General features: G+C 37.1%; 5 protein-coding genes and 1 pseudogene across 5 annotated transcripts; 1 reads left to right on the top strand and 5 right to left on the bottom strand.

Annotated features, from left to right (window-relative positions):
- Positions 1 to 29,227: 29,227 nt before the first annotated feature.
- Positions 29,228 to 29,773, bottom strand: LOC145098000 (secreted RxLR effector protein 161 pseudogene; annotated as a pseudogene).
- A 12,464-nt stretch (positions 29,774 to 42,237) lies between these two features.
- Positions 42,238 to 43,474, top strand: LOC145100947 (uncharacterized). Its single transcript, XM_079038092.1, has one exon. The coding sequence runs from the start codon at positions 42,558 to 42,560 to the stop codon at positions 43,311 to 43,313; it is 756 nt and encodes a 251-aa protein (XP_078894218.1). The 5' UTR covers positions 42,238 to 42,557; the 3' UTR covers positions 43,314 to 43,474.
- An 83-nt stretch (positions 43,475 to 43,557) lies between these two features.
- LOC145100946 (very-long-chain 3-oxoacyl-CoA reductase 1-like) lies at positions 43,558 to 45,037 on the bottom strand. The gene is made up of 3 exons (XM_079038091.1): positions 44,295 to 45,037; positions 44,136 to 44,205; positions 43,558 to 44,024 (listed from the first exon to the last, which is right to left on the bottom strand). The coding sequence occupies exons 1-3, from the start codon at positions 44,930 to 44,932 to the stop codon at positions 43,770 to 43,772; spliced, it is 963 nt and encodes a 320-aa protein (XP_078894217.1). The 5' UTR covers positions 44,933 to 45,037; the 3' UTR covers positions 43,558 to 43,769.
- An 11,799-nt stretch (positions 45,038 to 56,836) lies between these two features.
- On the bottom strand, positions 56,837 to 59,295 carry KCR2 (beta-ketoacyl reductase 2). Its single transcript, XM_079038089.1, has 3 exons — positions 58,621 to 59,295; positions 57,351 to 57,420; positions 56,837 to 57,249 (listed from the first exon to the last, which is right to left on the bottom strand). The coding sequence occupies exons 1-3, from the start codon at positions 59,235 to 59,237 to the stop codon at positions 57,007 to 57,009; spliced, it is 930 nt and encodes a 309-aa protein (XP_078894215.1). The 5' UTR covers positions 59,238 to 59,295; the 3' UTR covers positions 56,837 to 57,006.
- Positions 59,296 to 61,759: 2,464 nt separating this feature from the next.
- On the bottom strand, positions 61,760 to 65,500 carry LOC145100943 (CAAX amino terminal protease family protein). Its single transcript, XM_079038087.1, has 8 exons — positions 65,324 to 65,500; positions 64,910 to 64,965; positions 62,969 to 63,241; positions 62,767 to 62,827; positions 62,499 to 62,623; positions 62,351 to 62,413; positions 62,082 to 62,206; positions 61,760 to 62,005 (listed from the first exon to the last, which is right to left on the bottom strand). The coding sequence occupies exons 1-8, from the start codon at positions 65,397 to 65,399 to the stop codon at positions 61,858 to 61,860; spliced, it is 927 nt and encodes a 308-aa protein (XP_078894213.1). The 5' UTR covers positions 65,400 to 65,500; the 3' UTR covers positions 61,760 to 61,857.
- A 1,007-nt stretch (positions 65,501 to 66,507) lies between these two features.
- Positions 66,508 to 68,646, bottom strand: LOC145100945 (E3 ubiquitin-protein ligase AIRP2-like). The gene is made up of 5 exons (XM_079038090.1): positions 68,261 to 68,646; positions 67,603 to 67,765; positions 67,468 to 67,534; positions 67,155 to 67,389; positions 66,508 to 66,875 (listed from the first exon to the last, which is right to left on the bottom strand). The coding sequence occupies exons 1-5, from the start codon at positions 68,347 to 68,349 to the stop codon at positions 66,665 to 66,667; spliced, it is 765 nt and encodes a 254-aa protein (XP_078894216.1). The 5' UTR covers positions 68,350 to 68,646; the 3' UTR covers positions 66,508 to 66,664.
- Between the last annotated feature and the right edge of the window lie 3,443 nt (positions 68,647 to 72,089).

Genomic DNA, 72,089 nt, shown 5'->3' with positions numbered 1-72,089 from the left:
TTTGGCCCACCAGCTGGGTCCAATCAACAACAACAACAGGCTTTCATTAATCCTACTCAACATTATCAACATTCGTGGACTTCTCCCTCACTCTTAAATGTTCAACAACCTACTACTATTCCACAAGCATTTCATACTATCAATGAGTGATCATGGCAATGGAGGATGGTATATGGACACCGACGCAACATCCCACCTACATACGGATGCATGTATTCTTAACACTGTTCATGATAAAATATATATATATATATATATATATATATATATATATATATATATATATATATATATTCTTATTTGTTTTAGTTAGGTATGGATCTACAATTCCTATAAGTAAAGTCGGTAACTCCAGTCTTCCGCATCCCAACCCATATCGCACTTTGGTCTTGAAAAACATTTTGATCACTTCTCAAATCATAAAAAATCTTATTTATGTTCGTCGTTTTTTACTCGTGAAAATAGATGCACTATTGAACTTGACCCGTTTTGTTTTCTGTGAAGGATCTTCGTACCAAACAAACTCTCATGCGATGTGACAACACATGTGACTTATATGCGGTCACTACTCCAACACCTCAAGCTTTTCTTTCCACTGCTCCGCTTGTTTGGCATTAACGTCTCGGTCTCCCCGGTCATCACATTTTAAAGCATCTAGTTGATAGTCGTTTTATTCATTGTTCTACGAATAAAATTTTGAGTATTTGTGAACCTTGTCAGTTAGGCAAACATGTTAAACTGCCATTTATTTTGTATAATTTTTTTCTCATTTTCCTTTTCATATTGTTCATTCGGATGTTTGGACATCACCGGTCATGAGTTGTAGTGGGCTTAAATACTAAGTTATTTTTCTTGATAATCATTCTCATTTTGTATGGATTTACCCATTACGTGCCAAATCTGAGGTATTTTCTAAATTTATGCAATTTCGTGCTTTAGTTAAAAATCACTTCAACACTAATATTAAAAATTTCAATGTGATACGGAGGTGAATTTGATAATTGCCAATTTCTTAATCTTTGTGATCAAAATGGTATTAAAATGCGATTTTCTTATCCTCATACCTCTCAACAAAACGGAAAATTGGAACGTATGTTACGTACAACTAATAACATTGTTCCTACCCTTCTCATTCATGCTCGTCTCCCTCCCACATATTGGGTTGAGGTATTACATATGGCAGAACATCTCTTAAATATCCTTCCCCCCTCTACTCTAAACATCGATACCCTATTTACACTCATCTTCGTGTCTTCGGGTGTCTTTGTTTTCCTAACATAGTCTCCCCTCATAAACTTTCACCTCGATCAACACCATGTGTTTTTCTCGGATATCCTTCACACCACAAGGGGTATCAATGTCTTGATCTTCATACCAAGAAAATGATTATTTCCCGCTCCCTTGTATTCCTTTCTTCAAAACATTGCTCCTATGCATCACATCTCCTCACCCACTACTGAATCGTCTTCTATCTCCTTTCCAACTCTACCTAACTCTCCTATACTTGATGACTCTTCTATTCTTGACGACGTCACCACCAATGATACTCCATCTCCCGAACCTTCTGCTACTAATGGCATCAATTGTGATGTCACTACCCCCTGCTCCTCCTACTACCACGACATCTACTCCTCCTTATGTCTCTCAAACCCAATCTCAACATCCTATGCTCACTCGTTTAAAAAAGGGAATTAAGAAACCTATCAACAAACTCAACCTCCATGTTGATCACTCTTCTCCTACTCCTCGATCTTACTTACAGGCGTTTCAAGATCCCAACCGGCTAAATGCGATGCAAGAAAAATATTATGCCTTCATCACCAACAAAACTGGGGTTCTGGTGCCACGGCCTACTGTTGAAAATGTTATTAATTGCATATGGATTTTTAAAAAGAAGTAGAATGCGGATAGCTCTTTATCTCAGTATAAAGCTCGTTTGGTTGCCAACGGCCGCAGTCAGAGACCTGTCATCGATTGTGATAAGACTTTCAGTCTGGTGGCCAAGCCGTCCACTATTCGTACCGTCTTGAGTATTGTTGTCACACATAAGTGGCCTATTAGACAGTTAGATGTGAAGAATGCTTTTCTTCACGGGCACCTTCAGGAGACTGTTTATATGTAGCAACCACCTGGACTTCGGGACTCTTCTCGACCAGATCATGTTTGTCTCCTTCAGAGATCTTTGTATCTTTACTATGTTTGTTGCACGTATTAGTTTTGTTAACAACAAATGTGATTCTTCTTTGTTTATTTATAGGCAGGTCCCTCATATTGCTTATCTCCTATTATATGTTGATGACATTGTTCCTTACCGGCACATCATCTAGAAGCACATGTCATCTCGGTTCTTTGTCCGAGTTTTCCATGTCAGACCTTGGTGATCTTCATTGTTTTTTGGGTATATCTGCTTCTAGAACTGTTGATGGATCATTTTTGTCTCTACACAAATATGAAAATGAGATTCTTGAACGTGCTTCTATGATGAATTGTAAACCTAATACTACTCCTGTTGATTTGTCTGTAAAATTCGACGACTCGTGTCGCTAATCCTACACTATATTGCAGTTTAGTCGGTGCTCTCCAGTATCTTACCTTTACTAGACCATACATCACATAAACTCTTCAACAAATATGTCTTTACATGCATGATCCACGAGAGCCTCATTTCACTGCTTTGAAGCGTATTATGAGATATGTTTGTGGTACTACACATCATGCCTTGCAACCCTTTAGTTCTTATTCGCGTGATCTTATTGCCTACTCTAATGCAGACCGGGCCAGTTGTACAGTCACTAGGCGTTCTACTTCGGGCTGCTTCGTCTTTCTCGGACACAATCTTTTATCATGGTCCTCTAAGCGTCAAAATACCACCTCGTGATCTAGTTATGAGTTTGAACATTGTAGGGTGGCTAATGCGGTTGCTGAAACATGTTGGATTTGAAACCTACTCCTTGAGATTTATTTTTAGCCGTATTGATCTACTCTTGTTTATTGTGACAATGTGAGTGCGATGTACCTGTCCTCGAATCCCGTTTAATATCAACAAACCAAACATATTGAGATTGTTCTTCACTTTGTTCATGATAAAGTTGCTACCGGTCATGTTCGTGTTCTTCATGTGCCATCTAAATCTAAATATGATGATATTTTCACCATATTGTGACTTTGTTCAAAACATTGAAAAACATTCTAAATAAAACAATTATCAGAGTCTACTCCCAAAGATCACATATTGCGAAAAACATGGGTGTATGTGCTGCAATCGCCCCGAGCTCCTTCATTTGAAAATGTAAGTACCCGAAACAAAAGTTGAAAGCCGTAAGCACGAAGCTTAGTGAGTTCCCCTGATACCACATACCATACATATCAATTGATCCTTATATGCCATACATAACCATGAGCCATACATATCATTTATATATCATAATCTATAAAGGTGCTATGTGGCGCATATAGTCTTGCCATTATGCCACGTTCCGCCTCATGGTTTTTCTTGCCAATTCGGGGTCCACCCCCTGGGTCTTACAGACAAGTGCCAAGAGCCACCTCCTGGTCTTCCATGCAAGCATCACAAAGACAACTAGCATACATACTTCTCTACTTAGCTAATTAGCATGCAATGTGCTAGGAGCCACCTCCTGGTCTTTCATACATCATTCCTAGGGCTAACCACTGGGTCTTCCTTCCATATATAAAATAAATAGGTTGGCGTTGGTGCCTTAGATGAAACATCCCAAAAATATGGTCCAAAAATTTTATTTTTAAATCATTAAACAAACCATAATTATCAAATCATTTCTTCCATAACATAAGTTGTTTTCTCAAAATAAAGTATTAATTCAAAACATGCTTATTTTATTAGAGTAAAACATCCAAGGCTAAACTTCTTGGTGTGTGCGATGCAGTCATCCCGAGCTCTTCCCTCCGCTACCAGAAATACCTGAAACCAAAACTGAAAACTGTAAGCACGAAGCTTAGTGAGTTACCCATACTACCACATACAAAACATATAACTACATATTGGGCCCCCGCCCGCTGCATCGGGACTTGCCCGACATCGGACTCGCTCCGGCATCTGGCCCCGCCTGGCATCGAGCCCCACTCGATATACAAATATGTCTCTCTTAGGCCCCGACTGTCTCTGGGCCTCTCCTGCTATACACATACAAACATATAACATACTAGCACATAAATAAAACATACTCTACTGTACTCATGTACTAAGGCCTCGCCTAACTTGGGCCCCGCCCCTGGTCTGCTGCTGATGAACTATGGAACCCCGTCCACACTCCTGCTGTTAGTGAGATACGGGCCCCCGCCCACACTCACTTCTCTCCTATCACGGGCCATGCCCCTACTCTGCTAATATTGAGATATGGAACTCCATCCATACTCAGCTAGTGATGAGATATGGGACCTCGCCCACACTCACCTCCTTACCAGGAACATACAAGTATCACAAAGACAAAAGTATAATCTAACATGCACATATAAATCTTCCTCAGGCTTGCCCCGGTATCGGACTTAAGTCCAGAACACACTACCATACAAACATACTTCGGGCTTGCCCCGGCATCGGACCTTGGTCCGAAACCTATCGTACTGACACATGCAAGAATCACAAAGACCTTTAGCATACTAACATTCCCCGGCCTCGCCCGACATCGGATCGTGATCCGGAACATATAACATAAAGTGCCTAGGGCTAACCCCCGGGTCTTCCGACTATACAAAATCATAATGGGCCGGCATTATGGCCTTAGACCCATGCACATAGTGAGGAGACTCACCTTGCACTGCTAAAGTCCTGTTGATACCTCTTTGGCTAATATCTGGCAATTCCCCGAATTGCTAATCCTTTAGCTCCCCGAGCTACCAATACCAAAATAACACTTAGACCAAAATACACTCAAAAGTCAAACTAGGTCAACCTTGGCCAAAGTCAAAGTCAGCGGTCAACGGTCAAATTCAACGCCCCGAGTTGACTCAACTCATCGAGTTGCTCCATCAAATCACCGAGTTCTAAAACTCAGAATCCTGAAATTGCGATCAAACTCATCGAGTCACCCACCTGACTCGCAGAGTTCCCTGGCTACTCTTGGTCATGATTTACCAAATCAACTTGCCGAGTCATTCCTCAGACTCGTCGAGTTCTACCATACAAGATTGGGACAATCCACCTTGACTCGTCGAGTCCCTCCCTGGACTCGCCGAGTCCCTTAGTCTGTTTGGGCAATCTTAATGGATTAAGCCACTACACTCCATATCTAAGTCCCAAACTTTGCCTACATGCTGGAAATGAACTCATAAGGGTAAAGTTTCTAACTTTACCAACTCCTAATTCTTCTTGATGGGTTTAGCCAAAACCCTAGCCCCCTTAAGACAAAAATCCTTGTCTGAAATCCTTATTACTCCAAACCAAAGCAGGAGGACCAAGATCTAGGCCCTAGTCACTCAATAAACACGTAAAGTCCTGAACTTTACTTCCATGCATGGCCCTTTGGGGCTTAAAAGTCCATACTAGCATCCTTAGGGTTTGCATGGGACTCTAATGGCATAAATTTTGCACCTTTATGCCTTCACAACCATCAATGACTTCAGATCTGAAAGTATCATCAACTTGGGACATCCTTAACCCATGAATCATACTTTTTGGACAAAAACCTCCATAAAAGGCACCACAAAGAGATCTAAGAAACTACAAGGCAAGTTAGGAGCTTGATTACCAGAAAGTGATGAGATTAGAACAAAATCCCTAGATTCGCAACCTTCTCCTTGAACCTTCAAGCTTCCTCTTCTTCTTCTAGCCTTCAAGAACACATAAAACACTCAAGGATGGCTCACACACTCTCAAAAGGCTCTAGGGTTTCATGGATGAGGCTCTGGACAATGGAGGCTATAAATGAGGCCAAGGGGTATAGCATAAGATGCTTAAATAGGGCACCAAGTCTCGGATTTAGGGTATCTCAAACATTGACAAACTTGCCAAGTAGGTCACTTAACCCGCATCACAAAAACTCGCTCATACTCGTCGAGTCATCCTCTGGACTCGACAAGTATACCTCTTGAATTGAGGTTTTCCTTTCTTTTCTAGGTCTTCTGAATTCGTGGTGTTACATTAGACCCATACAAACAGTGAGGAGACCCACCTCAGATGTTGAAGCCCACTGCAAGAAATCTTTAGCTCTCGTCCTGGCAACCCCTTGATCTATTAATGCCAAAATATCACCTAATTAACAATTGGGTCCTAAGCCATGATCCATAATCCGTACTTAGGGTAAAGTGACCATTTTTATGTTGGCCCATCAAGACTCACAACCCAGGACCAAGCCCAAAACCAATCAAGCCCAAAACTATAAGATCCATAAAGGCCCACCACTGGCCTAATTTTCCAAATTGGGCCCAATGCCATATGGGTCTTATCCTAAGCCCATATTTTCCTTGAATACAATTCAGAATATCTCAAACACCCATTGGGACAAACTTGGTCTAATTCATTAGTCAAAAGTCAAAGTCAATGGTCTAGGTGACCCAACTCGCCGAGTTTCATCCTTTAACTTGCCAAGTTCCTCTAACGATCGCAAAGTCTAGAAGAGCCCGATCCAACTCGCTGAGTTGCCCCTCACCCACTCAAAATCATGGAAAACTAAAAAAACTTGTCGAGTTGGCCATCCAACTCGCCAAGTTCACCCGGTACCAAATAGCTCAACCCATTAAGCCGACCATTCTCAACTACCAACTACTCTCAGTCAGATCCTTGACCGAAAGGGCCTTAAGAAGGGTAAAGTTTCTGACTTTACCCTTGAGAACCACCAAAATGGGTTCAACACCCAAACCCTAACTTAAAAGGGGTAAGGACTTTATCCTTAAGTAATTATTCCACCAAGGCACCACTCAAAAATGCAGATCTGAGCATATGAGGCTAGATGTCCATGTAAAGTTTCCAACATTACACCCATCATGACTAGGGGACGTTCCAAAGAGACCGAGGAAAGGCTTACTAGAAGCATGAAGCCCGTAAGGCCATAAAATCAACACCTTTATGCCAAAAGAGTTCTCCAATGACATGGATCCGAAAGCATCACCCCTTAGGATGTCCAAAACTCCATCAACCACTCAAACTTGGCAAAAATCATGAGATCTAGCCCTAATCATAAATCTAAGCATATAATAAGCAAGGTTGAGACTTTATACCAGGAATATGCTAGTAATGGAGCAAGGAATCGAGATCTGAAAGTTCCTTCTTGAATCACCACCTTGCACCAAGCTCATCTTTCTTCACAAGCTTCAAAATACACTCAAAAATGGGTTCGCAACACTCAATATTGCTATAGGGTTTCGAGACTAGGTTTTAGGATGTTGGAGGCTAGAAATGAGGCAAACATATGGGGTAAAGGGTGCATAAATAGGGTGCAAAGTCCCGGCATTAGAGTTTGTCAAACCATGACCAACACGTCGAGTTGGACCTCCCCAACTCGTCGAGTTGATCTTAAAATGCGTGTGACCATTATTTCCAACACGTCGAGTTTATGCCAAGAAATCGACGAGTTGACCTTTAGAAATGGGGATTTATTTTCCATAATTAGCCTTCTAGATTTCGGGTGTTACAACTCTGCCCCACTTAAATTAGATTTCGTCCTCGAAATCGGTCTTTATTAACACTCCTACCAAAACAATCGACCTGATGACCATGCTGGGAGACTCTGCATATGGGGTCTAACCCAAGGATCATCACTACCACTTCGAATCTAAACACAAACTTACATCCGAGGTGAGTTCATACCCCTACGCTTTCATTATTTTTCAATGTTTTTAGGGGGGATACAAGTAAAACACAAGGACTCTTGTGTTAATATTCAAATTGTTTGCAATTGTTTCAAACTGATTTATCGCTGCATTTTATCAATGTATGTGTGTGTTTATATATATATATATATATATATATATATATATATATATATATATATATATATATATATATATATATATATATAAGGTTCAACAGACTTAGAATTGACAATTCCGCCCTAAATCTTGTTCCTTGTCTGGTTGTGGGTTTAGGATAGAATTACTTATTCGACTGTCTTTTCACTCTTAAGTATATATGTTGTGAATATATATGAATATAAAATATATTTCATTATATTGATAACCCTTTTGTAACATATAGAGCAAAAGGGTATTTTTCACAAATATCTTATTACCGCTTAATACACAATATTAAATTACAAGGTTTTCAGTTCATTACAGAGCATACATTTAAACTATAATAAGTATGGTTTGTGAACCATTACACTATTTTACTAATTTCAAGAAACGATACAAGAATATACTTTTGAACTATAATAGGTATAGTTTGAGAAACACTACAATATCTTACAAGCTCAAGAACACTATACAAAAACAAGTATATAAACTATAATAGGTATAGTTTATGGAAGGCTACTCTATTTCACTAACTCAAGGATACACTATTAAAATAATTATTTAAGTATAACAATTTTACTTTACAAAGTACACTACTACAAGGTAATACATATAGTTTCAAGTACAAGAGAACACTATAACACTATACGTAAACCAGTTAATATAGGGTTGTGAGTCACTACTTCGTTGTACCCATCAGGGTATAGCTTCAAGTCCTATAAATTATAACCAGAATCTCCTATAGGGAGAGCGTGAATTTGTGTATAGATCTATATGGGACTGACAATCCCGCACCTGAGCTACTTGCAACAGCTAGCGTCTTGTACCACACAAAAGGCTTCCAATCCCCGATCACATTGTCAATTCGAAAGAGACAAAATCTCCGTCCATATACCGCTACAAAACACTTAAACTAGACAGAGGTTCAGATAATCCTTCGAGTAGGAGATTCATCCCTGCAACGGTTAGACTCAGATAAGAGCTGCACAACAAGGTCAAATCAATTACTCTGAGATTATTTAATCCAACTGCATGTGAATTAGCATCTTCCTACCCAAAAGCTTTCTATGCGAAATCCCAAATCACTGCCGCTATCCGGAATACCAGATTCCTACCCGGTTGTTGAGCCAAAGAGCAACCTCACAGTCGCTCCCCGCAACTTCCGAAGAGAACTTCGTCTATCGAAATCTGCCCTAACCATATTGCCACTCATGGATCCATTATTCCTTCTGAAGTTCCCGGTCATAACAGTCCGACTACCTGTCACCACCGTATCTAATACAATAAGTGAATGCTACCAGAACCACTATAGTCTTACATTACGCCTGGTCTCCGACGACCTACCATTTCCCGAATCCGATCATATTGTGGCCTACTCACATTCATGCGGCTGACCCGCCCTTTCCTAAATCATCTAAAGGAATCCGTGATTGAACCATCGATATATCACATTCTCACTGTCAAATAGGGACTGATGAATGCTACGGGCCACCCTACAGTCTTACAACACTCCCATACTAACTGACCACTAGTGAATACTATGGGCCACCCCACAATCTTACTATACCACTATACTAATGGATAACTAAAGAATGCTACGGCTCACCCCGCAGTCTTACAACATTTCTACTCTATCTGCCAACTAGTGAATGCTACGGGCCACCCTGTAGTCTTACAACACTTCTACTCTACCTGATAACTAATGAATGCTACAGGCCCTGCAGTCTTACAACACTTCTACTCTACCTGCTAACTACTGAATGTTACGGGCCACCCCGCAATCTTACAACACTTCTAATCTACCTGCTAACTAATGAATGTTCCGAGCCACCCCACAATCTTACAACACTTCTACACTATCTGCTGACTAATACTACAGGCCACCCGCAGTCTTACCGCATTTCCCATGCTATCTGGCTGCTGGTGAAAGCTACGGCTATCCCGCAGTCTTGTAGCACTTTCCACGTTGTCTGGCCGCTGGTGAATGCTATGGCTATCCTGTAGTCTTACAACACTTTTCACATTGTCTCGTATGTTGACCATGGTCTTATCGCTCATTACCAATCTGAACACATCCAAAGTCAAGCACTCACATGGTCTAACTGTTGGATTAGTGTCTAAGTCCATAACTATTTTGGTATGTACTTGACCCGATGGTGCATGGTCCTTTTGGGTTGCCTTCACCAAAGCAACTTGATAGGATGAATTATGGAGAGAAAGGATTAAATATGATTTATTAATATATTATGGGAATAATATATTAAAGGAGAAATCATATTGTTTAATTAATATTAGTCAATAATTAATTGGTTATTAGTTTTGTGACTAAAAGAGATTAATTAAACTTAAGGGACTGGAAATGTAATTATAAGATAATTGCAATTTGGGCCATGGATTGTCTTAAATCAAGAGGTGGACGAATTCTTATGGGAAGCCCATAAGGAAATCGTCCAAGGGCTTGATTAAAGGAGTCTATGGGTTGCTTAGGGCTTAAGCAACCAAATTAGGGTTTCCTTGTTAGATAACCCTAATAGCCTCACTATATATAGAACCCTTAAGGCTCAAAAACGTGGACAAGCAACCTTCTAGGGTTTCACACGTTTTTGGGCAGCCTCCATCCTCTCTCCTCTTCATCCTCTTGCTTATGGTATTTGTGAACCATTAGAGGAGTGACACTTGTGACTCTAAGCCTTCCAAAGTCAATTCAAGGAGGAATTGGGATTGTTATTACTACATAACAATCAAGGTAATATCATAAACCTAATTATATGTTAATATTGATTTCCATATGCTAGAATTAGGGTTTATAGTCTTGGATTCAAAGCATGTACAATAGAGAAATCTAGATCCAAGCATTAGGGTTTGTATGAGCACATAGGATGTCTTATGACCAAAACCCATCAGTGGTATCAGAGCCTTGACTGGTTTCTATTGTATTGATGCTTAACATGTTTGAAAAATCCAATTTTTTGGATTCTGGAGGTTGGACTCGCCGAGTCCATGGCTGAACTCGCCGAGTCCATGCAGACTCGACGAGTCAACTCGTCAGATGGAGGGTATTTCTGGATTTCTTGCTGTCTTTGCTTATGGATAGTTACCTTATCATGTTAGATCAATATTAATCCGATTATATGATATATTTGACTATAATTTTGATCTAATTGAATATATTTATCAATTAATAAGATAATTGTTTCCTTATGTGATAATTGATTAATTATTTTGAGTAAATTGATAAATTGTTTTGCAAGAAATCATTAAATAATTCAAATATGGATAATTATGTGATTAATTTTTAATTTAGATTATTTGTTATTTGATCCTTGTTGTTATGAAAAGTTTCATATTTTGCCCTTTAGGTTTTATAGTTTAAATTTGAACCCAAAAGTTTTGTTGTTTTGAAATTTAAATAGTTGAAACCCTAATGTTTTGAAAAAGGTTTCAAAACTTGCCCTCAAGTTTTGGAATTTAAATTTTGATTAAATGGTTTAATTTTGATGTATATTTAAATTCTAAACCCTAATGTGTTGAAATGTTTCAAAACTTGCCCTCAAGTTTTGGAATTTAAAAGTTGATTAAAAGTTTAATTAGGAATGTTAAATTCTAAAACTCTAGTATTGTTTTGAAAAAGTTCAAATCACACCCTTATGGTTTTATTAATTAATTAAGGTGTATAATTAAAAGAAGTTTAATAAATCCATAAAAGTTTAGGTTTACAATTTAATTGAATTAAAAGTATAATTGTTAAATTAGACCACCTAGTATTTTAAAAGTATAAAATACACCCTATACTATATATATAACATTAAAGGTATAACATTATATATATATATATATATATATATATATATATATATATATATATATATGTATGAGTAAAAGTCAGTCTTACCGTTAGTAGGCCTCATTCACGAAGCTGGTCTATAAGGGGTGTTTAAGGAAATTGCCTATAAAATGGCGATTGAATGGGTATCCACTCTTACCCACCGCACTCTTGACTACTGGAGGGTCGTTAGCCGAACGGGTAGGATAGGACAAAACCTTACATTATAAGTATGATGAAGTATAAAAGTAACTAAATGTTTTCATAAAATTCCCAATCTTAGTTACTTAGGAAAAAGTGAATTGATGCAATTCCATGAAATTACACTTTGTGCCCTTGCGAAGACGTTAGTGGAGCGTGTGTGGTTTACCGTCACACTAAATGGTTCTAAGCAAAGGTAGCAAAGGGTGACTCAATGTTTGTCATAGTTCGGTGGAGCGTGTGTGGTTTACCGGCACATCGAATAGGTGACTGTAACATGTGAGGGCACCATGTAAGTTTGCATGGTTATTCACACCCGCTTTGTGATCCTCGGCATCCCAGTCACAAACAAGAGGGGCATATCGAGATTTAAACATGCCATTTAAAACTTAAATTTCTTTTCGTTTTTCGTGGTGGAAATTAGTGAATCGTCATTCACTTACCTTCAAATATTCTACAATTAGGGTTACGGCATCCCTCTCCCGAGTTGTAGAATATTGTGTTGGGTCCTAGCCTTAGTATCTCATTTGGGTGATTTACTAAGGACTCAATCTGTCAACTAACTTGAATTTCGTTTTCTCCCATTTTGTAGATGTCAAAGTTCGACAACTATGGTCTTCCCGAATCCCATGGAACAAGCATTCCACATGAAGATGATATTCCACGATTCGATCGAGGAACAAGAAATCATGCTTCACTTCCTCCTCCTCCTCCAATTATTCTCCCTAACCCACAAGATTGTAAGCTTGAAAGTTCAAGATCACTCAAGCCCTTATGGCAAGTAAACATAAAGAAGGAAAGTCGGTGTGTGCACACGTCCTAGAGATGAAGTCACACATTGATAGGTTAAGAATGTTGGGATCCGTTGTCTATGAGGAAATGGCTGTTGATTGGGTTCTTCAGTCACTTCCTAACTCATATAATGAGTTCGTAAGAGAGTACTATATGATGAACCGCGGCGTGACCCTTATAGATCTCACCTATATGCTTATTGCTGCTGAATCAGCAATGTTTTGGCGCAATAGAAAAGCAAAATTGATTGGTGAATCTGCCTTCAAGACCTCTATGGATATAGACAATGGCAACGAAAGACACGCTATGATCGAAAAGTTTGATCATAAGAGAAAGGCAATGCCTGAAGTAGTTCCATGTGCTTTTCCAAAAGAGTCGATTTGCTTTTATTGCCAAGAGAAGGGGCATTGGAGGCGAAGCTGCCCTGTTTACCTAAGAGATCTAAGAGATGGGAGAGTCAAAGAGTATGGCTGTGCTTCAGGTAAAATCCACTATCTAACTCCATTAAGTTCCTATTCATTAATTCTTAATACATAATGTAATAAGATTGCATTTGAATGTCTTACAGGATCGGTGAAAAGAAAGGAAGCTTGGTGAAAGAGCAAGATGAATCTAATCACAAGGAATGGATCTTGATCGCATGGACTTGAAGATTAGATTTTGAGCTTAGATAGTTATGATAGAGTTGTTAGAAAATTTTCCTTTGAAATACATAGTTTTCAAAGGATTTTGCATTGTAAGGACAAATGTTTTCCGCTGCTTTTATAAATAAAATAAATTTTCGTTTGACTTATTTATTTATTTGTTTATTTCCTTGCAATGAAATCGTTATGAAAATTGGTGTTTGCATATTTCTACAACAAATGGATATGATTCTTATTTATGGAAAGTCGAGAGTTTACCAAATAGGGAGAGTTTCTCATCGCCCAAGTTTCAATTGGACAGAAACTTGGAATCATGCAACTTGGTTGCACGATGAATGAGAAATTTCATATTTGGAAATTAGACTAATTCATTGACAAAGTGTCAAGTGAAGGACTTGGAGATCGAATACACAAAGTTGCGTGTTGATCAAGTCTACCATAAGAGTAACAAAGATATTCGTCATGATTTACTAAATGTTTAGTAAATATGATTATACTTACAAGATTAAGTGTAATTCTGAATTGATTAAAGGGTTTAGATCAATAGCAGAACGAATAAGAAGAATCAAGTAGGCAGAAAGATAAAAGTTTCTCCATTCTAAGAAGATGGGAGAGTACCTTTTATGCTTTATGATAGGTCTTAATGATTAAGAACCATATCTCAATTGATCCTCTAAGTGAGTCTTAGTACAATTGTATGTTTAAGAAGAGGAATCAAGAATTGAAGAAATGGTTAAATCAAAAAGTCAATCATACTTCGTTCCAAAACAAGTCTTAGAGTTAAGATTGTGACAATGAGTGACAAGTATTAAGAAGGTTTATAACATTCATCAAATGGGGAAAGTTGTGATGTCTTGGATAAGACAAAGACCAACTATGACCAATTTATGAAATAAGCTACATTAACTCTTGAATATTTGTTTGTCAAGAAATGTTTTGACAAGAGAATCTTATATGTCAAGGAGTCAGTGGGAGTCTTAATGGTCTTGAAAGGTTTCAAGAACAAATCAAATAAACCTTATCAATCATCACTAGCACACGAGTTGAGGTTTACAACCCATCGTGTTGACATTATTTTGTTTCTCTGCCAATCCAATTGAGTTAATTATGCATGTGAGTTCTATGAGTTCTCATTTGAATGCATAAAAGGCAAGGACCTTGATCAATGAAAAGTATATTGATAAGAAAAGGTGAGCTGCTTAACTACTTGGAAGACATGGTGGGCAGCTGTGCTACCATAAGGCAAGAAATCGAGATTAAGAAAGTTCGATCCATATGAGTTTGAATTTGTTGTAAACTTTGGTTTTAACAAATTCACATGGATAGGAACACATACACCGTTTAAATCTAAGTGTCATAAGATTTCCTCCTTCATGAAAATGATTGTGAGGAAATGCTTTCACTAAGAAAGATTTTAAGAAGATAGTGATTGTAAAATTGCATTCTCGAATTCAATCATGGTTACGGTATCCCTTTCATAATTTGAATTGTGAGGTTTGGCAATTAGTCTTAAGTGTTTAGACACACATATGAACTATCGAAGGCAAAGGTGTATAAGTTCAAGAAGCCTTGATAAAAGATTATCAAAGCACTAAGTATTAGAAACATGAACTTAAGAAATTCAATAAGCATTGTTTTTCTGAAAGTTAAGATGTTTATGAATACATGTCGAAGCTAGTGGGAGCATAAGTGTTATGTTTTATAATAATCATCATGATAGTGGGAGCATAAATGTTATGATTGTATGATTATTAAGGAAAGTATTGCAAGTTGGCAATATTAATTATAGAAAACAAAAGTCATTCTTTGCAAAGTTGTAAGGATGGAATAGTTGTTTTGCTATAATTAAGGGAGAGAATATTATGCTTCATTTCAAATCTAAAGGATTAGGTTGAGAAATGTTAATAAATTTAGTCAAGGGTACATAGTGTGTTCTTAAAATTTCGATTATGATTACGACATTCCTCTTCACAATTCGAATTTTGAGAACATAGCAAATAAAACATTATGCGTCGTGTCCCATACGCTTCGGGTATAGGATAGATTGCAAATGCTTTAATGTTTGACCATTCTAAAATTTTCCAAATGTCTAGTGCATTTAGAGGGAAAAAGGACTAGAATCGGTTTTGACTAAAATAATTAAACAACTATCAAAGGACAATCCAAAGTTCGACGAGGATTGGTCGCTTGTGAGTGGTTGGAAGCATGGTATTGGATGGACCATATCGACATTATAGAAAAGATTCTATTAAGAATGAGTTGTCATATGGAAATTATGGAAATGTTTCCATACCGGATGGACCATATTGACATCATTACGAATAGATAAGATTCTATTAAGAATGAGTTGTCATATGGAAATTATGGAAACGTGTCCATATTGGGAATTAAATATTGAAAATCTATGTTCTAGATTCGAAACTTTTATGCAAAAGGATGTTCAAAGGAATGTACTTTGAGTGAGAGACATCAAATCTAAGGAATTGTCTTGTAACAATCTCCGATAGAGGACTTTGTAATATCATTGGCAATAGTCTTTGTGACTTTGGTGCAGTGACATTACGAAAGGATAGTTGCATAGAATGTTAGAATCTAGCATATTCTATAAGTAACAAGAATTTGATATTCTTTAACTTATGAAAAACGGATTTGGAGTTGTGAAATGAGAAGGATTGGAAATGTGTTCAATGTGATCTATTTCACAAAGTAAGAACCATAGGTAAACATTGTGTGCATGCTAGGAGCATGGGACAAGTGTTGGAATTCAAGTAAGAAGTTGATTACCCGAAACGACAAATAATGAGTAATCAATATGGTGATAAATAAAAGGCATTTTATTTATACTCAAAGGTTTGAGGCCATATGGGATTAGTATTATTCTTTTGTTTCACATTTGCATGTTTTGACTTCCAGAATAATTGAGTTTATTAAGAATAATCGAATTATTCGAACGGGCCACAGTTGCTCATATGTTGGAAGTAGATATGAATGAAGACTGTCGTGAATTGGTGTGTGGATTGTCTAAAGAGCATTAGACATAAGCAAATGTTTGCTGCAACGTTCATGAGTGCTTATGAATATGATTTGAGCATTGGATTAAACCGACGCTCACTTGGATCACTCCATGAATTGTATCACGAGTGATTGGTGAGACGATAACATCTTATATTCTTGAAACCGAGATGTGTGAGTTGTATCTTGCAAAATCGGTTGCACATTGATAATATGTAAACGCACTAGTAACTTGGTGTTATAAAACATATTGTTGTGTGTAATTCGGTGGGTGAGTGCAAGCAAGCATTGTATCAAAGTTTATCCGTTCCTTTTATTCAAAGTAGGATAAAAGCGATATCTTTGGGCCCCTCGATGGTTTAGTGATGACAAACGTAAATGCTCGGCCGGGCTAGGGCTAATTTGATTTGTTCAGTTAGTCAGTCGTCATAAATCAGAAATCGAGATATAGTACAAAGAGAATGATTTGAAATCATTTTCAAATGATATCTAGAATGGAGGATTATATGATCCCTTATCTAAGGACACGCGTCTCTGATAGGATCAGAGTTGACAACGGCTTTGGAAAGCTACGATTGCATATCAGGATCTGAAGTCATACGCATAATAGTTGTTAGACTTATCCAAGTGGGAGACTGTTGGATTAGTGTCTAAGTCCATAACTATTTTGGTATGTACTTGACCCGATGGTGCATGGTCCTTTTGGGTTGCCTTCACCAAAGCAACTTGATAGGATGAATTATGGAGAGACAGGATTAAATATGATTTATTAATATATTATGGGAATAATATATTAAAGGAGAAATCATATTGTTTAATTAATATTAGTCAATAATTAATTGGTAATTAGTTTTGTGACTAAAAGAGATTAATTAAACTTAAGGGACTGGAAATGTAATTATAAGATAATTGCAATTTGGGCCATGGATTGTCTTAAATCAAGAGGTGGACGAATTCTTATGGGAAGCCCATAAGGAAATCGTCCAAGGGCTTGATTAAAGGAGTCTATGGGTTGCTTAGGGCTTAAGCAACCAAATTAGGGTTTCCTTGTTAGATAACCCTAATAGCCTCACTATATATAGAACCCTTAAGGCTCAAAAACGTGGACAAGCAACCTTCTAGGGTTTCACACGTTTTTGGGCAGCCTCCATCCTCTCTCCTCTTCATCCTCTTGCTTATGGTGTTTGTGAACCATTAGAGGAGTGACACTAGTGACTCTAAGCCTTCCAAAGTCAATTCAAGGAGGAATTGGGATTGTTATTACTACATAACAATCAAGGTAATATCATAAACCTAATTATATGTTAATATTGATTTCCATATGCTAGAATTAGGGTTTATAGTCTTGGATTCAAAGCATGTACAATAGAGAAACCTAGATCCAAGCATTAGGGTTTGTATGAGCACATAGGATGTGTTATGACCAAAACCCTTCACTAACATCCCACACTGAACTCATGTCATGGTCGGGATCCTCGACCTAGTTCCCCTTGGTCCACTACACATCAATCGGATGTGGTCCAAAAGTCGGGAAGTTTCTCGAACTTCCAATTCACACTATCATCCATTCAGGTAGCCACTTGGGCTACCTTTCCTTTCTTGATGGGGATACAAGCTCATCCCAATTTGACACTTGCTTCTGTCCTGGGTACCTGAACGATTCTCCCCTACTTCTATCCGACCAAGTGTCTACGACATACGAGAAATGGAAGGATTCCCGAGCCTTCCTACCTTCCAATGATCGATATGCTGACAACCGACGCTTACCAATGCTAGCGATTCATTACTAGCCGAACTTACAAGACCATACAACCTCTGAAGATTAGATGAACACTTTCTGAATCCCAGCAATACTGATAACTCTAGATGCCTTAAAATGATATCGTACTCAAAGCAAAACTTTAGTAATAGAGCACTTCCCTTGGTCTACTGCTATCGTTTGATCGAATCTAGATCTATTGTCAACCGGATCTGGAAATTTTATGTGTTCAGATTTCTAAACGTTTAATTACGGTATTAGAAGTGACATGTAACTTTTCAGAGTTATAAGGAGGATTACGCGTCTAAACCTTCCTCTATCTATATTCTCGTCTCGATACACTGAACACCTACTTTGGTGTATAGAATGTCATGATAAGAACTCGTAGCGGACTGAGCAAATAGAGGAAATGAGAAGGCTTACGATAGTTGTAACACCGTAAATTTTCAAACAAATTTATCATTTTTAAAACACATAATTCTCATTATCACATTCCATAAACCACAAGTGTCAAATTGTCAAAACACAATTATCATAAATCGTTAGATAAAAATCCATGATCCACAAAACATAAGCTCGGTCACAAGTGTGTGTACAATCAAGCCGATGCCTTCCCACGATCCTGAGAAGATCCTAAAACACATATCACACAACACGGTAAGCACGAAGCTTAGTGAGTTCCCCAAAATACCTCACATAACTTATCACCCTCTCATGGCTATACTCAGATAAGACCCTCCGGTCAATGTGTCTCAGTGGAACCCTCTGGTCCCACAATTAGGATGGACACTCCGGTCCTAACTCAGTAAGGTCAGAATAATACACAACATAAATCACGAAGACATAATACAAGATATCACAATAATGACAATACTCAATATAAGCACATAAGGCCCTCCGGTCACACAAAGGTTACCACTCTAGGTAAGTATAGTGAGAAGACTCACCTCGTACGCAAGCAAGCAAATAATCTTGTATACAAATCTCCGAATTAGCCTCCGCCTAACACATAGGATAATTATCTCTAATTAATACTATGTTCACAACTCTAACAAATCAAAGGTTATTCTCTCTCTCTCTCTCTAACTATTGGAATGGTTAAAAGACCATTTTACCCCTCCATGGTCCCCATAATCCCTGTCTTGACCAAACCCTAATGTCAACAGAAGTCAACACTCGAGTCCCCTCGTTTCCTCTGAAATATCACGGAAATCCCCCTTAACTCATCGAGTTGTCTCGTCAACTCGCTGAGTTACCTATGTCTAGACTCATCAGGGAAAACCCTAGTCGACTAGTCGAGTCAACTCATTGACTTGGCGAGTCCATTCGGTCTGTATTCTAATTCAGACGTTTTAAGGAAGATCTATCAGTCCAAACTCTAGATCTAGTCTCCCAAGGTTCGAATGTCACGTAAAGCTTCAATCTTTACGTTCATGCATGGCATATTTTCTCCATAATGCCCATACAAGCTCTAACTAAGGTGTTTAAGCACAATAACTTTTTCATGGCTAGATAAAGCTGGGACCTTTAGACTCTATTGACCTTACAAAGTCTAGATTTAATGTCTCAATGCTTGGCAAGCTCAAGTCATAGCAAATCTCAAGGAAATACGGAAAAAGGCCCAAAAGTTCCTCATTAACAAGATCTAAACAACATGATGAGAAAGGTGATGACTTTTACCTTCCAACAGAAGCTCCAAGTGAATGAATACTGGATCTCACATCCTTCCTTGTTCCTTGTTTGAATCTCACTTCTTCTCTTCCAATGATTCACCAAAACATTCACATATTAGCTCTATCACTCTCTCATAGCTCCAATGGCCGATTAGGGTTTCACACAAGGGAGTTGGATAGCTGGTGAGGCAGAAATAAGGACATAAGTTCCTTTAAATAGGTCCCAACCCCGGAGATTTAGGATTTCATCTCACAGTGCCAACTCGGCGAGTCGGTCTTTAAACCCACGTGGCCAATTCGACTCTACTCGACAAGTTGGGAACACAACTCGTCGAGTCGCTCAGCAAACCCCAAAAAAATAAATATATAAATATTATACCTGGGAGTCGGGATGTTACAATTCTCCCCCACTAGAATCAGACTTCGCCATCGACGTCATCATCTAGAAACAACTCGGGGTATTGTTCTCGCATCGCGGACTCTGGCTCCCAAGTCCACTCGGATCCTCTATGGTGCTTCTACTGCACCTTAACTAGACGCACCTCCTTGTTCCTCATGGTCTTAACTTTTCTATCCAAAATCGTAACCGGCCTCTTAATATAGTTCAGGCGGTCATCAACCTGAATATCCTCCAATGGCACCACTATCGTCTCATGTCATAAAAAATCTCTTTCCCAAGACACCTAACCCATACATGAACTACCTACCCCGCAAAAGGACGGACCTATCTGCCGTTGCAGTTCCAGTTCTGACTCTTCAGAACCTAGAGACCCTAGTAGTCTGACTCCCTGCACGACCGCCCATGCAAGATATCATCATGTCATTCGCTCATCGAATGACCGATCTCATAATCATACCTCCAGCTCTAATTATCTTGATGTGACTGATGAAATCAGATCATTGACCATAATACTGTCGAACACTCATACCTAACATATCAGTCGATCCAGATCGTACTCTAAAGGAACGAAAGGGTCACATCTCACCAGAGAACAATAAACTGCATTGCTATCAGAACCCATTTGAACGAAACGAACCCCAATACTTTGTTCTCAACATAAGAAAATGATTGTTCCTTCTCAAAAGTATCCTCAGACCTCTATGAACATAAGCCACAACTCCCTCTCACATATCCCTTCCAATACTGAGCACCAGGTCGGCTCCCGACCTAGCAGTTAAACCTCCAAAGGTTACCCATTTCACTCCTAACAAAACGACATTACATGCTTCCTTCTCACAATAACTATCTCGGCCCATCGTGACACACAAGTCACGAAGTTCGCTTTACCTCAACCGAATATTACAACCCCATCTGAAGTTGCCTCACCTCCGACCTCTGTCGTGTACTACTCCGTAGTTCCATGCGTCTCACGGTCCTTCCTATACCAACGAACTGACCCACTCAGGTCTAAGATATCAGATGGAAATCAATATCCCTCAAAATGAATCCCATCTATGAATCCAAAATCTCATCCTGCCTACTCAGTACTCAAATTGCCCCAAACTCAAACACGTGAGTATGATTTAACAGCAAAATTGGAACCACTCATTTCAAATTTGATACTCAACCCATGACCTGAGATTCGTGAATTCATGCACAAACCATCTCTCCAATTCCTTCCGATTGTGATAACCCCTCCTCAACTCGGGATATAACGATTCGTGACTGTCACGGAGACCCCAGTCTCGCCCCTAGTCCAGCTACTAGGTTCCCGAAGACTCAAGGGGTAAGGCTACCCAAGCCTAAGAACTCCTATGCGTCATGATCTATCTAGTGAATACTACAACTCCCTGTAATGAAAATATTCTCTCTTATCGACTACTGAGTGCTACGGTTCCCCTGTACTCTTAAGACACTCCTTAATTGACTCATGAATGCTACGGCTCCCCGCAGACTTACGACACCCTCTCACTGACTCGTGAATGCTACGTCTCCCCGTAGTATCACAACACTCTCTTGTTAACCAATGAATAATATGGCTCCCCGCAGTATCACGACACTCTCTCGCTGACTAGTAAGTACTACGGCTCCCCTCAATATCACGACACTCCCTCGCTGACAAGTGAGTACTACGGCTCCCCGTAGTATCACGACACTCCCTTGCTGACTAGTAAGTACTATGGCTTCCCATAGTATCACGACACTCTCTCACTGACTAGCGAGTACTACGGCTCCCCGCAGTATCACGACACTCCCTTACTGACTAGTGAATACTACGGCTCCCCGAAGCATCATGATACTCCCCTGCTCACTAGAAGTAGAAGCAAATACATCTACTTCTTCCTTCCACAAGAGTCTTTAAGTCAGGGTATTCATACATTGGTGAATAACGGTGATTACAAAGAATTTTTGGATTTGGCTTATGCAAATGAGAGGAGAATGAATGTGTATGTGGACCAATATAATGAACCAATCTTCGAATGGATTGAGGAAGAGGAAAATGAAGATCAAGACTATAACTGTGAAGAGGATTAAGACTCAGTCTTGTCGGACACTTATTATGTTGACCATGAAGAAGATGATCTTGAATATCCACTCCCAGCCAAAAAAACCATGGGTGACAGGTTCTTAAACAAACTTTGTCTACATACAGTAAATGTAGATGATCTATATGAAGATGCTGACTATGTTGAACCTCAATACCCTGTGCATGATGATAGACAACCATGGAAACAGATGAAACCACTATTACGTATGTGATTTTCTAACCCCGATGAGCTTAAAAACATGTTGAGCAACAATGCAGTTGCTAATGGATATGATCTTTGGTTTGAAAAAAATGACTCCCAAAGGTTCTTAGTTAAGTGTTGCAAAAAAAACAAGTTGCCTACTTGTCAATTTAGACTTTGGGCCTCTTAGATGACTAAAGAGAAGACTTTTCAAATAAAATCTCTAGTTAGTGAAAATAATTGTAGCAGGGTGTCTAAGTTTGGATCCATAGTAACTTATAAGTGGTTAGGAAAATAGTTTATGAGTGAAAGAGAAGCCAAAAATGAGTGTTAGGAATATGAAAGCTAAAGTTTCAACAACATTCAATATAAATGTGAGTGTGGGGCAATCCTGAACTGCAAAGAAATTTTCATTACAAGAAATTGAAGGAAATCTAATTGAACATTATGGAAGATTACGGTCATATGGTCATGAAATTCCGAGGACAAACCCTGGGTCTACTATGAGGATGGATGTAGACATCATGCCAAATTCCACAACTTTGTTTTCTAAGTACTATGTCTGCTTTAAAGTTGTAAGTGATAGGTGGAAGGAAGGGTGCAGGCCTGTGATGGGCCTTGATGGTTGCTTCTTAAAGGGTATTTTTAAGGGATAAGTTTTGGCAGCTGTAGGGAGGGATGCAAACAAACACATCTACCCTATAGCATGGGTTGTAGTTAGGGTTGAGAACAAGGCCACATGGAAGTGGTTCATAGATCTCCTCATGGATCACATTGATGGTGGTATTGGTGTAGGAATTACCCTTCTTTCAGATGGACACAAGGTGAGCATTGGTTCATTTTTTTCATCTGTTTTTATGCATTTTTCACTAATTTTGTTGTTGTTATTTGTAGGGGTTGCTAGAAGCAATAAAAGATAGGTGTTCAGAAGCTGAACACAGACAATGTGCCAGATACATTGTGGGTAATTTTGCTAAAAGGTTTACTGGTCAACATTTCAGGAAGCTTTTTTGGAGGGCTGTCAAAGCTAGTACTGAACAGAAGTTCAAACATGTTATGGAAAAGATCAAATATGTTGATAGTCAAGCATATGACAACCTTACAGACAGAGATCCTACTACCTGGCCTAAGGTATTTTTTAAAAAGGGAAGAGATTGTGAAGCAGTTGAGAATAGGGTGAGTGAGAGTTTCAATTCTATTATTAGGCATATTAGAAGGAAACCAATCATCACTATGCTAGAGGAGATTATGATATTTGTGATGAAGAGGATATACAGTTAAAGAGTAGAAGGAAATGAATGGGATTTGACTATTTGTCCAAGTATTAGGAAGCTTATACAAGATTTGAAGGTTAAACAAAGGTAACATGTAGTTGTACAATTCAACAAATGGTTTTTATTAGTTTGTGTTATTAGTTATTAATTTGTAGTATTATTTCCTTATACAGATTGTGGGGGGTTACTCCTTGTGGTTATCAAAAGTATGAAGTTAGGTTCAATGATGCAGCATATGGAGTAGATCTAATTGTAAAGACTTGTGCATGTAGAATATGGAACTTACAGGGATACTATGCTTACATGAAGTAGCTGCAATCTCTTCCCTGAATCAAGATGTAGAAACATATGTGTCCCAATCATACAGTAAAGAGGTTTATCTAAAATGCTATAATTATAGCATTAACCCTCTCAATGGTAGTGATATGTGGCCAGAAGTTCCTTATCAAAAGCCTTTGCCTCTCAAAAGAAGAAGATTACCTGGTAGGCCATCAGTGAAAAGGAAGATGGATGCAGTGGAAAGAGAGTTGAGTGGCCCAGTAAGACATTCTGTGACAAGAATGGGAGACCTAATAAGGTGTAGAATGTGCAAGGAACCATACCATAACAAGAAAAAGTGCCCATCTAAGCAGGAACCAAATACATCAGGTAAATGTCCCAATCATCTTTACATAAAACATCAGTTTGATAAGTGAGACTTCAATTTTTTTGCAGCAAGTTCCTCCAGAGGTAGTAGAGCAGGACCAAGTCAACCGCCAGCAGCAGCAACAAGTCAACCACCACCAACAGCAACAACCCAACCACCACCAACAAGATAAGCCCAACCACCACCACCACCAATAGCCTAACCACATCCACCACCACCACCACCAGCCCAACCACCTCCACCACCACCACCAACAACAGTATCTGTAATGTTTGTCCCAAGAAAGGCCCCAATTGGTAGAAGTGGGCGGAGGCAATATTCTGACAGGATTGTTAAAATGGCATTAAGGAGAAACATACCTGGGGTTGGGAGCAGTGTAGAGAACCCTGTAGTCCTTGATTAAGTTAGTGTGTAGGTAGTGGGTGGGCACATCTTTTGTTATCAAGTTGTGATGTAAAGACAAAGTACTATGTTTTATTTATGCTTTTATTTTAGGTGTGTGGGCACATGGTGGCCCTTATTTTGTGGTCCCTAGTAGGAATCTTTTGACCAATCTTTTGTGTATGCAGACAACTTGCCCTTTATTTAACATCGAATATTAATGGAGTATTTCTTGTTATTTGTATGCATTGTTGTCTCAGTGATTCCATTCCAGTCAAAATTAAAATTATGTATTCATTACAGTCAAATAATGGAATCATATATTGTTAGCATAGCTAATATGACAATTAATAAGTTTTAAATACTAAGGGTAGTTTGGTTATTTTCTACTTTCTAGTCTGTTACAAGTTAGTTAGACGTCTTGATGTGTAATCTTATTAATTGTACATATATGTAATAGATTAGTAGTTGTTCAAAAGAGAAATAAAAAGAAGTTTCTTTTCAATCATCATTTTCTCTCAAATCAATCTTTTGAACATGAACATATACTTCTTTGTGATTCCATTCCAAAATTACTACATTGTGATTCCAGTCAAAATTACTTCTTTGTGATTCCATTCCAGTCAAAATTACTAGTTTGTGATTCTATTCCAGTGAAAATTACTATTTTGTGATTCCATTCCAGTCAAAATTACTTAATTCCATTCCAAAAAGAAGTTAAGATAATGCCTTCATTCCATTCAAACAACATCTTTCAATACATCATTTCATCATATACACGATGATCAAAAAAGAAATCCTATGGTAAACTTATATATTTTTTCCTTCAATGCAATGGCATAAAAGTACTTTTCCTTCTTCATTTGTTCCATGTCTTCCTTCACCTTCTCTACTTCGGTCTTCAATGCTACTAATTCAGCTTTCATTCCCTCCACCACTTCCATTACAGGCATTTGTATAGGTTCTACATCCAACCATTTCCAATATTTGCATTTACTCTTCAGCACAAATAACTCATAATGAGATTTCAAATTAGGAAAATAGAATCAGAAAAGGAGGAAGATTCTAGTGAAATAGCTTACCTCATTGCATACCATGAAATGCCTCCCTGGATTCTTTGGTGTTGTTGACATTAAAATACGTGCAGGGAACCCACAATCACAAGTTTTTGGATCATTCACTATTGATTTCTTGCTTGATCGATTGAGGGACGATGAGAAGCTGTAGGAGGAAGCCATCAGGATATTAGGGCACAATAAAGGATCCACATACACCCCTCTTTTAATAACATTAGCCCAACATGCCACATAGGATCAAACTGACACGTAAGATCGATCAATCCATTGCAACCGGCAAAAAGCAGTCGCAGGGGGAAATTTTACACAAATCAACAAGTTAAATGGCTATTAGAGCATGAAAACACATTTAGTGACCAAATGTGACAAATAATAAAAGTATGTTACCATCTCAAGTCGTTATCCCTTCGAAATAAATCCCACACACCCCTTAAGCAGGTTATTTCTCTTTTCGAGGTCTATAACCGTTTCTTTACCCTTTCTTCTTCCGGCGACACAAGCTTCCTCCGTCTCCGGCTAGAGTTCTTACTCCGACTACATTTCGTCCTTGGTAAGTTATAGATTATATATAAAATAATTGAATGCATATTACACCTATTTTTGTTTGTTGCAGTGTAGTTTATTCAGATTATCAGTTTTTATGTAGTTATGGGTAACAAAAACCCTTCGTCCTCAAATTATTTGTGTTCATATACATCAAATGAGAAGAAGAAGGAAAAGAGTATGTACTAGAAATGTCTCGTCCATCTTCCCCTAATAAATCACAGGCAAAAAGTTCTTTGTTCAATTCGTCCAACCTACACTCTTACACGTCCTTAGATTATATATCGAGTCTAAGATTCTCGTTTATAGTTACTTAGTGATGACAATACTATCAGTTTGAATTTGATTTCAGTGTTAACTTTTTTATTTTCTTTTAGTTTGATTTAATGTATTATTTTTTAGGTTTATGAATTTTATGTTGGAATATGTTAAGAAAGTATAGACTCCTGTTGAGTGTTGACTTTGATCTTGCTCCTCCACAAGTTATAGACAACTATCTCTCATAATGAATCATCAAAAGGGCAAGAAAAAGAAAAGCAAAAAATACAGGAAACCAAAGTCAAAGTCCAAGCAACCAACTGGGCTCCAAAACCCTCTCCTTAGTGAAGATGGTGATCCTGTGGAATATCCTGATTCAACAGAGAACAAATCCTATTTTGATATGAATGACGCATCGATTTTTGTTACTGCTACTAGGAGAGTAAGTGAATTTACATATTATTTTTTTAATACTCATAGATCTTTTGTTAGAAAGGAATTGGCAAGCAAACAGGTTTCAATAGTCATGGAAGATTATATTGGTTCCAGTGGGCATTCACTTATTAAGTGGTCAATTTCTTCTAATGTGTCTTTTTGGTCATCTTGACTCTATGAATATTATTTTCCGGCACCATTAGCAATGAAGATACCTGATGTAAGTTCACAGTCATCCCTTTATCAAGACTCAAATTCAAACAACACCATTGAGGATGTTACAACCTCGACTGTCGGGATACAAGTAAGTTTTTTTCTACTTGATCACACATATAGCAAAGATCTTGATGAACAGAACCTATAAACGTGTGGTTATTGTTCTAATACAGGATACTCTAGATCTAATACTCATGAATTAGGGAACAGTTGGTTCGATTATAATTGAATGATTACAAATTTCACTGTCATATATATATATATATATATATATATATATATATATATATATATATATTATTTTTTTACAATTTCATTAATATTGTTGGATGGGTTTAAGTTTTCGGTCATCTAATATATTCTTGTCGCTATGAACTCTTGTAACAGTTAACCAATGGGGGCTCCTCATCTGATAATTATCTCCATGAGAGTGATATGGCATCTAGGAGGTGGTAAAAAATGTGCATTTAATATAGTTAATTTTTGCATAAATTATTTGGAATTTTGGATTACTATCAGATGATTTTGGTTTTAATAAAATTTTATTTGGCTCTAGGCGTTTAACTTTTAGTCAATTTATTACTGGCAACGAAGCTTCCACTTCACAGACTATGATAAAGGAAGTAGAAGGAATGAATGAGGAACCTCATAATGATAAAGGAAAATGAATCTTACAGGAGCAAGAGGACCCAAAAATCCGTGGATGGTTGTAAGAAATAAAAAGGAAAACATGAACCATATTAACTATAGGACCCGTTGGCATGATGCGAACGAGCTTGGCCAAATGGCAAGGAATCTTTATACTCTGGCAGAATCTGCACATGCAAGTGGAAACCATGCTGTAAAAAACACTCTGAGGAATCAGGTATGTTCCTAAGAGAAAGAGAGTTTAAAGGTTCTCTTGAATGGAAGGTTTATTTTGGGTTTTAAGCTCTAGTAGCATCTTTTCTTTCGTTTCATGGGTTTGAGTCCCATGAGCCACATTATGGTCGGATGAATCGGGTTCTTTGTGGGTACGCTCCTTTGATACTCTTCGGGGGGTTGGCATGTTTGTTGGCCATTCAAATATCGGCATAAATGATGGTGCATTAACATTGAATGTTAATTTATATATGAAATGTATAATATCTGATTATTCACGTTCTGAATTTTTATGCAGACAAGATGGTATAGGTCAATGTCTTTTGAAGAGCATGCGCTGGCAGGCAATGATCTTTTCACTTAAAAGTTTGTCACTCTATAACCTCTACACACACAAAATGATATTGATACTGATCTTCATATTGTATGTAGTAACTATCCAGCTGAAAATGCATTTGTGATAAATTTACATGACTTGCATGTTCCCAAAGTAATTTCGAGGCTTCAATATCATCTCATCTTTGTTGTGGCGTGTGGTAGTTGTTGAACACGACTCTTTGTGTGGGAAACAACAATACTTTTCAAGTCACTTAAGAAGAACTTACACTTTGTGAGACTACTACACACTTTGCTTTCTTGGATGGTTTGGATCAAATGAGCTCCACACCTATTTATAGGCCTCTTAGGAAGCTTCTAGATAACACACTTACTATTTACTAGATAGCTCTAGAACTATCTAACATACCCTATAAGCTTCCATGTGTTTCTAGAATGTTCTACCATGTTTTGGAGAGGTCTAGGTTGCTCTAGTGTCTTCTAGAATGATGCATAAGCTTCCAGGCTCTTCCATGTCGTTCTAGAGTATTCTAGACTCTTTTGGTATATTCCAGAGTCTTCCATAATTTTCCATAATGGTCTAGAATCTTCTAGAGCATTCTGGAACAAGCTAAAGTCTTCAAGGTAATATTTGTTCTATTGGGCTAGTGATGATCTTTAACACTCCCCCTCAACACTAGCCCCTATTCTTCGTACCATGTTCAGCTGACAGCGAAACATTTTCCAGTACTCATCCCTTTGGTGAACAACTCTGCTATTTGGTCATTGGTTTTGATCTGTCGCATCTCAATTTCTTCTGTCAAGACTTTCTCTTTAATAAAGTGATAATGCACTTCCACATTCTTTGTTCTAGCAAGAAATACCAGATTTTCTGCCAGCCGAATTACAAATTGGTAGCGAAGTGGTACCGCATAGTCAACTTGTTGATGTAAGTCCTCCATTAGGAGTACCAACCATGTACTTTCTTGAGCTGCTATGGCCGCTGCTTTGTACTCCGCTTCTGTGGTTGACAATAATATGGTTGGTTGTCTTTTACTACACCATGATATTGGCCCCGACCCGAGCTTGAACAAATACCCAGTGGTTGATCTTTGGGTATCATGGTCTCCTACATAGTCAACATCACAATATCCAACCAACTTGTGGTTTTCTCCTCTTTTATATAATAGACCATAGTCAATTGTACCTTTGACATATCTCAAGATCCGTCGGGAAGAATCCAAATGAGGTTTCTTCGGACTTTGCATGTATCGAATCATAACTACAACTGCATAGGCAATGTCAGGCCAAGATAAAGTTAGGTAGACAAGACTACCTACTAGCTATTGATACATTGTTACATCGTCCAACTCTTTTCCTTCATGAGCATATATCTTGGCATTTGGCTCTATTGGTGTTGATATTGGCTTACATTCAGACATGCCAAACTTTTGAAGTATATCTTTTGTATACTTTTGCTGGCAAAGGAATAACCCTTCCTTTGTGCGATCAACTTTTAGCCCCAAGAAGTGTTTAAGATCCCCTAGCTCTTTCATTTGGAATCGCACCGATAGATTTTCTCTTGTTTGATCGATTTCTCTTTCGTCATCCCCAATGATAATGAAGTCATCCACATAAACCAACACAATTGACAACTTCCCTTCTTTTTCATTGACGAACATGCTTGAGTTTGCATGTGCAATTGAATAACCACTTCGGGTAAGAAATTCAGCAATCTTACCATACCAGACTCTTGGTGCCTGCTTTAATCCGTAAAGAGCTTTTCTCAGCTTGCACACATGATTGGAACTAACTGCATCCTCAAATCCCTTTGGTTGGTTCATGTAGATCTCTCGGTCTAATTCTCCATGCAAGAAAGCATTCTTCACATCCGTCTGCCATAATTTCTAGTCTTTACTAGCTGCAAGAGCTAGCAACACCCGTACAGTAGTTATCTTCGCCACTGGACTAAATGTTTCATCATAGTCTAGTCCATATTGTTGTGAGAACCCTCAATCCACTAAACGAGCCTTGTATCTTTCAATTGATCCATATGGGCGTTGCTTTAATTTATAAACCCACTTGTAGGAAATGGGTTTTATATCTCTTGGTCTTAGTACCAGTTCCCACGTTTGATTCTGCTTTAAGGTTGTAACTTCTTCTTTCATTGCCTTCTGCCAAGATTTATTCTTAATTGCTTCTTTATATGTCTCCGGCTCTTTAACACCGTCTTCTAAAATGGCCGCATTAGCATATTTAGGATTAGGCTTTCGGATTCATTCCGTCCTTCAAATTTATGGAGGTAACGTCTCCCTTTCATCAGCGTTACTCTTTTGAGTTACTTCTTACTCAGTGACATCAGTGTTACTTGGATCTTCAGGTGTGTCAACACTTGACCAAATGTGAGCAGTTTACTCCCCCATCTTTTGTTTTAAAATTTCTTTAATATTTTCCGAGTCTGGTAATACTTTCTTCTCTGAAGACCACCATGAGGATGCTTCATCGAACACTACATCTCTTGAAGTGTATCATCTTCCACTTGTTGGATCACAACACCTCCATCCTTTTCTTTGATTGTCATATCCAACAAATATACACATGACTGCTTTCTTGTCAAACTTGCTACGTAAATGACTAGGTACAAATACGTAGCAGACGCAACCAAATACTCGGAAGTAGATAATAGTAGTTTTCATGTTCCATAGTGTCTCAAATGGTGAGATGAAACCTAACCTTGGTTGGGGAAGTTTATTGATCACATGAGCAGTAGTTCGCAATGCTTCAGCCCAAAATCTTCTTAGGATATTCTTCACGTGTAGCATGCTTCGACAAATTTCTGCAAGATATCGATTATTTCTCTTGGCTACACGATTTTGTTGAGGTGTGTTGGCACATGTGAATTGATGACGTACCACATTCTTGCAGATAACGATTGAATTCTTCCGAGGTGAATTCTCCTCCATTGTCTGAGCGTAGACACCGAATCTTCTTTCTCACCTCTCCTTCGACCGTTGTCTTGAATGCTAGAAACTTTGAGAATGTTTCAGATTTTTCTTTCATGAAGAAAACCCACACATATCTTGAATAATCATCAATGAACGTCACCATGTACCGCATCCCGCTAACTGATTTCTGCTTGATTAAACCGAACACATCCGAGTGAATTAACTCTAATGGTTTCCTTGCTCTAAAATTTGACTCCTTGTATGGTGATTGATGAGCTTTACCATACTGGCATCCAGCAAAGACGACATTTGTTTTGACTTCAATTTGAGGTAAGCCTTTAAGCATGTATTTCTCCATTATTACCTTTAACTTGTGATAACCAACATGTCCCAGCCGTGCATTCCATGGATCTGTTGTCTCGTTGTTATGAGTCGTGTCTACATAGGCAGACTCTGCGGAGAGCACATAGACGGACTCCACTCTCCGTCCTTCCATTGTTGACTTTTCTGATATTTTAAGATCTCGATAGACCTTCACATCTTGTGGGCCAAACAAGACGTAGTTGCCTGACGATGTTAGTTGCGATACCGACAACAAGTTCTTCTTCATACCTGGCACGTGATAGCCATTATGTAGTGACACCATGTCAGATTTATTACCAGTCAAGATTGTTGTTTTTCCGATCTGAGCAATTGGAAGTTGTGCATTGTTAACTGTAAGTACCATGCGACTCCCTTTGTACTTCTTCACATCTTGTAGTTTGTTCTGATCACCAGTCATGTGATTGGAGCATCCTGAATCAATGATACAGTTATTCTCATAGTTAATACGCTCTCCCATCATTGCAATGAGTGCCAACTCGTTTTCTTCTATGACACATAATGCCTCAGCATCCCATTTATCCTCTATTTCCTTTTTGGAAGTCACGATATTGCTTTCCACATACTTTTTCTTTGACTAACAATCCTTAGACATGTGTCCCCACTTTCCATAATTGTTGCAGTTGCCTTCGAACTTCCTCCCCCGAGAACTCTTATTGTCGGTCTTTTGAGATCTCCATGGTTGTGAGGTTCCTTGTTGACTCTTCCCTTTGTCATCATTTTTGTATCCTCTTTAGAAGGTAGCTTGAAATTCCTCTGAGTTTTGCTTGTGTAGAGTGCTTCCTCTTCACTCTTTAGCGTGATGTCTCCCATTTGCTTAGTCATAGCTTCTTGGCTGGCCAACAAATTCTCAAACTCTACAAGTGATGGTTGAACGGGCGATCCTTGTATAGCAGTAATGAAGCTTCTATATTCCGGCCTCAATCCATGGATGATGATCTTCTTCATTCGAGCTTCTACAATGACAGATTGCGGATCTAGTTTTGTAATCTCCCGACATATCGACTTGACCTTGTGGAAATATTAAGCAATCGTCATGTCACGTTGTGAGATTAATAATAGCTCGTTCTCCAAAAGTTTTAGTCTCTTATCATTCTTCTTTGAGAAAAGCGTCACGAACGTGTCCCAAGCTTCTTTCGGTGTGTTCTCATCCCGAATATGCTCCAATATCTCTTCTTCGAATGTGGTCTTCAAGGCAAACATTGTTTTGCCTACTTTGATTTTCCATTTGCACAAAGTGCCATTAACATCTTCCTCTGGTTGCGTAGTTTCGCTTCCACCAATGACCTCCCATAGATCTTGTCCTTGTAAGTAGGACTTCATACATGTTTCCCACGTTTAGTAGTTGTTGTTGAGTTTCTTGATTCCTCCGACGACTTGGAGATCACCTATCGTGTTGGCAGTACCTCGGTAATACCAAACAAGCTAGTTTTGAAACTAAACTTGCAGAGTCACAAAATACTCACGACACAACGAGAATCACTCGTTCTCACTATCAAGAAACCTTACTTTGATACCAGATTGTTGAACACGACTCTTTGTGTGGGAAACAACAATACTTTTATTAAGACACTTAACAAGAACTTACACTTTGTGAGACTACTACACACTTTGCTTTCTTTGAGACTTTCTTTGATGGTTTGGAGCAAATGAGCTCCCCACCTATTTATAGACCTCTTAGGAAGCTTCTAGATACTACAACACACTTACTACTTACTAGATAGCTCTAGAACTATCTAACATACCCTATAAGCTTCCATGTGTTTCTAGAATGTTCTACCATGTTTTGGAGAGGTCTAGGTTGCTCCAGTGTCTTCTAGAATGATCCATAACCTTCCAAGCTCTTCCATGTCGTTCTAGAGTATTCTAGACTCTTCTAGTATAGTCTCACAAAGTGTAAGTTCTTGTTAAGTGTCTTAATAAAAGTATTGTTGTTTCTCACACAAAGAGTCGTGTTCAACAATCTGGTATCAGAGTAAGTATGTAGCTCCATCACCATATCTATTTCACCATTTATTTCGATTGTCTTCTAATCAATATAGTTTACAGTCGTAGGGTATATCCTTGTTTTCACGGGTTATGGCAGCCACGGAATCGGGGACTCAAAAATACAAGAGGAGGTATGAACTCATTCTTTTTTGTATTGTAGAAATAGGCATTGCTTTTTCAACTTTGGATGATTAGTTGAGTATACATATGTTTTTGTGTATGCTTGTTGTAGATAATGAATCTCTTAGATTATGAACGTATCGTGTGGTGGCTGGCACCAAAAAAACCCAGGAGTGATCTGGATCAAATTGGTTGGGTACAACAAACATTTGTCCTTCAAAAGCGGTTATAAAATTTAGGGAATTCCATAGTTTTTCTTTTAATTGCTATTTTGGACCATTGACGTTGTCAAATATTTTTTTATTATCTCCAAAAAGATTTTAGAGTGATTGATTACATGAATGTCATATGGTTTATAAAAGTGTTTTTTGAAGGCTAACATTGAATTCAGTTATTCGGGTTCAAGTTAAGCAGTTTCGGTTTGGTAGCCAAAATAAGGTTTTCTTTGTGTTTTTTAAAAACATTAAGGTTTCACAACAAAACCTAACACGTATTGCGTGCAATATAATAATATGATAAAAGTTGTTTAAACGCAAGAAAATAAGTGAATGACGTCGTTTTGTTCCATTGTCGAACATTAGTAATAAGCAAACTCATAATTTTTACTGGAGTTAAAAGTTAGACACCTAAAATAGCATCATAAATGAATGCTTGAATGCCGTATTTTAAATGGCCAATTTTTCACTACAATGAAGAATTAGCCGTTTGTTTTTGGTTAAAACGTCAACTCGTGGTCATTACTTCATTCATGGCTTCAAGCAAACACTGGTGTTATCTGGGAAAATTATGGAAAAAAATATGGAAAGGTTTCCATATACAAGAACATAACTGCTATCCAGTATTAAATATACATGTTTAATTTAAATATTGACTAAAAGCACATCATACTTTAAAAAAGTGCATACAACTTTATACATTCTTGATTTTACCAATAAAAAAATACAAGACAAACTCAATTTCAATAAGCTTTCAAACTCACAAACACTTTCCTCTATACAATTTGCGTGTAAATATAGTAAAAAGGAAAAATAAGAAATATAATGTATGATGGTCTTGAGAGCCCATTGATTGGAAATGGAAGCAACTCAGCAAAACATTAATTTAAAATCAAGTGGCCTAATAGCAATAATTTTCAACCAAAGCTTAATAAGGAACACCCAAATCAGATCACACACATAGGCCAATAGGTCACAACCACATAGTCATGCGTACAAATATAGTCAAATACATACATAGACATACAAACAATTACATGCATACTCCAACACAAACATTCACATATATACATACGCAAAATATACATTTGACACTATTAAACGGGTGTGTATTAGTAAAAAGCATGAGCTGTACTGGAAGCAAAGAATATATACATCCATGAAGATGAACCAAGACTCTTGGTGGTCCACACGACAAACCTGAAAACATTCATCATGTTAGAGATTCTATTTGGTGAAAATTAAATGAAAAATAATAAATATTTTGAAACTCCCCTGTTAAAATAAAGATAAATAGATCCTCTATTTTCCTTAGAAACAACCATATGCATATGGTTTTATTTAGTCCTAATTCTCACCCATATATAAAACTTATAGAAGTCTCCCATAGCTGGCATGTCTTGTTACTGGAAGCAAGGAAAAAGGAAAAATTATTGCCTTTTGATAGACAATAGATTAAAAAAGAAAAGAATATTTTTTTCCTCTGAGAAGCAAGGAAATAAATATCATCTTTTGATCCTAGAATGCACCCCCTCTTTTCTTTTCGAGGCCACTGCTTCTCCTGTTGATTCTGACCTCCAGATCTTTGCATAAAAGAAAAGAAAAAATGATGAACAAGTGAGAGGAGTTAGTGGTGCTAAGAAGTGGGTATGGAGAGAAAAGAAAGGGTTAAAATCTACAATGGAAATAACAAAAAATAAACTCAAAAAGTCGATCTTACCCCTATGTTCATCTTCTATCTCATGCTAACATGGTAATGCAACCTTGTCATAGTGGTGGCATTCAGTGGACTTTACCTACAATCAATAATCAGAGTATCCCAAAATCAAAATAACATAAAATCCAAAGAATGTGTGTGACCAAGCCTTCGTTTTGCCACAGTCATCTAAAGTACCTGAAATAATAAACTGAAACACTAAGCCAAAGCTTAGTGAGTTCCCCCAAAGTACCACCACACACCATAACATATACAAACATTGCATGATGGGTCCAATCAGTCATCAGACTGTAAGCCCCTTGGGTCCACAACCATTAGGATGGATTATACCCGGGCCAATCAGTCATCGAACTGGAATGCCAATATGCAACGGGTCCACTCAGTCATCGGACTAGAATACCCTCGGGTCCGCACCCATCAGAATAGATTACCCCCGGTCTGTTAGCTTATGCACATAGCAGTAAAGTCTCAACCCAAAACATAACATGTCAACATATACATAACAGATAACATATAACCATTTAACAGACAAACATGCAGATCTACAGATCATTACCGCATAGCAACATCCTATATATCAGGACACAGATCTAACATATCACTATAGCATATCAACATCCTCTATACCAGGATACATAATCAAATGGGTCGGAATTAGTGCCTTCGATCCGCAAGAACAGTGAGAAAAATTCACCTCTCAGTCTGAAAAGATCGTTGAACTACACACCGCTTCGACTATCGGCTCCACAGGTCAGCTTGAACGTTCGTGACGGTACCCTAGTTCAATCTGCGGGGGCTGTTAGCATATTTGCATAATATTATATGTATTTTATAATTAGTTATGTAGCCCATACGTGGCCTTGCTTATTGTCGGCCCATATATATATATATATATATATATATATATATATATATATATATATATATATATGGAGTGGTTCAAATGAGAACCAAAAAAAGTTAAGAACCGTAAGAACCCCAAATTCATAGTTATTAAACATGTGAATACTTATTAAATATGTAAAAATCCTGATTTTTTTTGTCCTATTTGGTGAGAAAATTGAAAAATCATAATTTTTATAATCTAATATTTTCATTACTATTTTAACAGAGAATATGTAGATAATACACAATTTAATATAGTCCATTGTAGTTTAATAAACAAAATTCACAACTTAATACAATACATTTTACACTAATTCAAAGATTCAGAAAAGTCAAACCCAAATTTTACCACCACCACCAACTACCACATGTCGCCAACAACCATTTGTGCCACCGTTGCAACCATAATTCCTTCTAAATCATATCTGCATATACAATTATTCATTGACAAGTTAAATACTACATTCACAGTTTAATATTCACTCATTTTGATTTTAATGCAAAACAATAAAAACCATTACATTCTTACATATTTATACAACACAAATAATAAATATATTCACAAGAAAATTAATACAAACATTGATACATACAAAATTCATATTTTAACATAAAATTTATAAAAATTCACAACTCAATACAGTAAATTCACAGTTTAATACAGTCAACTTACAATTTAATATACAAAATTTTACAGCTTAATACAATAATTTTACATTTTAATAAACAAAAAATTTTCATTCACATCCGTATTCTCAACAGAACACTTATATTTATATATGCATATGGAGGCTAATATTTTTTTTCAAAGTTTAATTTACAGAGTATTCATTGTTTAAATATTATGTACTTTATTCAAAAATTAGAGAAAAACATATATGTGTATAATGTTTATTTCATCTCATTGTTTAGAAGCAAACATAAAATTAATAATAATAATAATAATAATAATAATAATAATAATAATAATAATAATAATAATAATTCAAAGTTAATATAATTAATTCATAGCTTAATACAGTCAATTTGCAGCTTAAATACAATCAATTCATATTTAATACAATAAATTCACAATTTAATACACAAAAATTATATATTCACAACCATATTTTTAACTTAAAACTTATATTTATACCTTGATATTTGGATGTTAGTGTTTTTTTAAGTTTATCTTACATAATATTTATAGTTCAAATTTTATGTATTTTATTCAAAATTGGGGAAGACTAGATTTGTGTATATTGCTTCTTTCATCTCATATTTCAGAATCAAACATCAAATTCATAGCAAATTTACAGCTTAAGATAGTCAATTTACAGCTTAATACAGTAACTTCACATTTAATACACAAAAATCACAATTTAATTTAAAAAATTTACAGTTTAGTACACAAAAAATATATATTTACAAAAATATTTTCAACTTAAAACTTACATTTCAAGAATTTTATTTACAATTTAAATAGTTTATGAGTCTCATTTAGAGAATGCACCACATAGATTCACAATTTAATAGAGTATTTCTAGACTCTAATTCACAGTTTAAAAAATTCACAATTTAAGACAAAAAAAATTATATTTACAACCATATTTTCAAATTAAAACTTATATTTATATGTTAATATAATAAATACACAATTCATAGATTAATATACAATATTCATCAGATACATTGTGTGCACCACACAAATTCACAGTTTAATTCAACATTTGAGACACTAGTTCATAGCTTAATTTAATATTTTAGACACTAATTCACACTTTAGTGCATCAAAAAATACATATTCATAGCTTTATAACTTACATATTCACAAATTAATACATAAAAAACACATTCACGGCTTAACAACTTTGTGTGCACCATATACATCAAATCCATAATCACCATTAAACATCAGATCTTACTAGATATATAAGGCGACATTAAATTAACAGTTTATATACTCATTTATAGCTTAATTTACCATATTTACTGTTTAAATTCTAAAAAAAAAAAAACTTCACTAGTAGCATTCACATTCACAACTGAATTCACAACTTAATAATTAACCTAATTTCATTGAGGCATTTCATGTAAACACCATAATTGGAGACCAGGTCTGATGCAGTGGTGGAAGCGCTGCCGACCACCATGAAATAGACCACACACACAAACACCATATCTAACATGAAAATGCACAAACATATTAGATCTAATAACGATCTGGTTGTGTTTAACAATAGATCAGAGAAAAACATATGAAGCTGAGTTGAAGAGAAACAGATCTGGTATAGATCCAACTAAGATTTTCGTTGGTGAGGAACTAACAAATAAAAAAACGAGTTCAAATAGTAGATTAACACCTGTATGTTTCCATGATGATTGTGATTTGTGAGTTGTGATGCTCCGACGACAACATCAACGATATGAGAACAAATCTGATGTGGATCTAACGACAAAATGATGAAATAGTAACAAAAACCTTTGTGAAGTAGCACCAAAATACTCAAATCTACATCAAATTTGACCAGATCAGGTGTGAAAGAAGATAGCAGCAGTCATCGGTGGTGTTGCAGTCACCAATGGTGGTGTTAGCCCCCTATTTCTTCATTTCTGGAATCACTACAGAGAATGGAGCTGTAGATAGTAGGGTAGCGACGAAGGAGGGGGGAGATGGACGTTGGGTTGTCCTCAACAACGATGGTGGTGGCAACAAAGTCGCCAAAGCAAGTCGTCGGTGGTAAGGACGGCGGAAATAGTGGATGTTTCCTGATGAAGGAAGAAATAAAGATGAAGATATGTTTGAAGTCAGGTGAAAAAAATGTCCGATGCTTATGTTAGAAATATGAAGTGATGTTTTTTTAGAGGTTCTTAGGTTCTTAACCTTTAGAAGTTCTCATTTGAACTTTTACCTATATATATATATATATATATATATATATATATATATATATATATATATATATATATATATATATATATATATATATATATATATATTGTTTAATGAAAGAAGATTTTATGGGAAAATTCTCACAGTTACATTTTCCTCTTGTATTTGATATAGTGATACGATCAGGTTTGAAAAAAAAAATGCATGATATGAAGAGGGAACATTGAAAAGAAAAGAAAGTTGGGGTAGGAACTACGAAAGTTTCACACTTTGAATTACATTCCCATTTAAGGAGTCTTTAGTTTGATGCATTTACATGAATTTAATTGGATTCAAAATTAAAATGTTATAAATGTTTGTTTGATAGGAAAAGAAAGAATTTAGAAATCCAAGGATTTTAAAAAAATTGAAAAAGATAAATATGTCAAATCTTATTAATCATTTTCTAATAAATAATAAAAAATTAGTTAACTTATCAAAATAATCATCAATTTCGTAAATAGCATCTATAAGATTACATGTTATTAATGAAATTACATTATATTAGAAATGGTGATATGGCAACCAAAAAGATTTCTTTTTTAATGAAAAATTCATAGATGTCATTTGTAAAATTTAAAGTTTTATCTATGAAAATGATCTTTATAGTTTTTTAACACAAAAAAAATAAATAAATAAATAAAAAATAAAAAAAATGTTTTTGTTTTGTACTTTATTAAAAACATTTTATTTTTACTTTTCTATGTTAGAAGCTTTCTTTTGTTGTGAAAATGCTCTATAAATATTTTTAACACAAAAAAATATTTTTTTACTTTATTAATAACATTTTATTTTTACTTTTCTATGTTAGAAGCTTTCCTTTGTTGTGAAAATGCTCTATAAATATTTTTAACACAAAAAAATATTTTTTTTCTCATATTTTCGTTGATAAAATTAGCACTTTTGCATATGGTGTTTACACTTTTTATTATAAAATTCTTCCCTATCGATATGACATTGTTTTATTTGTTACATCGCCGTTTCTCAAATGACATCATATCATTTCAAAAATGGCATATACTTTTGAAGATATGATCTATAAAATTGATGACTATTTTGGTGACTGAGCTAAATTTTTGTTATTTTTTGAAATGTGGTTAATGGGCTTATACACATTTGTCATTTTCTCTAAAATTATATCTAGGATTTTATAAGGATGGAAACAATAGTTGTCGTTCGTCCTAAGATGGACGAAACGATGTTCCTTATTTGCGTCAAACCCAAATCTAGTTTTAGAACCCGTCTGGATTCCCATTTTTGGGTACCGAGAAATTGGTTGGTGTTCCTGTTAGTACCCGAGTGCCACATCGGAGCAAACTTAGTTGGTGCCCTTGCTCCTGCTTCCACTCCGACCACCCTAAGGGTTAGTATCCCAACAAACCAATCCATTATTATATTTGTACTTGTTTGACCCTTATTTTTTTTTATTTTTGGTGTATTCTAAGTAATTAACCTATGTCAAAATAGCCATTTTTTGAGTTTTGAATGGGTAAAGCGGTTAGAATAACTATGTGCCATGAAACATAGTATTTTGGTTAAAACAAATAGAGACATATATTTTCCATGTGGACTAATTAAAAAAAAAAAAGTAGACGGCTTTTTAATTTTTGAAGATTTATCTTCACTTTGCTAGTGGGATATATTTAGGAGTTCAATAAACAATTAAAAAAAAAGTAGACGGCTTTTTAATTTTTGAAGATTTATCTTCACTTTGTTAGTGGGATATATTTAGGAGTGCAATAAATATTTAGTTGGTTTATTAGACATTTTAATGAGAAAAAATAAAATTTTTAATTTTTAAATAAATGTATTACGATTTATTGTAAATGGTTTTTGCTAGATTATTTTCAAGATTACAAAAAACGCTCGATATTAGTTAGTTGATGGATTGGAGTTAAATGATTAATGAGAGACCATAAATTGCTAATTCTTTGAATTTTGAAAAACTAAATATAACTATTATCATAAAGAATTTCCTAAATGTAACTAATAATCATAACAAAATAAATTAATATGATTAGTACAAAACTAATCATTCATTAAATAGTTTCTATTGAAATAAGAACTTTTTCAAAATATTAAAATTATATCGTTTATTCCTGTTTTACTCATTGTGTAAGCATTAATTAATCGATAAACGTTTTCTAGTTGGTCGGGTAACGTCTAAAGATTAATTGTGATTTTTACGACCCTGATTTTTTTAGTGATTCTCAATTAACGTTGTAAAATTTAACGTATTATAATATTAAAATTAAAAGATTAAATAAAAAATAAAATAACGATAAATTAAGAGTGTTATTATATACTTCACTCTAATAAATTATGAAATCATAAAGATACATGTAGGGAGATACACAAAACAATTTAAGATACTTTAAATATACGATATATAATTCCCCTAAATTAACTATATGTAGTCATATGCATTGAAATTTTATTATATTTTAACTTATTTTTGTAAGAAAAACATCACAAATACTTACTTTTGTCATTTTCTCTTTATTATTATAATTAGTTAAAACAGGCTTACTTTGTATTGCTCGACATACTATGCTTCGGTTTGCAGAGTTTTCGGAGAAATTAAGGTGCCATTTCGATCAAAACCAACTCCATGCATCTATATATGTGTATGTATGTATATCTACGTTCTCCCCTTCTCTCTCTCTCTTTTTGTCTCTAGAACACACACTTGTCATGCATAAACTAGCAGTTATTCATATATACAACACAACATGTAGATAGAGAAAGAGATGAAGTTTAACACTTTACACAGAGAAAAAGAGTTACACTGAGAAATCAACACAAAAACACAGTTTAAGGATCTGTGTGTGTGTGTGTGAGAGAGAGAGATAGAGAGAGAGAGAGAGATAGAGAGAGAGAGAGAGAGAGATGTCCTCTCAAGCAGGATCAATAATAACCAGATGTTTCTTTCTCTGTCTTGTCCTCTCTTTATCCTGTCTCGTGTTTCTCTCTCTAAAATCCACCATCTTTCTCAAGAAACCCATTTCCGGCGGCAACGTTCACGGTGGCTCCACCCTCAAGATCCGACCCAGATACACCTCCTACGACAATTACATTCACCACCAACTTCAGAAAACCACCAACCCGAAGCTCCGAGAAATATGGACCACCCGAGATTGGGACCGAAAAATTCGTGTTTTCACACAATTTTTTTCGGATCTAAAGCACAAAAACCTGTTATCCAATTCATCCAAAGCTCTCTGTGTCGGAGCTAGGGTCGGGCAAGAGGTGGAGGCTTTGAAACGGGTCGGAGTGTGTGACTCTATCGGGTTGGATCTGGTACCCTACCCGCCTCTTGTTATCCAAGGTGACTTTCATCGTCAGCCGTTCGATGACGAGACTTTTGACTTTGAGTTTTCGAATGTGTTTGACCATGCATTGTACCCGGAAAAGTTTGTGGGGGAGATCCAGCGGACGTTGAAGCTTGGTGGGATCTGTGTGTTACATGTGGCGTTATCCAGACGGTCGGATAAGTACTCTGCTAATGATTTATATAGTGTTGAGCCGTTGATTAAGTTGTTTAATGGGTCGGATTTTCTTTACTCCAGGAAAGTTGATGGATTCGGGTTGGATACTGAAGTGGTTTTTAGGAGAACGAACGCAATCCAACGGTCAGGATTTTAGTTCCTTTTCACAATTTTTTTCTTTTTGATTTTTTATCTACAAATATTCAGTTGTATGCTGTAGAAGCTATAAAACTATAAAACTATAAATCATAGAATTATAGGTGGCATTATGAGGTGTTTAGGTGAATTGAGTTATAGAAATTTTTTCAATTTGCATCATTACTTGTTTTAAGTCGTTTATTGTTTGTTAAATGCTTAAACCCTAACAAGAAAAGGCAAACAAGATACCCCATGCATCAAGATTATATCTCAAACACCAAACATATCATCCTTGAACAAATAGCCGGATTCAACCAAGAAGACAAAAGGTACAATATAAGTTACAAAATAATTTTATCCAAATATCAAAAACTTCTTGAATCAAAGTTTCACCATCATTCTACGAATGCTAAATTGCACAAACGAAACTGCAATCACTGCTAAAACAGAGCAAATATCATCATCATCATAGGCATCACTCTTTCTTCCTGGAATCCTTAAGTTGTCCCCTTTTACGGATTTTGAGACAGAAATTATAACGCCAAGTATCAACAGCAACCTCAGGCAAGGAGTAAAGCAAAGCCCAGATGACAGAGTGTGGCCAGTAGGGGGTGCATCGAGGCTCGTGCCCTAACCACCTTAACCCTGCCTTTGCATATCCACTTGCTGATGGCACAAAGAACGAAGATCTCTTGATGGATGCCATCTTTGTTGCCACATACAATGGGACCTGTGTTTAAACAGTATTCTATCAATCTATCATGTCCTTTTATTCATACAGAAACAGAAACAGATCTAAACAACTCAGAATTCTCTAAAATTTTAGAGTGTAAATATTTACCTGACACTGCACATCTATGCCACTGTTCTTGTATTCCACATAAAGACACCTCGAAAACTGATCGACATACCTAAACAAATGAAGAAAAACATCAATTAGCACGAATTAAGACCCCATGTTGAAAACAAAACTTGGAAGAAAAAAAAAATGAAAACTTACGCTTTAGTAGCGGCATAAACAGCATAAAGAGGATCAGATGGAATCACAATAGCAGCACCAGAACCGATATTCACAATTGCGCCCCTTTTTCTCTTCACCATACCAGGTAACACAGCTTGTGTCACTTTTGTAGTCGCTTCAACATTGACTTTAATCAAATTATTTAATAATTCATCATCAACTTCATGGAAGAACCTAGCGTAAGGGTATGACACCCCAGCATTATTGATCAATATACCAACATCTAACCCTTCCATTTCTTCGTTAATCTTCTTGATTCCTTCGGATAAATCACCAGAGAGATCGAAAACAACTTCTTTGATTTGGGTTTTGTCGAACTTCGATTTAATCTCAGATGAAACACCCTCTAGTTTACTAGGGTTTCGACCCACTAAGATCAAGTTAATACCCTTTTTAGCTAATTCGAAGGCAAAAGCTTTGCCAATGCCATCTGTGGAGCCAGTAACAAGTGCCCATGATCCGTATTTCTTGAGATTCTTCGAAGGTCTAAAGAAATTAACATAAACCCATCTGAGGATTGAAGTCGAAGTCTTGAGGACAGATACAAAACCTAACACAAACACGAAATTTAACCATAAAGGCTGTGTTTTTAGGGTCTCCAAGAACTCGAGCACCATTTTGTTGGAGTTTGATTTGGAAATTGGGGGAAAATATTGGATCTAAAAGATGGGTTTTGTAATCACAGATATTAAATACGTCATAAAGTAGTAGGGTTGTGGGGTTTGTTGGAACCATAAAATCTTGACAAGGGCGGAGTTTTCAAGCAAAACATGGATAACAAGAATCACATGGTAAGTTTTCAGGGATAATTTCGTAAAAGGGGTTTTTGACAGGGAAATTAACTAATTTAATCTGTATGAATGAATATTTTAATAATAATTTTTTTTTTGACAGAGAATTTTTTTTTTTATAATTTCGTAAAAGGGGTTTTTGACCCTTGTACTTTCTACACTGAAAAGTGTATTTCGGAATATATAACCCTTACGAAGTTGTTAAAAGTGAGGTATTTGTGTTCTTTGTTCATCCACATCCTACATGCATTATGTTTGTGTCTTTGTTCCCTAATTCGTCCACAAGCAGTGTTCTTTAATAATTTTTGTAATATAAAAGAATGAGCATGTATATGGATTTTTTTGAGTGCCAATAGCCAATAGAGGACAATAGCAGCGTATCGATGGATCTATATAATATATTTCTCCATACTACACATGTTTTGGTGTGGATATAAGCATTGATATCAACTTCATTGGGTTAATCACATTGGTTGCTTTCAAGTTCAGTTTACACTCTAATCAAATACGTCTGTCTTTTTAATGTCCTAGATCAAATATAGTGATGTTGATTCTTAACGGTAGTGATGTCAGATATTTTCTAAGTTTTGTTAATAGTATGCCTCCAAACACAGTATAAATTATTTGTTGTTAATAATGTTGGAAAGTGGTATTCAATGATTTCCCGGGGAAAATTGTTATGGTGGCAATGAGTCTTTTCGTGCTGCAAGTAACCAAATTTGTAATTTATTACCTATGATAATCAACCATTTCCTTTTTACAATGCCTCTATAGATGAGGGTGATTTTAGGTTTAGAGGTAAGACTTTTTTATGATGCTTCTCCAACGGTTGATGTTGATGAATCTGCAAATAATGAGACAAAACTAATGTTGTTGGTCGATGATTGTAATATAATTCCACAAGGAGAGTCAGTTAAACATTTTCAGAGTTTCATTTAATTTGATAGGGATGATACTGAACTTGAAGATAAGAAAACTGGGGCCCAAAACCCCGAAAAATCATTGAATATGTTTATTGTGTGTGTGTGTGTGTGTTAATGTTATGTTATTTTCTCATAGTAAGTTATCAGTTGTAAGGTAAAGGAAGATACATACATTTCTAACATCAAGAATACATACACAATCAACAACGTGTAAACGCCTCATCCTAGGGTATGCAACTGTCCGGGGGATAACACCCGGTATAGAGGAACCAATTATACTACTGTTGGGAAAAGTCTCCATGATCCAAATCTATAAATTAAGGTGTCAAACAACCAACCAACATAATAATGTTACAATACTTGTTGCTTAAAAACTATTGTGAAACATAGTGGACATACCTTAAATGCATAGACAAATTCATGCGTAGTATATGTATGTTTACTGTCGACACTTGGCTCGATGGGGATCAAATGCTCCTCAATCTTATCAAACACAATACACAACTTTTTGTAAGTGAAATCTCATATCACTATACCCCATGAGTACCTATGTTAACAATTGCACTTAATAAGTATATGTATCATTTGATATAATATAAAGAATTGTATTCCTGTTAAACTCGTCTAAACTAGAGATGGGTGCAAAAATTCATCAGTAACTGGCTATCGAGGGTATTTCCCACAAAATACCTACTTTAGTATATACAGTAGGGAGACTCTCACAACGTCTGCATCATCTAATTGATGAAGTTATTGAACACGTGCATAATGTCATCCATTTTCACTGAACGTGAAGGCAACACAAATGGAAATACATGATGTCTAAACTGCACCGAAGACAAAGTAGGGTGGAAATAGTCCCCGAATCGCAAGTCGGTAATAAGGCAAAAAAAACTTTCACGTCAAAGCAAACCTGATAGTCGTGTACCGGAAATAGAAGCTCCTCTAAGTCAACTCGAGGATAACTAGTGTATTCCTTTCCCATAAGATAATTCGAGAGTAAAGGGTGATATTTGACACCCATCAACATGTTAACATAAGCACAAAAACAAGATTCGCTAAACATGGTCGCACGTTGTGGTGTGTTTTGTAAACGGGACAAAATTTACCGGTTGAGTTCAGGCTTGCAAGTTGTAGTTACAACCGCTTCGTATGTTCTGTCACGCTACAGTCAAAATAATTATAATTAGGCATTTGTCGCATGTTCCAGACTTAAGTATATGCTGTGGAGGACATTCTAGAACCCAAATCTGGATCAACATATATATTTCTGAAGGACATTTCAGAACAGAATTCCAAATCAACATTTCAAAATATCATTCTTGATCAATTCTATGCATTCCCGACATGTTCTGCATATTTTGGACATGATCTTCGTATTTCAGAGTCGTTCCGTACTTTTTAGAATAATGATATTTTAAAGATATCCCACACATATACTCATATGTAATCCGACAATACCTTTAAAACGACTAAAAATCGAAGGAAAACAAATAATAAATATATAATTGCATCAAATCATACAAAATAAACAAAATTATCTATTTTTAACATATAGTCTAAAATAAAGACATATAACTTTAAAGATAATGGAAGGATACATATAAAAATTGAATCTCTTCATTGCTAAAAGAAGAGACATGCTTTTAGTTGGACTGATATCCAAAATGTTGTTCGCAATGAAGTCTGAAATGAGTGACTTCGAAATGGGTTGGAAATGTTATTTACATGGAGCACGTTACCGAGTCGAATCCCTACACCTATTTATCAATTACGAAATACGGGTCCGGAATAGGTCGTTCAGACTGAGTGGTAATTTTTCAAAAAAACTTCTTTTGTGGTTATTTTTTTAAAAACACCATTAAAAAGTGGTTAGATTACTCAATTTCCCTTCTTTATATTTTTTAGAAAACATTTTAATTAAAAAATTGTAAATTACGTTAATGGTCCATATAGTTTGGGTCGTTTTTATATCTAGTCTTTAATTTTTTCTATTTAATTTGGATGGTATCATAAAAAATATTTTCTTTCATGTTTCATTCCCACAATATATAAAAAGACTCTTTAACCCTTATATTTTTTTTATTAATTATCTATTATTTTTAATTTTATAAAAATACATTGGCCCCACCATCCCCACCCCTCCCACCTATCTTTTCATCCCCTCTAACGACGGTATCTCCGATAATGTTCATCTAATCTAGCAAGCCATCACCAATGATTTTGTAGTTTTATAAGCGTAACGTCCCAAAATTTAAGACCAAAAATTTCTTTTTAAAAACATTACTTTAGAAAACATTAATAGTTAAAAACATTGTTTGATCAAACCATAACAAAACGTAAACCATGTTTAAAAGCCAAATCATACAACCATCAAAATATCAGAGTATAAATCCCAGAGAATCTCGTAAGTGCGGAAACCAGTGTGTATGCATGATGTGCCGCTACCACGCCGGCTCCTTCCCCTTAGACGAAGAGGTACCTGAAACCAAAACTGTAAACTGTAAGCACAAAGCTTAGTGAGTTCCCCCATCGTACCACATACCATACAAACAATAACACGCACACTGCCAGGCTATTCTTGGGTGCCTGACTACCCGGTACGGCCATTCTGGGGTGCCGACTACCCGTGTCAAGCCATTCTGGGGTGCTGACTACCCATGTCAAGCCATTTTGGGGTGCTGACTACCCATGTCAAGCCATTTTGGGGTCCTGACTACCCATCGGTCCTAACAACCGATCCTCGGGGACTAGTCCCCTCCTACTACCACTATCGCATATAACATAATAGGCCAGCATGCAAACATATCATCACGTATTGTCAGACATTTCTGGGGTGTCTGACTACCCTCCGGTCCTAACAACCGAACTCTACTATTATCACATATAACATATCATGCTAGCATATAACATATCAGATAGTAGCAACCTAGATGATATCACAAAGACAATCATCTAACATACGACTCCTACTGGTGGGCCGACATTGTAGCCGAAGACCCACCGCTACTGGAAGGTAACTCACCTCGAAGTAGCTGCTGATCTGAGCGGGAACTGACTGTCTACTGCTGCTGCTACTGCTACGGAAATCCTCCGGTTGCAATTCCCACAACATACTCAATCAAACACTGCTAACTGTCCTTTGGGTAAAATGACCATTTTACCCCTGATCATGACCTAAGTCAAAATCAGAGTCAACTTTTAGTTGACCCGACTCGCCGAGTTGGCTTTCCAACTCGCCGAGTCCCTACCCAAACGTTTGCCCTGAAACCCGTTCCTACTCGTCGAGTTAGGCAACGACTCGACGAGTTTTCCTTCTTAACAGATACTCAAGTCCTTCATCCTACTCGCCGAGTTGTATGAACAACTCGTCGAGTTCATCTTCATCCGATGAACACTTATGCTAAGACTCGCCGAGTTGTATGAACAACTCGCCGAGTCTGTTCTTGATCTAAGGAGATTGCCTTGAACTCGTCGAGTCAGGGCATTGACTCGCCGAGTACCTCCATAGATGAGTTCAGCTTCCGACTCACTGAGTCACACCCCGTGACTCACTACTCACTCGACACTACGAAAAGGGGACAAACTCGGAGACTCGCGAACAGACTCGCCGAGTCACATGAACGACTCGCCGAGTCGTTGCCATGCACCCACTAAATACACAGATCTGCTCGATTCCAGTCCATGTCATTCACAGATCTGGGCTTCTAGGACACAAATCACACGTAAAGTTTCCAACTTTACATGTAGATATTCACCAATATGGATTTTAGGGTTCAAAATGCCTCAAAAGGGTAGATCTAGGGTGAACAAGCAACATGGGTCCATAAAGCTAACAGATCTGAGCTCCTGGAGCTCAATCTTGCCTAGATCTAGAGGCCAATCAACTTATTACGAACCCTCAAGCATACACAATCTTGAAAATGGCTCAAAAAGGACTTTAATGGAGCTATAAGGGACAATAAGCTTAAAAACAGAGGGGAAACGAGCTATACCTTAGGGGAAACGTTGGAATGACACAGAGATGCTTGGCCTCCTTCTCCTCTTCTTGATTCCCTCTTCTTTTTCCCTCAAAAACTTCAAGAATACCACAAAAACACTTCAAACTCACAAGGAAGTACGGCTAGAGAAAGAAATAGGGCTCTGAGGGTGAATGGGGGCGAGGTTGGGGCGGATATGTTGTTTAAATAGGGTGCAAACCCCTGAAACTTAGGGTTTCATCCAACAACTGTGACTCGCCGAGTCTAGGATATGGACTCGCCGAGTCGACAACTTAAACGTGTCCCGGGTCCCGCATCTACTCGGCGAGTCGGACCTGTGACTCGCCGAGTCCAAGGCTAAAAGAAGAGAAATACTCAAATAAGATTTACGTACCAGGAACCAGGTGCTTCAAATCTCCCCCACTTATTTTAGACTTCGTCCTCGAAGTCTGCTGCTCGATCCTGAAACAGCTCGGGGTAATGCTCCATCATCTCATCCACCGGCTTCGAAGTCCATTCTGAACCCTTGCGGTGTTGCCATTGCACCTTCACTAGCTCCACTTTCTTGTTCTGCATTTCCTTCGACTTCCTGTCGAGGATTGCGACTGGGCGCTCAATATAATTCAGGCTGTCATCGACCTGAATATCCTCTAACGACACTACCGCTGAATCGTCCACTACGCACTTCCGCAGCTGAGAAACATGGAAAGTGTTGTGGATCTGGCTGAGCTCGGCTGACAGATCCAACCTATACGCCACCTTGCCCACCCGGGCTACAACCCTGAACGGTCCGATGAATCTTGGGCCCAACTTGCCCCGCTTCCTGAATCGAATGACGCCTTTCCAAGGCGACAGCTTCAGAAGAACCATATCCCCGACTTGAAACTCCAAGTCGGATCGATGCTTGTCGGCGTAACTTTTCTGCCGACTCTGAGCAGTCTGAAGCCTGCTCCGAACCTGTTGGATCTTCTCGGTCGTCTTGAGCACCACTTCGGTGCTCCCCATGACTCTCTGGCCAACTTCACCCCAGCATATCGGGGTCCTGCACCTTCGTCCGTACAACATCTCAAATGGAGGACGATCAATACTCGCATGGTAGTTGTTGTTGTATGAGAACTCGGCTAGGGGAAGATAGGTATCCCAGCTACCACCGAAGTTTAGCACGCACGCCCGCAGCATATCCTCCAGAGTCTGGATGGTCCGCTCGCTCTGACCATCCGTCTGCGGGTGAAAGGCGGTGCTAAAATGCAGACGAGTGCCCAACTCGTCATGGAATCTCTTCCAAAATCTGGAAGTAAAACGCACATCCCTGTCCGAGATCACCGATACCGGCACCCCGTGCCGCGCCACGATCTCCCTGATATAGATGTCGGCCAATTTCTCGGCCGATATGCTCTCCTAAATCGAAATAAAATGAGCACTCTTGGTCAATCTATCCACGATGACCCAAATCGAATCCACTCGACGTGCGGTCCTGGGAAGCTTCGTGATAAAATCCATCGTGATATCTTCCCATTTCCACAGTGGAATATCCAACGACTGCATCTTGCCATGCGGTCTCTGATGTTCAGCCTTGACCTTCCTGCAGGTCAAACACCGCTCGATGTACCATGCCACATCCCGATTCATGCAGGGCCACCAATAATCTAGACGAAGATCCCTATACATCTTCGTTGCCCCGGGATGAATAGAGAATCGGGACTTGTGCGCCTCCTCCATCAAAGTCTGGCGCACACCTCTGTGATACGGCACCCACACCCTACGGTGTAATGTCAATAGTCCTCAGCTATCATAATCAAAGGAGGAAACCTGACCCACCACACGCTCGCTCTTCCGATGTTCCTCCTTGATAGCCTCCTGTTGAGCCTCCTGGATTTGCTCCAACAGGGGAGTCACCACGGTCATCCTCATGCAAGCGTCCCTGATCGGCGCCGCCTTGCGGCTAAGCGTATCGGCCGCCACGTTGGCCTTCCCCGGGTGGTAAAGGATCTCGCAATCATAATCCTTCACCACATCCAACCACCGACGCTGCCTCATGTCAGATTCGGCTAACCCATGAGGTACCTCAAACTCTTGGGGTCCGTGTAGATGGTACATCGAACCCCGTAGAGGTAATGTCGCCAAATCTTGAGGGCAAAAACCACCGCCCCCAACTCCAAATCATGCGTCGGGTAGTTCGCCTCGTGAGGCTTGAGCTGCCTCGAAGCGTAGGCAATGACATGCCCCCTCTGCATCAGTACCGTGCCCAACCCAGAAATGGACGCATCACAATAAACCACAAAATCCTCTACGCCCTCTGGCACGGCTAAGATCGGCGCCTCGCACAATCTTTGTCTCAGCGTCTCAAATGCAGCCTGCTGCTCGGGTCCCCACCGAAAGACCATGACTTTCTTCGTCAGCCGCGTCAGGGGCACGGTTATCTTGGAGAAATCCTAAATAAATCTCCGATAGTAGCCTGCCAATCCCAGGAAACTCCGAATCTCAGATGGAGACTTCGGAACCTCCCATCTCATCACGGCCTCGACCTTGGCCGGATCGACCAGAATCTCGTTCTGGTTGACGAGGTGTCCAAGAAATTGCACCTCGCGCAACCAAAACTCACACTTGGAGAACTTGGCATACAAGCTCTCCCTCCTCAGGGTCTCCAACATCTCTCTCAGATGCTCCTCATGTTCCATCCGAGTCTTGGAATAAACCAAGATGTCATCGATAAAGACTATCACAGATCGATCCAGCATCGGTCTGCATACGCGGTTCATGAGGTCCATGAACGCGGCAGGAGCATTAGTGAGCCCAAACGGCATCACCACAAACTCATAATGGCCATAGCGCGTCCGAAACGCGGTCTTCTGCATATCCTCCTCCCTGACCCTCATCTGATGATAACCCGAACGCAAATCAATCTTGGAGAACCAAGATGCTCCCTGAAGCTGGTCAAAGAGGTCATCAATCCTTGGGAGCGGGTAACGGTTCTTCACCGTTACCTTGTTCGGCTCTCGGTAATCTATACACATCCGATGCGACCCATCCTTCTTCTTCACAAACAGAATCGGGGCTCCCCAGGGCGAACTGCTCGGGCGAATAAATCCCTTGTCTAGCAGCTCCTGCAGCTACGTAGACAACTCCTGCATCTCACGAGGAGCCAATCGATACGACGCCTTGGCTATCGGAGCCGCACCAGGAACAAGGTCAATCCTGAACTCCACCTGTCGCTCCGGAGGTATCCCATGAAGCTCCTCCGGGAAAACATCTGCAAAATCTCGGACCACCGGAACCTCGCTCATTGTCGCCTTACCCGCCTCCCGGGTATCCATCACATACGCGACATATCCTGCGCATCCCTGCCGAAGGTAGCGCCTCGCCCTCGCTGCTGAACATATTGCAGGTCCATACTGCGGCCTCTCGCCATGAATTACTAACTCTCCCCCGCCTGGGGTCCTGACCCGCACTAGCTGCTGCGCGCAATCTATCACCGCCCCATTAGGGCTCAGCCAATCCATGCCTATAATCACCTTGTTCCCACGCAACAGAATGGGAACCAAATCTACCAAGTAGCGCTCCTCAAACAAACGCAGCACGCAATCTCGAAATACCATCGATGCTCGCACCGATCGATCATCAGCAATCTCCACCTCCAAAGGGCAATCTAACTCGCCTGATGACTCATGAAACTTCTTGCTAAGCGCAAGGGAAACAAATGATCGGGACGCACCCGAGTCGAATAACACCTGAACTGGAAGGTCGTTCACATGGAACGAACATAATGCATACATATCCATAACATAACATCATAAAAATAAGATAGAGGGAAAGAATCATACCCGTCACCACATCGGGTGCGGTGCGTGCCTCCTCGGCAGTCAGCTGAAATGCTCGGCTCCTCACCACTGGAGCCTCTGCCTTGCCCTGCCGGCCATCCGTGATCCGCAAGGTCGCTGGAGCTGGCGCCTTCACCGGCGCTGAAACTGTCAACTGGGGGCAATTGGCCTTCTTGTGGCCCCTCTGGTTGCAGTGGAAACACATTAACTCTGATGTCTGAATAACTATTGCCGGAGCAGTGCAATCCCTGCTAATGTGCCCAGACTTGCCGCACTTGTAGCAACCTGATGATCCCATCCTGCACGCCCCCTCGTGCGACCTGCCGCATTTCCTGCATCGGCTCGGTCCTGACTGGCCTTTCGGCCTACCATCTGATCCTTTGGGCTTCTTCCCCGAAGCCCCTCCTGTCTGTCCCTCCTCTAATTTCCGTTTCCGGATGTGCTCCAAATCTATCTCCCTCTCCCTCGTCCTGGCAATCATAGAGTCCAAGGTAGGGCAAGCCGAAAAGCTAACATGCTCCCGGATGTCAGCTCGTAGCATATCGTGATAACGAGTCCTCCTCATATCCTCGTCACCAACATACTGGGGCACCAACAAGGCTCGTAGCATATCATGATATTTTTTGAGATTGGTAGCTGAGCAATTATTATTTTCAGCAGACCGATGTAAGTCTCTTCCAGGTAGTACTTGTCGAAGGCACCAAGGCCGACCCATTATCTGTTTATGCAATATGTTAGTTGTTGTGTGTTTCAGGTTGTGAGCGGATTGAAACACACCCAGGGCGGGGCCTGTTGCAACATGTTTGGGTTGAAATATACCCCAATGTGAGGCCCCAGGGCGGGGGCTCATACTTGTGTTGGGTTAGAATGAACCCCATGGCGGACCCATTGGTATAACTAATATGTCTTATTTTGAGAACACTCACTAAGCGTTAGCTTACAGTTTGTATTATGATTTCAGGTACTTCCGGTTCTAAGGGGAACGACTCGGCTTGATGGCGCAGCATTCACTCTCCACTATTTTCCGCATTTCCTATTATTGACACTCTGATGACTTTTTATGATTACATATTGGATTTTGGTATTGAACTTATGATTGCAACCTTATATTAAAATGAAAAATTTTCTCTGATTTTTGAGCTGTTACACTTTCAAAACGTATGTATTCTTAGGAAAAGAAGATATGGAAGCTTATGCTCACGGAATAAAGTTGTGTCGTTACAATCACCTATAGATTTGTGAAGCAGTTATATTAAGCAGTCTAGCGTTGGAGGCATCAAAGTATTGTAGCGCTAAACAAGTATCAATGTAATTCAATTTAAAGTGATGATATATCTACTGTTATGTTGTTGTTGTCCTTATTCTATGTATGCAAATGATTGTGATCCATGATGTCGTCTCACTGCCCGACGTTTCCGCCATCGGCGGGGGTGTGACAGGTGCAATTTCCATTAAATTAAGATTTGATTCATCAATGTGTTTTACTCCCTTGAAAACTTGTCTAGATGGCATAGATGGTTTGAGGCAACATTTACCGTAAGGTTTTGGTGACAGCTCATTGAAGATCGATCGAGAAGAAAGGGAATGTAAATGGAGATGAGGTTTGGTGGGTTTGCAAATATTTATGGGAGTGAATATGTGTATGTGTGTGTGTGTTTTGGGGGTGGAGGTGTTCAGTGATGCGTGAGGGTCTCCGTGAGAGTCACCAAAGGGGATCATCGCAGATGAGGAAATGTGATGTGGTGGTGAGGCCCTAATATAACAATAGTTGTTCATAATAATATATAGAAGGGTTAAGAAAAAATTATATATGAGTATGACGGCCTAAATAACAATGTTCATTCAATGTGACAAAAAAAACTTTTTTAAATAAGATGAACATTAGATTCTGAAAAAACTTATACCATTTACATAAAAAATTACTAAATACGATAAATGTAATTTACCCTTATTTCTAAGTTCAAAAAATATGTATCCCAAATGTGTACTTCTTCATCTATAATATAGATAGATAATTTATAAAGTTGTAACATTTTAAATTCTGGCCTTTTCTTTGAAACGTGGTATGGTGGCCCGACCCCTCAAGTACATAACTATTTCTCACCCACATAATTTGCAAGTGACCTAACTACCGTATAGTTGAGCTACTTGTTTCATAATTAACATTTAGAAATCGGAAATTATTTTCAAATTTATTAGAGATGGGAAATTGAGTGGGACTTAGACAAATCCTAACGAGTAAATAAAAACTAATATTTTTTTATATTTGGTCACAGTCAATTTTTTTTTTCTTAATTATATAAAATTGTGTTAAACATAAGTGCAAATTATATGGCAGGGAAATGATTATATGTTTCACGAGTTGGGCTACCATACCATCTTTCAAAGAAATGGCCCGAATCTGAAATGTTACAAGAGTTGGGCCACCTGAAATATAATTTTTAATGCTTGCAAATTACTAAATCTTTTTGTCTGAATGGCTGGGTTTGAGGCTAACATATACCTTAAGGGTTTTGATGTCGGAGATCGATCAGAGAAGGATAAGGGGAACAGAGATGGGGTTTGGTTGTTTTGCAATTGGGAGGTGATTTTTATATTTAAGAAAATAATTTATCCATATTTTTAACTACTTGTATGATAGTTATAAGAGTTTTATATCTTATGTGTGGATGAGTTAATTTATTAAGTGGAAAAATCACCTCTCAATTGCAAAACCCTTAAGTGGAAAAATCACCTCTCGATCGACTTCGATGAGCTATTGAGCTCTCACCACCCTTCGGGTATATTTTAGCCTCAAACCCAAGCTATCAAACAAGAAGATTTAGTAATTTACAAGCATTAAAAATTACATTTTAGGTTACAATTTTCAACTCGTTTAAATTATTTGTCCAACTCCAACCAAACCATTGACATTTTTCCTTTAGCTAGACTTTTTATCTTTTACACATGTTACCTATTAGTTTTATAATCTAACTTGAGTCAACTCATTCAATATTGTAACTTTTAAAATATTATGAATTTCAGTTTAATTCATTCATTCACATCAACATTGGGTCGTTGTGAAAGATTCAGACAATAGAGTCTTCCAGAATGCAGTTCCCACAAATCCCTTAATTATAATATGACAAGGACCACAATATCCAAACAAGTGATTGAGATACAAATTCAATGTATAATTACTATGCCAATTGTCCCCTACGTCGAATGCCAATGGAAAGGCGCCATGTGTCAAGAATTGAATCAAGAGCCAACGAAGCGAAGAACCATTGAACCGAGTGAGCCCAATATGGCGTGCAACGAGATTTGTATCCTATTTGTCTAATTGCAGCCTTCACGTACTCGTCAGCTGTTGGTATGAACAAAGATGACTTCTCAACCGATGCAACTTGTGATGCCATGTTTGTAGATACATATAATGGCACCTAGAACAACATTACATATAGGAAAAATACACAAATGATACCAAATTAGCATAACTAAGTGTACAAGAAAAAAGATTAATTATATATAAACATGTACATACTTGACATTGAACATCTATACCAAGAGACTTGTACTCCACATATAAAGACCTTGAAAGCTGATCAACATACCTATCATTACATAAAAACGACCGAGTTAATATATCATTAATATAAAACTCGATCTATTAGATAATATTTTTTTATACAAAGTTTATTCCAATTCTACCCTTGTTTTAATTTGCATGTGGTCCGTGTTATCATATGCTTCGGTTACATTCGCCCATCACTATGAATTTGATTTTGACCCCTGCAACCCTCAAACTCAAACACCATTCCATGGTCACTTTACAAGTGACCCACCATTTTAATTTTTTAATGCATGACTCCAACTTCCACATTAAACTAAGTTGGGCGATCGAGCTAACTTGTTCACCCCATCAATGAAAATCTTCGTTCGTATACCGTTTTTGTTTATCTTATAGTATTTGTTAATAAGATTTGATCACTAAGAATCTTAATTTATCACAATATATACCCAAATTTGGGTTTCACGTATTCCTTGATGCATTTTTACCGACTTTTTTCATTTCTCACCTTGTGTCATGTACGTAAATAACTTGTTTTCATTACTCAAAACCATACTTTCATTTTGGTCGTAAAACATCCCTAATGCATGTTTATCAACTCAAATTTAAACCATATATGCCATGTTTTAAAAACCGGACCGGACATGTCGGTTCAACTAGGAACCGGTCCTAGATCCACTTCTTAGAGGCCAAAAAATCAGTTGTCATGTGAACCGGTAAAAATCGGGAATTTTAAAAAATATATATATTTTCATTTTTTTGTATTTTTTATATAATTAAAATTAATAATAATATTTCATCCATCCCAAAATTATAGTCAATCTTTCATTTTTTGTTTGTCCTAAAATAATTGTCTACTTGTAAAAATAAATAACATTTTTACTAAAATACCCTCACATTATTACTTAACAAACTAAGCATTTAATGGAACATTAAATGCAGGACACAAATGTCATTTTATTGTATAAATTTAGAGGTAATTAATGTTTCCATAATCTGTGTGTTTTTTGTCCGTGGACAATAATTTTGGGACGGAGGGAGTATGATTATGATATCATCCAGTTTTTCAGACCAACCCAACCGGTTAGACCAACTAAACCATCAAACCGGTAAGACGGCTGGTTCGGTCTCTGGTCCGGTGTTCAAAACCTTGCATATATGCCTTTAATTTGATCTTAAAACAGAAAGCGAGAACCATGCATCGAATTAAAATAAGAAATAGATATATAAAAGATCAACTTACGCTTTGCTGGCAGCATAGATCGCATAGAGAGGATGTGAAGGTACGACAATGGCAGCACCCGAACCAATATTAACAATGGCACCTCTTTTCCTCTCAACCATTCCTTCAACCACAGCTCTTGTTACCAAGGTCGTAGCTATCACATTCACTTTCATCACATTCATCCAAACTTCTTCTTCAACCTCATGAAAAAACCTAGCCGCGGGATAAGTAACCCCAACATTATTCACCAAAACACCCACGTCCAATTGTTCACTAGAAATCACCTTCTGCATTTCCCTAACTCCGGCCACCACATTTTCGCTAGAAAAATCGACAGTGAAAATCTTGATCTTGGTGGTTGGGTGAACTGATGCAATCTCATCAGAAACTTCTTTAAGCTTGGATAGGTTTCTACTAACCAAGATTAGGTGAAGACCATTTTGAGCTAGTTGGAAGGAAAAGGCTTTGCCGATGCCGTCGGTGGCTCCAGTGATGATAGCCCATGAACCATAGTTTTTGAGGTTTTTGGGTGGCCGGAAGAAAGTGATGAAAACCCATTTGAAGAGAGTGAAAATGAGTTTGAAAAGAGAAAGGAAACCAAGTGCAGAAAAGAAAAGAAGCCATGAAAGTTGCATGATATATCAGTAGGAAAGGTTTAGACTTTACATGATTCTCTACCACCACCAAGAAATGCCCTGTTATATGTACTTCCAAACACAGCACTTTGACTTTTTTTGAAGTCAAACATATATATTCGATCTTTTTTATTCTATTATAACATATATTTTATTATATTATAATACAAAAATAATAGTGTATTCACTAAAATAACCAAATCATATTTTTCATGATTATCCACATATTTTGTAAATGTCTTTAAATTTCATGATATGAAATCTTCTATATCTTGGTATTTATTGTTTGAAGTCAAACATATATATTCGATCTTTTTTATTCTATTATACATAAGCTTGATAATTATTGTTTTGAATTTAACTTGGGTGATACTAATTTTGATATTTAGTTTTGTGAATTCAGAGTTCTTCAAAATTGCTTGAATTCCCCTTCAATTTTGCAAAATTTCTCATTTAATTTTGTGAAATAAATTTACAAAAGCTTTTAACTGGTTGAAATAATTATATATGTGATTATATTATGTATTTGAAATAAAAAAGAACTAGCACTTATTCCACGATATAACAACTTCCATCATGGGATTCTCATAATTAACACCACAAAATAATAACTTGCATAGTTAATAGTTAGCAAAAATGGGTAGAAGTGTAGAACCATGTGACCATGCATGGACCATCTAAATTACTTTATTGTCGCCCTTTATCTTAGGTAAAGTATTGCATGTCATATTGCCCTATTTATTATTTAGTAGGTTCATTATATAGGAAAAGGGTAGCTTCTATTATATTAAACGATCCTTTACTGCAATTTATGGCACTCGAATAATTGAATGAATCATATAAAATTTAGGGTGGATTCACCTAGGGATGTCAATTGGGGCAAAGAGGATGAGGATTGCATCTTCCGTCCCCACCTCCGAAATTTCTCCATTCCCCGCCCCCGTCCCCAAATTCCTGGATTACCCCTGCCCCCGCCCCCATTTTTAGGATATTGTTTTTATTAGGCTAAAAGAAGTTGTTCTTTGGGCATAAAGAAGTTATTTTGTGAGTTAAAAATAGTTATTTATAACAAAATTTTACATGTTAAAAACAAAAATGTTACCACATCTCAAAAACGTTATACTAACAACTTAAAAACATGAGTTTTGTTGATTTTTGGAAGCTTAAAATCATTGTTGATATTTATTATATTTATATAATTAATATATATAAATATCTATACTATATTAACGGCCCCCATGGGGGTTCGAGACGGGACTGCCTACCCCCGTCTCTGAAATTAAAACAGGAGTTAACTTTGTCCCTGTCCCCGTCCCTAATTTTTTTAACAAATATCCCCATATGGGATCGAGGCCATAGGTTAAGGGTCTCACGAGACTTTTTGACATCCCTAGATCCACCACCTAGTTTTCGGAGTTTTCATTTTAAGTCAAAAAATGAAAAAATTTCGTTCTGTATTAAAAGCTTCTAGCTTTCAACAAAAAAAAAATTAATTCAAGTAGGCAAGCTTCTAGCTTTTAGATAAGTTTTTCATGTAGGTTTACATGTTTTAAAAGCTTCTAAGTATTTTTGCCAAAATTCATACACAAATAAAAATTACAAATTTGGATTACCAACTTACAAATAGTTTTATCGAATACATCCATAGTTCAAAAATGAATAAACTTAATTACATTTAGTTTTCTATTCATGAATCTCATAATATTTTAATATCTTACACAATACAACCATACTCGCCCCTTTAACTTTAAACTTTTCTTTCATCAAAATTTGTGTGAGCGAAGCCCCCAACGAATACCAAACTTGCTACATTTATTATTTGCATAAAAATTTCGTGGTTCTACAAACTCAAAAGTTCTTTATCTACCTATCTCCATCAGTTTGGTTGTTATAAAAAGATCCAAAATATAAATCAAAAACCATATTCACATATAACATCAAATCCTACATAATTTAAAATAAATTTATTATGCATCAAAACAAGGTTCGACTTCACATCAATCTTAAATTATTATTATAAAACTAAAATCTCAACCATTTACACATTTCCTCATAAATGTAATGTTTTTTCCTTTGTTTTCATGTTCAAGTTTCATTAAATAAGTTTATGCTATCTAGGCCATACGTCCCAAATAGTAAATAATGGTCCCAAAATGTGATAATCATATAATAACTTGTACTTCGTTCATTAAAACTTCTTGCTTAATAGAAATCGTGTCACCATACTTACCAAAAGTAAATGGTCCCATAAAATGATATGATAATAACTTGTACTTTGTGCATTAATAATTTGTACCTTGATCAATAGAAATCGTGGCACCATACTAACCAAATGTCCCATAAGTAATTGGTATTTGGTCCCATAATGATATGATAATTACTTGTACTTTGTGCATTAAAAGTTTGTACCACCCTCAAAATGTGTGATTTTACAAACCAAATCTATGCATTACCTAACCCTAATCGAATAATGTATTTTGTGTAGTGCTTGATCTGAGAATACTAAATCTACAAGTACAGACTCAAAACAATAAACATGTCTTATATTATTAATAAAATATATCGAAACGTAACAGATAATTACATATCATTTTTTTTTTGTCAATTTATATAAAAGTGTTTATACCTCTTTGTTTTGATTATTAGGTTGTGAAACGCGCCATATAACACCTCCTATCAAGTTATTAATTGCATGAGAAGCCATGGGCACAATAAGGCTGGAGGATAAGATCGTGGAATAACCATAAGCAAGTCCAACAAATGTGGCCCTAAATTTCAAAAAATTAAAATTATAAACTTAAATTAATAAAATTCAATTAAAAAAAAAAAAGACCAAGTGTGTACCAAATTGCAAAGGAAAATTTTCGACCATTTCCCAAATGCAAAATCCCAAATAAAGCAGCAACTGCTGTGGCACTGATGAAGTTGGTTCCTAAAAGCGGAAGCAACGCACCTCGAAAAAAAAGTTCCTAAGAAATTAAAATATTTTAGTTTTATTATTATCAATTTTATTTTGTTATATCATATTACTGGGATTGTGGATCCCACTTACATATTTGGATGGGCCCCACAGTATGGTGTAAAAAATAGCGACCAAATTTCTCTATTCTGACCTCGCTAATGCCGGGAAGAAATGCCACAAATGCATAATCTAGTGGCTGTAGTGATGTTAGAACCTGCATGATTTAACGTTTAGATCCATAAATAAATAAATAAACGAGTTAAATGCAATAAATAGATTTTTATTTTGTGCATTTAGACCTGTTGATTGGATGCCTCGCTAGACTCAGCAAAATCAGACCATGTCCTCAGTAGTAAGAACCGAGAAGAGGATATGAGTATGACTAAACCCGCAACCAATTGCAGATGCCACATCTCAAAATTAACTGTACACACAAAAAAGATTGTGAGTAATCACTTGTCTGCTTTGTGGGTCCCATTCCCATCTCAGTAGATGGGACCCACAATCAGATATATTTTAAAACAAACTAAAAATGTTAAATGATATATGAAGTAAACCAAACATTACATGATATTTCGGAAGAGCAATCAACTATAGGCCATCCTTGTGACGATGCCAAATGAGAACCCTGCACATTACAACAAGATGTTGATATATATATATATAATTATATATGGTTACTAATTATGTTAAAATTATATAATATATAATCATGAGTTTTATTAAATTAATCATAAAGAACTGAAGAGAGTGAAAATTAACATTTTACCTGTCGAATTATTACGCCCCCAAAGGCTATTAAACTAGAAGTGACGGTGCATGCCTGTAAAACTGAACTTCTAGAAGCAATAGTAATTAAAGCCGATGACTCCAAATTATTAATAGGATTAACTGGAGAAGGTTTTTTATCTGGAGCTCCATTGGGTTCATCTGGTGGACCTTCGGTTAGCTGTGGGTTCACAATTTTTTGTTGTTCTTTTGCTTTCCTTAACCTTTTAGCTGAGCTTTTACTTGCATAAACCCTTCCGTTAGCTTGAAATCCCTGTGAACGGAAGGCATGAAATAAGAAACAAATCGTCAGCTTAAATTGAAACGTATTCTCCCTCTGTCCCACGAAAATTGTAACATTTTTTTATTTGGTTGATTTCTATATTTATATGTATACTAATGAACTTGCAAACTCATAACCAACTCATCATTTTCAAAACCAAAAACGCCAGTCTTCTCCAAACAGTGCGTCTAAGCCATATCTAGGCTAAAAAAAATTGACGATTTTTTCTCTTTGGGTTTTTTTTGGAAATATGGACTTATGCAAAATCAGCAGTCATATGGACTGCCAAATGCCGATGAGCACAATCAACAGTCATATGGACTGTTGATTAGCACAATCAACAGTCATATGGACTGCTGATGAGCACAATCAACAGTTATGACTGTTGATTGTACATACTACATACATGCAAATTTCCAAAATGAATAAAAAAAATTTCAAATCATTTTTTCGAGCCTAGATATGGCTTAAACGCACCATTTGGTGAAGATTGGTGTTTTTGGTTTTGAAAAATAATGAGCTGATTATGAGTTCGCAAGTTCACGTGCTTATTTTAGTTCTCACAATAACTCAGCCCTATATATATATATATATATATATATATATATATATATATATATATATATATATATATATATATATACACACACACACAACAAGAGTGCAAGCCGGCTAAGCCACAATTTATACAAGACTAAGGAATAACTATACGAGTGAAACAAATACAAAATAAATCCTAATATTCTCCTGCAATTTGATAGTGGGAAGAAGATCAAACTTTCAAAATGGACCAAAAATTGGTGAATAGCAGAGAGAGAGCCTTTGGTGAAGATATCTGCATATTGAAGCGGCAATGAAAAATGAAAAACACGAATGTCAACCGGATGCCACTTGCCACTAACGAAATGAACGTTCGATTTCAATATGTTCAGTCGGTTGTTGAATTGGATTGATGGGAAGATAGACCGCACTCACATTGTCGTGGTACACGATAATGGCTTTGACAATTGATGAGTGAAATTCAAGAAGATGATTTCAAAACTGCATTTGGCAACTGTGCAATAGTTGGCTTCGACACTTAACTCTGGAGTGAGAAATAGTGGGTTGTCGTCAAGGTGAACCCGGTAGCCTGATGTGGATCTGCTCGTGAAGGGGCTCCAATCAGCATCAGAATACGCGATGAGTTTGCAGGTGTAGGAAGCATAGAGGTGAAGACCAAGATCAATACCATAAAAAATGCATTCGAGATCCCAGAGTAAGGTTCTTGTGAGTCATCCGAGGAGGAAACTAAAGGGAGAGTTGTGTTGTGATTGATCAACCGAAGGAGGAAATTAAGTGATTGTGGGTTCTAGCTAGGAGGTGGTGATCGTTAAGGCATCATGCGCCATGCCATGCCATGCCGCAAGGGCAATTGTCAGCTGCATGTAGGGGTTGTCAAAGGTGTTCGTATAAAAAAAGATTCATCCTTTGTATAAGAAATTGTCCTAAAAAACTTGTCCTACTTCATAACATCCAATGAAACAAATCCGGCCTAAGAGTCAGTACACTATAGACATTTGACAGATAGTCAACATAAAACTATGTGTACAGTCAAATATTTTCATGGGACAGAAGAAGTCGAAGGTATGAAATCAGTGAAAAAAATTTGTAAAAACATACCGCAAATAATTTGGTGGGTACAACACTTTGAAAGTATGGGAGTTCATACTTCGTACCTAAATAAAAACACAAGTGAAAATGTCAACAATTCCTTGCAAGTTTTTCTTAACTAATAAAAGATTGTCCGAAGCACAATTTTGACCACCCGTTAGCTGTAATAACTTCCCCCCTCCTCCTGCTGTCAAGTTGAGAAGAACACAAAAGGTGTTGAAAAAGTGTGTGTGTGTGTGTTTCTAACTTCAATTCTTCATCAAAATTCAGTGGAAAACAAGAAGAAATCTAAAACCCAATTGAAATTGTTAACGAATAAATGACTTTTTGGAAAATTTACAGAAATATACAAATGAGAAGAATTGAATCGGTGCGTTCAGCGACATGAATCGTGTATATTGAAATTAGAAGAGTTAAATTTACCTGAGTGGAGATAAGGCGAAGATGGCAGATTGCGGAGTTTGATTCTACACCAACAATCCATTGCGAGATAACACATCACTCATCGGTCAATTTTGCATCTATAAAGGCGCCCATTCCTGCTAACTAAAAAAAAATAGAGAGCACTTCCATTTCCGCCTTTAAAGTTTAAACCCTTTGAGTTTTTTAGGCTAATATCTTTAATTATATAAAAATGAAGCAAAAGTTGTCAATAAAAAAGGGTAAATATGATTTGGTCATTTGGTGAGTCGATTCTTATATCTTATTAGGCTACACACAATGGGTTTCTTTTTCACCTCCAAAGCCCAAAGCCCAAGTCACGCATAACTTATAGAGGAACACGGCTCCTGTCTTATGATATAGTAAAAACCGGTTTTTTAATTGAACTGGTCGGGTAACGTTTTCCGGTTCAATCGGATGGTCAAACCGGTTTTATATTTTTATATATTTTTAATTATCCTGCATACATTGATTACAAAACTTGTCATCTTTTTAGTATTACAAACGTAAATAGAATGCAACATATAAAAACAATCATTATAGAAGTCAAAATCAAACAAAAAAAACCCAAAACAAACACAAAAATCCAAGAATATCCGGTTTAAACCGGTCCATTCCGGTTCAATACAGCCGGTTGAACCGGTTTTTTACCAAAACCGGCTGGTTCAATACGGTCAAGAAATCATTATAAAACCGGTCCAAATCGAACCGTCCTCACCTCCGGTTCGACCGGTTCAAACGGCCAGTTCGAACCGGTTTTTAAAACACTGGTTCTAGTGAGTCTCGATCATCATTTCCTATTAGTAGTGATTTGATTTTTTAGATGATGTGGCATACCTTTAGGCATCTTCCATTTACTGGTTGTATCTCCATATATAAATGGTCAATGTGTCTGTTTGATTTTTTATATGAACAAGAGCTACTGATACATATATTAGCATCCGATTTGTTTTTTGTGTTATTTTTTGGACAATGAGTTTTGTTGGTTTTGATAATTATTAAAAGGAGAATTTCATATATAGGTTTCTTAAACTTTAAAATATCGTATTTAGGTGTAATCTCTATATCATCTTTATTCTTTATAAGTTTTCAAAATATCAAATTTGCCCTAAAATAGTTACACTCAACTTGCACACAAACATAAACCGACAAACACTTCCCTAGAATTGACCCATTGCGCATTTTAACGGTCGTTGTATTTCACTTCATGTATATTTTTTCAATAATTCCTTGTTGCCAAACTCTATATACATTTTAATGATCGGTGTATTTTTCGTCTCTCTCTTACATTCTGTAACACAAACTAGTGTGTTTTTCTTTACATTATATTAGATATTCATAGTACATAAAGAAAATAGCTTCGTGATTATCTTTAGGGAGATTATTGATATAGAGGTACAAACGCACCAAATCCTCACCCACAACAAGATCCGCATCCACAACGTCATCCTCACACGTCAAAACCCACAAATCCCGTGATTTTACTCTCTTTAAGTTACCTCGACAAAACGGACAAGATGCCGACCTTGTATTCCTAAACACACAAACAACACAACAATTTAGCAACAACCAATGTGTTATTTCTTTTTACTTGGTGAATGTTTTAACTTAATGCATAAAGAACGACTTAATAGTAAAACACTACGAAAAAAGGTTTTACTTTTCCCCGTTAAGTCCTAATTTTTTACAAAATTGCCCTAGGTTGCTTTTTCTTTCCATTTCCCAAAGAGTACCACCTCATATATATTTTTTAAACATCATTTATCCACACAAACATCAAACATGACCTAACTTTCAAATATCAATGGCATACCAGTCTCGATAACAGTTGATGCACATTGCGTGGCAGCAATTTGGCAAGACGATTTTTGTACAAGGTTCTAAGCAAATCCCGCATTCATCTTCTCTTTTTAAATCAAGATTCGAGAATCCAACTTCGTTTTTCGTTTTCTTGTGGTCAGATGTCTCCATCCTCAAGCAAACTCCTGCAGAGTCACCATCATCCACCAAATCGCAGTGTAGCCTTCTCAAAGATGGCAGTATGACAGCTGCATTCATCGGTCTCAATCAGAAAAGAAAATATGTATTGAAATTCTTTGAATGTAATCGATTGAAATGCCACAAACCATAGAAGTCGTTTATCGTTGCCTTTCTTCCACGTCTAGAAATCTTTGGTCTTCCATCTGTATATACCTGCAAATAAAGATTCAAGATTCAAGATTCAAAGAACAACCAATCACATAAAAGATTCAAGAACCAACCTTGTAGACTAGAACATGAACAAGATTCAAGTATCTAGGCAAGAGGCAAGTGCAAGAGGAATCAATCCATTGTAGCAAGAACATAACAAGAGGTGCCAATTCATTGTAAACTAGTTTCATTTGAAATCTTGCACCATCGTTGGCTCTAGGTATTGCAGCTGCCCTGAAAATCCGACATGAATCCACACACAAAAACAATCAGTAACTGAAGCGATGCCATTTTTTTTTCTTCCGGAAAACAACTTTGAAGATTCTATATTAGTTGCGTAAACAGGTTTAAGTTCGCAAGAAATAAATCCCCAAGAGGGTTTTGTTGATTGCTTAGTTTTTGTCCGAAATCCCTTAAAGATTCTAACATTTAAACATCCAGAATCACATTAAAGATTTTCGAGATTTTCAGTTCCCAGAACCTAAAGATGACTGATGATCATACAGACTAGCAGAAACATAGAAACCCCTTTTTGCAAAACGAAAAAACAAAAAAAAAAAAAAAAAAGAACTAAAAACCCACGAACCTATTCAAATTACTAAACTTTTTTGCTAGCAAAGATGACTGATAGTCACAAACAAACACAGAAACACACAACCCCTTTTAAGAAAATTAGAAAAATCAAAACCCACATCAAGAATCGAAGGAACTGAGATAACAATAGCTTACAGAGCATTGGCATGTTGTATATCAGCTTCAAGAACCTTCATGGATTCCTCATAAGAGCATCTCCCAAGTGGGTAATACATCATATCCATTTTCTTAAACAAACCTCAAACATGTGGCCTTCTTCACACGCTATATATACACACACACGTGTGTGTGTGAATCAATTTCTTCGTTTTCTCAGAAGCATTAAACTTGGACCTCTTCTTCTTCACAGAAAATTTAATGGTGTAGGCTTGGTTTTAAAAAGGAGAAAATTTTAAAAGGAAACAGACAACAATGGAGGAAAAAGGGAAGGAAAAATTATCTTTTGTTGTATCTTTCTCGATATGGGCGGCTTCGAGTTGGATAGTTCTTGATGTCAATTAATGAATCCAATAGAAATTTGGTGAGCTAAAAAAATTACAATTCTAATCAGACAAATAAGATAGGGGTTTGTTGGTTTTGGTGGGTTTTTGTTAAAAAATGCTTGGTGTTACCTTATTTTTATGACAAAATTACATAAATGTCCTTGTGGTTTCACATATTTTTTTGTTTTCATCTTCATTTTTTTTGTTAAATGATAGTTCCTATGGTTTCTATTCTTTGTACTCGCTCGTCCATAACCTATATTAAAATGACATTTACAACTTTATCGTTACCTTTTTTATTCGATTATAATTTGTATTAATCTTTTATATTTTTATTAAATTATAAATGTTTCATAATAGCCAAAGCACCTCCACCATCGCTGCTGCTGCAACCACCTTCCACCACCACCATACTCTCCCACCATGTGCACAAACACTTAAGAAATCTGAAATCATTGAAAAAACAGATAAACTTTTATACTCGTTTTATCTTTCATTATTCTCTACAACTTCAAACCTGATAAAATATGTGTTTTTGTTTTATCTCATACTATTTTCTACAACTCCAACTCTGATAAAATATGTGTTTTATAAATAAATTAATAGAAAATGCAATGAATATAGACTCTAAACTTGATATAATTTGTAACTCAAAACCGTTCTTTGTTTCTTCATCTCAATATCAACCTTATTATAAATCCAGCCTAAACATAAATACACACATAAAAAAATAAAAACATTGCAAAGAATCTAAAGATCAAGATCACATCTCTAGCCCCTTAATAAGTTTCTAAGATATGATTGGGTAGAGTACATTCAGCTAAAAACGGTAGTGTTCGTCAATGTTTTAAAAGTTCATCATGGCTACAAGGCTTGCATCCAACGTCATGTCATTAACATCATAAGTGACAATCGGAGTCCCAATGTGGAAGAGGGTGCAACAGAATGGATATTAAGGTTGATGATAGCATGGAGAGAAAAGCCTTCTTATATAGGTCAAAGGAAGAACCACGCAGGAAATAGAAGCCGTAGTGACTATCCATGTAACGAAAAAAATATGTTAGGAACAAAAGCCAAGAACTTGAAAACCCACATGGACCATTTATGTAATTTTGTCTATATACATTTCAGATAGACAAAATTTCAAAATTGATCTTTATGGTTTACAAAAAGCCTCATTTTGAGGAAAACGTTGCAAAACGTAACACCGGTGGTCCTTGTGATTTTATTTTTTATGTGGTTGGTCCTTATCCATGCAAAAAGAATATTTGGCTCTTGATAGCATCTTTTTTTTTCTTTTTTGTTTTACATATTCTTAATTTTTGATAATATTAAATTTAAAACAAAAACACACCCTACCCCACCCCATACTCAATCGTTCTTCATTTAGCTCGTTCACCATAACCCCCATTTGGACACCAACTTCACCATCTCTAACCATTTTGATTAAATTACATCCCAAAAACTTCAAGACCATATTGATTAATTTTTTAAATCCCCATGTCATCACACCTCCGCTAGAGCAATAAAATTTTCATACTAAAAAGGTAGATTAACACTTTTTATATATGTGAGAACCGATACAAAACTAATCAAATCATTGGGGGATGTAAATCATTCAAGAGAGGAAGGCTTGGGTGGAATCAATTTAGAAAACAACTCCGCCCCATTCAAGGCAACTCCGTTAAAAAATTACCATAGAATGATATTTTTCATAATTCAAAACAAGGTTGGTCTCAATACATCTTTGCAAAATCTTTTTTAAATCACCCAAACATTCGTGAAAAGAATTACCATAAACAGTGAAATCGTCCATAAACACTTCAATGATTTCCTCAACGTACTCCGAAAAAATACTTGTCGTGCACCTTTGAAAAGTGGTGGGAGTATTGCAAAGTCCACAAGGCATCCGCCTATATGCAAATGTTCCGAAGGGACATGTGAAAGTGTTTTTTTCTTGATCCTCAGGTGCAACGGGTATTTGGTGGAAACCGAAATATCCATCCAAGCAACAATAGTGTGTTTTTCCCGCTAACATTTCCAACATTTGATCAATGAAGGGAAGTGGGAAATGATATTTTCGGGTTGAGGAATTGAGTCTTCTATAGTCTATGCAGACTCTCCGCCCATTTTTCACACGAGTGGGGACTAATTCACATTAGTCATTCTTTGTAACGGTAATACCTATCTTCTTTGGTACAACTTGGACCAGGCTTACCCATTTGCTATTCGATATAGGATAGATCATTCTTGCATTCAACAATTTCATAATCTCTTTCTTCACAACCTCCATCATTGGGAGGTGATGGACTAAACTTGACTTCAACTCCGAGCCTCCTTCCAAAACGAGATAATTGATACCGGTTGGAGTTTGTGTAACATCGGTTTCCATCATTTGCCTCAAAGTTCTTTCGGGAGCTTCTCCTCCATCCGTCATTGCAATTGGTTCAATAATGGGTGGATTTTGTTGTAGAGGTGGTGTTTCGGGAATTTCTTGGCGAGGGTCGAGACTAGAATCGGGTTCCGTCTCACTTGATGAAGCGGGTTCAACCTACGGATCCCCATGAGGATTGGAAGTTTGACCGTGTTCTATTCTTTTTTCCTTCGCCAAACGCCTTGCTTCTTTTTCAATTTTCGGGTTGTAAATCAAGTCACCTGTACGTTGAGATCTGGGCATAGAGAAACAAATTGATTAAAAATAAACCGATCCCCGGCAACGGCGCCAAAACTTGGTGGTTGTCGAGGCCAACAAAATTAATACCCAAAATATTACACAGTAAAATAGGGTATAGTGGTAAAGGTATCGTATCCACGGAGATTGGTTCAATTTAAATATCTATGTAAATCATTTGTTCAAGTACTTGTAAAACTAAAGTAAAAGTAAAATGGAGGGGGTTTAATTCTTTTTGATTGTTTGAAAAAATTAAAACTAGCTTGAATGTAAATATTACAAATAGGCAAGTAAACAATTTGATTAAATTCAATGAAGTGAAATTGGTTGATTTTGGGATCCACCACATGGATGACATAGTTGGCTTATCATTAGACTAAAAGGAACAATACTTGTGAATTGGTTTAACTTGGCTATAACAATTCATAAGCACAAATTACCTCAACTCTTCTTAGATATTAAAATGGTTAGAGGAGCTCTAACACATTCCCTTAATTAAAGTCACAAAATCAATGAAGCATATAATCTTGTGAAAATCAATTAGCTTTGAGTTCTAAAAGTTACCAAGTCCATAAGATAATTAAATGCTTACATTATCAGTATGGAGGAAACATTCCCATGGTTTAAATGAAATGAAAACAAACATAGAAACCATTTGTTGCTTACCAATCTCAAAGTCCATTACTTAACCAATAAATTGATCAACAAAAATATATGTTTATTCATCCAAGCTCATGATCAAAGATAAACAAACATAAAAAGATGTTTAACTAGAGAACATTTCTATAAACTTCAAACACAAGGTAACAAT

The sequence above is a fragment of the Lactuca serriola genome, chromosome 4, assembly GCF_051521515.1.
Source record: "Lactuca serriola cultivar US96UC23 chromosome 4, Lser_US96UC23_V15, whole genome shotgun sequence".
NCBI classification, from domain to species: Eukaryota; Viridiplantae; Streptophyta; class Magnoliopsida; order Asterales; family Asteraceae; genus Lactuca; species Lactuca serriola.
This window is presented reverse-complemented; position numbering and strand designations above follow the sequence as displayed.

Excerpts from the sequence above, each read along its gene's own strand:
- LOC145100947 (XM_079038092.1), top strand. The coding sequence starts at position 42,558 with ATGTCCTCTCAAGCAGGATCAATAATAACCAGATGTTTCTTTCTCTGT.
- LOC145100946 (XM_079038091.1), bottom strand. The coding sequence starts at position 44,932 with ATGGTGCTCGAGTTCTTGGAGACCCTAAAAACACAGCCTTTATGGTTA. Across the intron at positions 44,206-44,294 it reads GTTTATGCCGCTACTAAAGC|GTATGTCGATCAGTTTTCGA; the intron begins GTAAGTTTTCAT and ends TCATTTGTTTAG. Across the intron at positions 44,025-44,135 it reads GCATAGATGTGCAGTGTCAG|GTCCCATTGTATGTGGCAAC; the intron begins GTAAATATTTAC and ends GTTTAAACACAG.
- KCR2 (XM_079038089.1), bottom strand. The coding sequence starts at position 59,237 with ATGCAACTTTCATGGCTTCTTTTCTTTTCTGCACTTGGTTTCCTTTCT. Across the intron at positions 57,421-58,620 it reads ATCTATGCTGCCAGCAAAGC|GTATGTTGATCAGCTTTCAA; the intron begins GTAAGTTGATCT and ends ATGTAATGATAG. Across the intron at positions 57,250-57,350 it reads GTATAGATGTTCAATGTCAA|GTGCCATTATATGTATCTAC; the intron begins GTATGTACATGT and ends ATGTTGTTCTAG.
- LOC145100943 (XM_079038087.1), bottom strand. The coding sequence starts at position 65,399 with ATGTGTTATCTCGCAATGGATTGTTGGTGTAGAATCAAACTCCGCAAT. Across the intron at positions 62,828-62,968 it reads GGGGCGTAATAATTCGACAG|GGTTCTCATTTGGCATCGTC; the intron begins GTAAAATGTTAA and ends TGTAATGTGCAG. Across the intron at positions 62,006-62,081 it reads AAATTTTCCTTTGCAATTTG|GGCCACATTTGTTGGACTTG; the intron begins GTACACACTTGG and ends TTTGAAATTTAG.
- LOC145100945 (XM_079038090.1), bottom strand. The coding sequence starts at position 68,349 with ATGGATATGATGTATTACCCACTTGGGAGATGCTCTTATGAGGAATCC. Across the intron at positions 67,390-67,467 it reads AACGATAAACGACTTCTATG|CTGTCATACTGCCATCTTTG; the intron begins GTTTGTGGCATT and ends CGATGAATGCAG. Across the intron at positions 66,876-67,154 it reads ATCAACTGTTATCGAGACTG|GAATACAAGGTCGGCATCTT; the intron begins GTATGCCATTGA and ends TTGTGTGTTTAG.